The sequence below is a fragment of the Dermacentor variabilis genome, chromosome 3 (assembly GCF_050947875.1).
Source record: "Dermacentor variabilis isolate Ectoservices chromosome 3, ASM5094787v1, whole genome shotgun sequence".
NCBI classification, from domain to species: Eukaryota; Metazoa; Arthropoda; class Arachnida; order Ixodida; family Ixodidae; genus Dermacentor; species Dermacentor variabilis.
In genome coordinates this window covers 124,677,940-124,750,028 of record NC_134570.1, presented here as the reverse complement: position 1 = coordinate 124,750,028, position 72,089 = coordinate 124,677,940, and the positions used below count along the sequence as shown (strand labels likewise).

The following is a 72,089-nucleotide window of genomic DNA, read 5'->3' as shown; positions in this document are numbered from 1 at the left end:
AGTTCCAGCAGTTTTTGCATTTCATCGACCCTCTGTGAACAGTCAGTAACAGTTGAAGTGAGTCCGCCAAGTTTCTTTTCGATAGAGGTTATTCTGTCAGTCGTTTCACCTCATTATTGGTTTACAGACCGGGTGATTGCTTTTAGGTCACTCAGTTCATCAATAATATTTTTCAGCTTGGCTTCAGTAGTTTCAGGATTACTAAAACCAGGATTACTTGCCACATCACCACAAGAACAGTGCAGCTCTACGAAAAAGTGGTAGGTTGCTAGAAGCGTTCCGATCATAGGCCGTGGGCACGGCAAACGCAAAAGGCAAACATCATCACTACGGTAAACGTGAACAGGACGGTTGTCCCTCACCTGAATGAAAAACCATAAGGGGCTTGTAAGACGCATGTTCCTTGGGCTCTCGCCGTGCCCACTGACTGGGCCAAACGGGGGTTCCTTTTATACTTGCATCATAGTTGATGACGTAGACGATGGCGGCCCGCGAAAAGCAGCATGTCGCGGGTTCCAAGCGCGCAAGTCCAAATGTTCAGCTTGACAGGCGTCCGCTGACTGGCTCGTCGAGACGAAGCGTTGCTCGGTGGCCTTGATAGAAGAACGAAAGCTGTTTCGCATGATGGAAGGTCTACAGCAGCGAAGTGCACGGCCTGAAGGAAAAAACAAGAAGGGGCTTGTAAGACGCGTGTTCCAAGGTCGCATGTTCCTTGGGCTCTGGCCGTCCTCAAGGAACAAGCTCATCTAGCCAGAACTATCAGTTAAGTAAGGTGAACTGAAATTGAAATCCAGTCCACTTCTTCCTTCTGTACCTGTCTGCAGGTCTCACTGGCTTCCCGCTCGTTCACGAATACGTACAATCTCGCCCAAAAACACTGTGTTGTATTAAGGCTTGAACACAAGAGCGTTTCTGCTAAGTTCCAATTACAAGATTTCAGACTGCTGTATTATGTTTAGAATACACATCTCTCATAAATCTGTCGAGTGTTTCTTGAGGAGCGCGGACACTCCATTCAAGAAGGCATCATTTAAAATACCAAAGGACACAGAACGTAACCTCCAGATTAAGCTTACGACTGAGTGTCATTGAAAATTGTTTTGTTTTTGTAGCATTGCTGACTATCTTTATGTTGTCTGGATACTTCCAACTGGGTTAGTGCAATGCGTATCTTACAATGATGAATGCGCTCAACGCGATGGATGACAGGCATCAATTTCTTTAGGCGTATACAAATTATGATAGAACGTCCATAGTGAAGTTCGAGGAAGTAACGTCTGGATTCAGTGTATAAAAAATCGCTGGCTCTGCCGTAATCGATAGTAGATGCAAGTATGAAATGGCAGCCAGCAAAGCAGATTGGTTGGAGATTATATTAGCTATAGTGCAGTGCATGTTCGGAAACGACACACCCCACCATACCACATGTACTGGTCCATATGGACGCTGCCCAGTTAGAAGAAGAAATGCGGCTGACGTAGGCACCATGCAGCGTACTCAAACGAGAACAAAACTACATCATCCGGGCAGCCATTCAAAAGTTTAAAAATTTTGGCCCCTGGCCCCCAACCCTTTGTACAGGACCGCATTGCATTCGCTAGTTGCTGCCTAAACAAGTTACAAAGACTATTGCTTCCGAGTTATTCCTAATGTTTGTTCAAAATATAACTCAAGCTGTAACTTGCAGTACGCTGAAGTTTTGTCATTTCCAATAGCGACGTTCAAAAGGCTGATACAGGGCACTATATATATACTTCATTGTCATCTTTTGGCGCTGGCACAAGGTTGCCTGTTCAACGCCAGTGGTCCGTGAGTTCCGCGGCGCGGGTTTTGCGTCGCCTCGAGAGATGGAGCCATGTGCCTCCATTTTTTTTTTTTGTGGAACCCCAAATGCGATTTCATTCCGCGCGTATTCTGCGGTCGCCTACGCTGGGGACGTGCCTCTCTTTTGCCTCTAGCAATATGGCCGCCCCGGTTTCACTTGCTCTGGAAGGCGGCTGCAGGGACTGCCACTCCAGAAGGTTTATATAACCTCCTGGTTCTGCATTCAGGGTGACATTGCAAATATGAATTTATCATTATAATAAAGAAGCACCGAACCAAGGCATGTTCGTATGCATCGTCGCTTCTTTGTGCTGTAAGCTTTGAACCGAACGTGACGGCCCGAACTACAGCATTCAACTGTTGCTTATTGGGGGCGAGAAGGGGGGAACATATTATACGGCTCGCCACAAAACTGGTATGCAGCAGCATATTATATCCTAGACCGGATTTATTAATGGTCTATTGTCTTTTTGTCTATGTCTATTGTCTTTTTGTACCTATTATAATGAATGTGCACTTATGTTACTTTCTTATGAAGCTGTGCAACTTTAGTGTAATGCCTTATGTAATGCCTTCGGGCCCTTAAGGCTGAATAAATGAAATGAAATATTAACAACCAAAACAAGTAAAGTGCGAAAATTGATTTTGCACTTCTGCGGTCTTATCAAAAAATTTAAAAAAGATGACTAGCTTCCAAATTATGTTTTTGTCAGCTTTAGTAAGAGCTATATAGTTACAGCCCGTATGCCCATAGGGCCCCCTCTCTTGATCTACCAGTGCCCACAAAGCTTGAATTTCCTAGGTGGAGAACGAAGTATTGTCTTCGCATGGCATCAGTTTTCCATTGATGCAGTTGCCAAATCTCTGAAAGTAAATTTTAAAAACTAGGCCACCATCGTTCGCTGTACTCTCAATATTGTCAGCCGGCATGCCTGTGGGGCGCAGACCCCCTTCTCTCCCCCCCCCCCTCGGCCGCTTCTTGATTCGCCAGTGTGCTAGACGTGCTGCCTTGTCGCGTAACAAAGTCCAGGTTAACCACAAGGTAACGCACACAGAGCTTATAATGAGCCGTACGAAATACACCGTACTTTTAAACGCAGCGCTTCTCGAATTAAAAGATAATGAAAAAAGAAATGTCAACATCTTTAACACAGATGTTGGCGAGTAAAGTGAGCTGTTTAGTTTTAATTTGTGCCGCTTAACACATATATTGGGATTGCGTTTCTTAATTCTTTTTTCCTTGACCTCTCAGTAATATAAATTACTACCAACTTGCTCAGCTTCCAGTCATTCCAAATTTTCGTCTGTCTTTATAGGATTTTGTAGATGAAAGCAGCGTGCTCTAAATAAACAAATAATTCAGTTGTAATTGCGCACCACCTTGTCTGTGTCACCTTGCCTTTAACCTGCCCTTTGTTAGGCTACGAAGCAGCCGGTCTGCAGCCATAGAAACATTTAACCCTATGCACAAAGCGAATGAGTACCTAAGCTCCTTTGCTTGACTCGTGCCAGAACTCGCGATGTTTCGGAAGTCGAAAGAAAAGGTGCGCACTGTAGTGTCACTGCTCTCTCCGTATTGAAACATGTCATAGGAAGCCCACACAGCAGCTATGTGAGCTGGCTCCAGAGGCATGCGTTAGTTATTCCTACGAACCACAGCAGTAATTTATTTATTTTCATTTCATACATGCTGCCAATCCCAACGGGGCCTTTATCAGGAAGGGCACACACACAACAAACATCGAAAAAGAAGTGCGCGCATAAGTACAAAAGGTACAAATCGTATACAGCGTAATTCTAACTAAATACGAAGCGCATGGGACAAGTAGCAAACAAGAAGTCACTAGTGTTTACAAGAGGAATAAGTTGCTTAATCTACTACTTGAACAAATGAGAACAAATGTTTTAACGACAATAGACGTAATGAAGGACTTGATGAGCGTGTTATACAAAAGTGCATGCGAAAATCATAGTGTTACAGTTCATCTCTGTAAGTGACCTAAGTGGCTTTCGAGTAATGACAGAAAATTATATACATTATTACAACTGTTGGTGGAATATATGTTGGTGGAATATTCATTTCTCTAATTGCCTGAGGTAGAAAATGAGTACTGAAAGCAGTTGCCATGGTCTTAAATCAGTATTCCTGTAGAGCTTGGGGATGTTTATGGCGTTTGTGTCTAATTTCCTAGATAGATACCTGGAACTATCAATGTTAAGCTCGTTATGGAAAAGCTGAAACATTATTTTCTGACATGCGAATTTAGCGCAGTTACTATACTGATGGGCGACTTCAATGGCAGGGTGGGGAAGAAGCAGGCTGGAGACAAGTCAGTGGGAGAATATGGCATAGGCTCTAGGAATAGCAGGGGAGAGTTATTAGTAGAGTTTGCAGAACATATGCGGATAATGAATACCTTTTTCCGCAAGCGGGTTAGCCGAAAGTGGACGTGGAGGAGCCCAAATGGTGAGACTAGAAATGAAATCGACTTCATACTCTGCGCAAACCCTGGCATCATACAAGATGTAGACGTGCTTGGCAAGGTGCGCTGCAGTGACCATAGGATGGTAAGAACTCGAATTAACCTAGACCTGAGGAAGGAACGGAAGAAACTGGCACATAAGAAGCCGATCAATGAGTTAGCGGTAAGAGGGAAACTAGAGGAATTCCGGATCAAGCTACAGAAGAGGTATTCGGCTTTAACTCAGGAAGAGGACCTTAGTGTTGAAGCAATGAACGACAATTTTATGGGCATAATTAAGGAGTGCGCAATAGAAGTCGGTGGTAACTCCGTTAGACAGGAGACCAGTAAGCTATCGCAGGAGACGAAAGATCTGATCAAGAAACGCCAATGTATGAAAGCTTCTAACCCTACCGCTAGAATAGAACTGGCAGAACTTTCTAAGTTAATCAACAAGCGTAAGACAGCTGACATAAGGAACTATAATATGGATAGAATTGAACAGGCTCTCAGGAACACAGGAAGGCTAAAAACAGTGAAGAAGAAACTAGGAATAGGCAAGAATCAGATGTGTGCGTTAAGAGACAAAGCCGGCAATATCGTTACTAATATGGATGAGATAGTTCAAGTGGCTGAGGAGTTCTATAGAGATTTATACAGTACCAGTAGCACCCACGACGATAATGTGAGAGAGAATAGTCTAGAGGAACTTGAAATCCCACAAGTAACGCCGGAAGAAGTAAAGAACGCCTTGGGAGCTATGCAAAGGGGGAAGGCAGCTGGGGAGGATCAGGTAACAGCAGATTTGTTGAAGTATGGTGGGAGCACTGTCCTAGAAAGACTGGCCACCCTATATGCATAATGCCTCATGACCTCGAGCGTACCGGAATCTTGGAAAACGCTAACATAATCCTAATCCATAAAAAAAGGGACGCCATAGACTTGAAAAATTATAGAACGATCAGCTTACTGTCCGTTGCCTACAAAGTATTTACTAAGGTAATCCTAAATAGAATCAGGAACACCTTAGACTTCTGTCAACCAAAGGACCAGGCAGGATTCCGTAAAGGCTACTGAGCAATAGACCATATTCACACTATCAATCAGGTGATAGAGAAATGTGCGAAATATAGCCAACCCTTATATATAGCTTTCATTGATTACGAAAAAGCGTTAAGCCATATGTAAAATACTGGAAGATATCTATAGCAGAGCCACAGCCACCGTAGTCATCCATAAAGAAAGCAACAAAATCCCTATAAAGAAAGGCGTCAGGCAGGGAGATACGATCTCTCCAATGCTATTCACAGCGTGTTTGCAGGAGGTATTCAGAGACCTGGAGTGGGAAAAATTGGGCATAAAAGTTGATGGAGAATACCTTAGCAACTTGCGATTTGCTGATGATATTGCCTTGCTTAGTAACTCAGGAGACCAATTGCAATGCATGCTCACTGACCTGGAGAGTCAAAGCAGAAGGGTGGGTCTGAAAATTAATCTGCAGAAAACTAAAGTAATGTTTAACAGTCTCGGAAGAGAACAGCAGTTTACGATAGGCAGCGAGGCACTGGAAGTGGTAAGGGAATACATCTACTTAGGGCAGGTAGTGACCACGGATCTGGATCATGATACTGAAATAACCAGAAGAATAAGAATGGGCTGGGGTGCGTTTGGCAGGCATTCTCAAATCATGAACAACAGGTTGCCACTATACCTCAAGAGAAAAGTGTATAACAGCTGTGTCTTACCAGTACTCGCGTATGGGGCAGAAACCTGGAGGCTTACGAAAAGGGTTCTGCTGAAATTGAGGACGACGCAACGAGCTATGGAAAGAAGAATGATGGGTGTAACGTTAAGGGATAAGAAAAGAGCAGATTGGGTGAGGGAACAAACGCGGGTAAATGACATCTTACTTGAAATCAAGATAAAGAAATGGGGGGGGGGGGGCATGGGTCGGACATGTAATGAGGAGGGAAGATAACCGATGGTCATTAAGGGTTACGGACTGCATTCCAAGGTAAGGGAAGCGTAGCAGGGGGCGGCAGAAAGTTAAGTGGGCGGATGACATTAAGACGTTTGCAGGGACAACATGGCCACAATTAGTACATGACCGGGGTAGTTGGAGAAGTATAGGAGAGGCCTTTGCCCTACAGTGGGCGTAACCAGGCTGATGATGATGATGATGATGATGATGATGACGCAAGGTGAAAATTCTAGCCTTGCCAATTAATTCTAAAGGGATACCAGAGAGGCAGTATTTGTTAAACATGAACCCAACTGCTGTTCTTTGAACGCCTTCTAATTTATTAATTAATTAATTTGCACTTCGGAACCAAACGACGTTAGCGTACTCAAGTATTCGTCTGAAAAAGGTGATGTAAACAAGGAGCTTTGTTGTATGTGGTGCTGAATGAAGACGGCTTTTTAAGAAATAACGGCTTTCTTCGCGGTGATGACGTTATATAATTTACCTTTGCCTCCCATCCGAGTTTATCTTATATGATTCATCCAAGATGCTTGTACTCTTTAATGGAGTTTGTTGGGTGTCATCGATAGTGTAGGAAAAGTTAGATACTGTTTGGATCCGACCGCTGGTACGATCTGTTGGGAACTCGGCGCTGACGCCCGTGGTTGTACCTGGGTCGCAAGCCCCAAGGGTAGCGTTGGCCTGGCGGCCTGGGGTACAACTGGAAGCATCCGAAGGTCCCGGCAAAGCATGAGTCGACTGGTAACAACGAAACAACTTGTTTATTTTAACATCGCAAAGAGTTGGCGGTCAGGTTTGACCGAAGTAGAGAGACGGGAGAGCACTTCACTCAACAGAAGAAATCGGAGCCCTCTTTTTGGCGTCCGGGGGCAGCTGTTTTTATACTCTCGCAGTTGAGGGCAAGAAGGAACCCCTCAAAAGACGAGCACGTGAATGTACAATGGGCTAATGGTGACGCACACTGTCGTAGCGATGCCGTAGTACCATGTCGAGCACGATCTCGTAGCACCCTGTCGTGGCGCTGCCGGTCGGACACAATGACTGTAATGAGAGGATGGTCCCTGCTTTGGCATCGCCTGTTTCGGGCATAATGACTGGAACGAGATCCCTGCTTTGGCATCGCCTGTTTCGGGCACAATGACTGGAATGAGATCCCTGCTTTGGCATCGCCTGTTTCGGGCATAATGACTGGAACGAGATCCCTGCTTTGGCATCGCCTGTTTCGGGCACAATGACTGGAACGAGCTCCCTGCTTTGGCATCGCCTGTTTCGGGCCCAATAACTGGAATGAGATCCCTGCTTTGGCATCGCCTGTTTCGGGCACAATGACTGGAATGCGAGGATGATCCCTAGGCGGTCGCATCGCCGCAGTCGCGCCTGGAAACACCTGGCGATGAGTGTTGCGGCGACGACGATCGGGCCAAAATGTCTGCCGCCCCGCCGCAGTCGCGCCGGCAAAACCACGTGTCGCAGGCGAAACGCAACAGACCGCCCCGCCAGGGGAAGGAGATCCCGATGGACAGGGGACTGCATCCGCTGTCCGGAGGGATGTCGCTCGATGATGCTCATAACCGAAGTCGGGCGTCCCTCGACGTTTCTTGAGCGCAGCGCACAGAGAAGGCCTCGTTCTCTCGTTCAGGTTCGCACGGGACACTGCAAAGTGACTTCGGGAGAGTTCACATTTTTGTTCTCGTTCCCGGCAAGCGTTAGAACTACGCTGAAACTCAACCGCTCAGTCAGCAAGCACGGCACAACCCTCACTAAGCCCTGCCAGGCTCTTTCCCCTTTTTATACCACTGCCTAGTTCCTTACAGTAGTCTAGCATCACTCAGAACGCGTCCACAAATTGAAAAATTGCACTAGAAAGCATATCATCACTTTGAAACACTAAACAAAAGCAATATGTTAAAAAAAAATCCTGCCTCAGGAAGAAAAACATCAGTAACAAACAATTTTGAGGCTGATTCCTACGTTAGGGGCTTCGACTTAAGCCATCGGCGTTACCGTTGAGACTCCCCTTTTTGTAACGCACCTCAAAGGAATATTGTTGTAAAGCGAGGCTCCAGCGCAGGAGGCGGCCATTTTTGGGAGAGATGGTCTGCAGCCATTGGAGAGGGCAGTGATCCGTCTCAATGATAAACCTCGAGCCGGCTAGATAGCATGACAATTTCTGAACGGCCCACACGAGACATGCACACTCTTTCTCGGTGGCGCTATACGCCTGCTCACGACTGGTCAGCTTACGACTAGCATACAGGACGGGGTGTTCTACTTCTCCCTTTTCCCGTTGGCACAGTACAACGCCCATGCCTCGCTCACTAGCATCGCACTGAACAATGAACCCTTTTGTATAGTCTGGCGATCGTAGCACAGGCTGGTTTGTTAGGGCACTCTTTAGGGCGCTAAAAGCTCTTTCCTTTGTCTCGTCCCAGACGACTGTTTGAGGCTCTGTCTTTCTTAGAGCATCCGTCAGGGGAGCCGCGATATCAGAGTACCTAGGGATGTACCTCTGATAGTAGCCGGCGACACCCAAGAACGACCGAATATCGGTCTTGGTGCGCGGTTGCGGAAAGTCTCGCACAGCGGCCACTTTTATTTCAGAGGGGCGGCGACGACCCTGACCAATCACGTGACCGAGGTAGACAACCTCGGCCTGTGCTAACTGGCACTTAGGAGCCTTGACTGTCAAGCCCGCTTCGCGCAGGCGGGTTAGCACTGCCCGCAAGTGTGCCATATGCTCAGACCAGGATGCGGAGAATATCGCTACGTCGTCTAGATACGGTAAAGCGAATTCTTGCTGTCCCCGCAACACTTTATCCATGAGGCTTGAAAAACAGTATGGCGCGTTCTTCAAACCAAAACTCAACACTTTAGGACGGAATGTTCCCATTGGTGAAATGAACGCCGCATACCTACTAGCCTCTTCTGTAAGTGGAACCTGCCAATAACCCCTGACAAGATCTAGGGTGGAAATAAACTGAGCGCTACTAACTTTCTCAAGGCGCTCCTCGATGTTAGGGATCGGATAAATTTGATCCTTAGTGATGGAATTAAGCCTGCGGTAGTCGACGCAAGGACGAGGTTCCTTGCCCGGTACCTCAACTAAAATCAAAGGGGAGGTATAATCACTCTCACCTGCCTCAATAACACCGAGCTGGAGCATTTTCTTTACCTCAGCCTCCATAATATCGCTCTGGCGGGGTGACACTCGATACGCCTTGGATCGTACTGGCTCTGGGGAGGTAAGTTCTATATCATGAGTAAGTACAGAAGTCCTACCAGGCCTCTCAGAGAACAGACCTTGAAACTCTCGTAATAGCTGGTGTAGTTCGGTTTTCTGCTCAGGCGACAGCGGTGCTTTACTGATAAGGTCACTAATGACTTGACCGGTGTCTTCCCTGTTCGTCACTGAGCCTAGTCCTGGAAGCTCGACCGGAAGCTCTTCAGGAACGTTTACCATCATGCACACCACTGCTTCCCGTTGTCTATAAGGTTTGAGCAGATTACAGTGGTAAACTTGCTGTGCTTTCCGCTTTCCTGGCAGACTTACCACGTAGTTAACGTCCGACAGTTTCTGAACAATTCGTGCTGGGCCCTCCCACTGCACGTCTAGTTTGTTGTTTAGCGATGTGCGTAATATCATGACCTCATCGCCAACCTCAAAACGACGGGCCCTGGCTGTCCGATCATAATAAACCTTGGCCCTCTGCTGGGCCTTTGTCATTGCTTCACCTGACAACTCCTGTGCCCTTCTTAAGCGTTCGAGGAGCTTAAGCACGTACTCCACCACGACTGGGTCGTCGCCCCTACCTTCCCATGATTCTCGAAGCATGCGAAGCGGAGATCGAAGCGAGCGACCGTACACCAGTTCAGCTGGCGAAAACCCCGTAGCCGCATGCGGCGCGGTCCTTAAAGCAAACATCACCCCAGGCAGACACAGCTCCCAGTCAGTTTGATGTTCAAAACACAAGGCTCTCAACACGCGCTTCATGACGGAGTGGAGCTTCTCAACGGAATTCGACTGTGGGTGGTACACTGAGCTGTGTAGCAGCTTTACCCCACACCTTTCGAGAAAAGTTGTCGTCAAAGCGCTAGTAAACACTGTGCCCTGATCTGATTGGATTTCCGCAGGGAAACCAACTCGCGCAAATATGGACAGTAGTGCATTAACTATCTCAACTGAGCTGAGTTCTTTAAGCGGCACTGCTTCAGGGAACTTTGTCGCTGGGCAGATCACAGTCAAAATGTGTCTGTACCCCGTGGCTGTTACCGGCAGAGGTCCCACAGTATCAATAACGAGCCGTCTAAAAGGCTCCGTAATGATAGGTACCAATTTCAACGGCGCCCTCGATTTGTCTCCTGGTTTGCCCACCCGCTGACAAGTGTCACATGTCCTCACGAAATGGTCTGCGTCCCGAAAACACCCTGGCCATTAGTACTCTTGCAAGAGACGGTCCTTAGTTTTCTTAACTCCTAGGTGTCCGGACCACGAACCCCCATGTGACAAGCGCAACAGATCCTGACGATAGCATTGAGGCACGACCAGCTGATCGAACTCCACTCCTCGGCGGTCTAGATACTTCCGGTACAGGACTCCACCTCTTTCCACAAAACGCGCAGTTTTCCTGGCGATACCTTCTTTGACATTGCAGCGCACGTTTTCCAGGCTGCCATCCTTTTTTTGCTCGGCTATCAAAGCCGTCCGGCTGACTTTTAGCAACCTATCAAGTCCGTCTGACGTAGGCGCGATGAGCAAATCAGTAGATAGCTCTTCTAACTTTCCCGAATCGGGATTTTCCTCTCCAGTATCTGGCGCCTTCAACGCTACAGACTCAATTTTATTCAGTTCGGGCGTGCTCTGAATATCAGCTTGCTGCGCCTCTGACCCTTTTTCGTTGTTTGATAACGTCGGCCCCGCAACTACCGCCTTTGCAGCGAGCTCCCGAACCTTCGATCTGGTTAAGGCCTGAACACTAGCTTCACCAAACAAAAGCCCCTTCTCGCGCAGGAGGTGATCGGACCTGTTTGAAAATAGGTACGGGTACTGGGGTGGCAGCATAGATGACACTGCCGCCTCCGTCTCAAGCGCTCCGAAAGGTCCTTCAATAAGCACTTTTGCTACCGGCAGACACACGCTATGAGCTTCCACGGCTTGCTTGATCCATGCGCACTCGCCCGTGAACATATGGGGTTCTACGTAAGATGGGTGAACTACATCCATCGTAGCTGCGGAATCGCGAAGCACTCGGCACTCTTTCCCGTTCACGAGGAGGTCTCGCATGTAAGGCTCGAGAAGCTTCATGTTCTCGTCAGTGCTGCCTATTGAAAAAAACACAACTTTTGGTGTTGTTTCCGGACACTGCGCCGAAAAGTGACCCGGCTTCTGGCACGTATAACAAACGCCCGCTCGCCTCATCTCGAACCGCTTTCTGCGTTTGGCTGCCGCCGTCTCTTTACGTTTGGTCGGACTGCTTTCACTCGCATCCTCACTACGCGTGTCCCCCTTTAATCTCATGGGCGTGAATTTCGGCCTCTCAAACTTCGAGCCAAATTCACCCTTTTGACCGTCCTTAGCTCCTCGAGCCCGACGCGTCACAAACTCCTCGGCTAGCTCAGCGGCTTTAGCCACCGTACAAACGTCTGGCCTATCCAAGACCCAGTATCGCACGTTCTCCGGTAACCGACTATAAAACTGTTCTAGCCCGAAGCACTGCAGAACTTTATCGTGGTCACCAAACGCTTTCTCTTCTTTGAGCCACTCCTGCATGTTCGACATAAGCCTATACGCAAACTCTGTATATGACTCACTTCTGCCTTTCTCATTTTCCCGAAACTTCCGACGGAACGCCTCCGCAGACAGCCGGTACTTTTTTAGCAGACTCGATTTTACTTTGTCGAAATCCTCTGCTTCCTCTCTATCCAAGCGAGCGACTACGTCGGCCGCCTCGCCGGGTAACAAAGTGAGCAAGCGCTGTGGCCACGTTTCCCGAGAGAACCCCTGCTTCTCGCACGTTCGCTCAAAGTTAACCAGGAACAAACCAATGTCCTCTCCAAGCTTAAACGGCCGCATTAGGTCAGTCATTTTGAACAATACGCGTTCTCCTGCACCGTGTGCCTGACTTCCATTACGAGCGCGTTCCATCTCTATCTCGAGACGCTTCATTTCCAAAGCGTGTTGACGGTCACGCTCTTGTTGCTCTCGCTCTTTCTGTTCTTTACGTTCACGCTCTTCTCTTTTTGCAGTCTCCCTCTCTTCAATAGTCTCAAGGCATTCCGACAGCTCGTCATCCTCAGCCTCTAACTCAAGAATAGCCTTTATCAGTTCCGGTTTTCTTAGTTTGTCTGAGACATCCAGACCCAACTCTCTTGCAAGCTCCAACAATTTCGGTTTGCGCAACGACTTCAAATCCATGGCTGCTCTGAATGCTGCTTTCTCTACTGCCTACTATTGTCTTGCCGCAAACTAACCCGGCAGCAACGACAACCACAATTACCAGCTCTGTTTCTGACACTAACAAAAAGCCTGGCAAAGCTCAGAAGAAGAAAGTCCCGCACTCACCAAACCTCGCAGGCAGGAATTCCGCGCAGTCGTTCCGCTGCAGGCAACCAGTCGTCACACAGGGCTCGTTGCACTGCTCCCGGATCGTCGTTGAGCTGCTCAGCATACTGTCAACTGCATCTCTTTGCTGCTGGCCTCCGTTGTCGCGATCTCGCCGCTGGCAGACAGTTGTTTGAAGTCGTAGGCGATCTCACCGCTGCCAACCAGATGTTTGGATCCGACCGCTGGTACGATCTGTTGGGAACTCGGCGCTGACGCCCGTGGTTGTACCTGGGTCGCAAGCCCCAAGGGTAGCGTTGGCCTGGCGGCCTGGGGTACAACTGGAAGCATCCGAAGGTCCCGGCAAAGCATGAGTCGACTGGTAACAACGAAACAACTTGTTTATTTTAACATCGCAAAGAGTTGGCGGTCAGGTTTGACCGAAGTAGAGAGACGGGAGAGCACTTCACTCAACAGAAGAAATCGGAGCCCTCTTTTTGGCGTCCGGGGGCAGCTGTTTTTATACTCTCGCAGTTGAGGGCAAGAAGGAACCCCTCAAAAGACGAGCACGTGAATGTACAATGGGCTAATGGTGACGCACACTGTCGTAGCGATGCCGTAGTACCATGTCGAGCACGATCTCGTAGCACCCTGTCGTGGCGCTGCCGGTCGGACACAATGACTGTAATGAGAGGATGGTCCCTGCTTTGGCATCGCCTGTTTCGGGCATAATGACTGGAACGAGATCCCTGCTTTGGCATCGCCTGTTTCGGGCACAATGACTGGAATGAGATCCCTGCTTTGGCATCGCCTGTTTCGGGCATAATGACTGGAACGAGATCCCTGCTTTGGCATCGCCTGTTTCGGGCACAATGACTGGAACGAGATCCCTGCTTTGGCATCGCCTGTTTCGGGCCCAATAACTGGAATGAGATCCCTGCTTTGGCATCGCCTGTTTCGGGCACAATGACTGGAATGCGAGGATGATCCCTAGGCGGTCGCATCGCCGCAGTCGCGCCTGGAAACACCTGGCGATGAGTGTTGCGGCGACGACGATCGGGCCAAAATGTCTGCCGCCCCGCCGCAGTCGCGCCGGCAAAACCACGTGTCGCAGGCGAAACGCAACAATACATTTAGTTTCCTTGTTATTCTTTGCAATGCTGACTTTGCTACATTTAAAAGGGCACTGAAGAGAAAAATGACTTCTGTATCAGCAAATTATCTTTCTACAAAATCAAAACACCATGTTCACCACGATAACACGCTTGCTAAGCCAGGAAAAGCGCGATAACAAAAGATAGGTGGCGACACTTCTTTGAAGTTCCCGCACCAGAGCGGCATGACGTCACGGATTTCGACAGCGTATTCTAGGGCCTAGCTAATCATTTAACGGTAAACATATAAATACATCAGTTCCGTTTCGTTCGGAAAGACTTCTCCGATGCCTGAGGCAGGCAGCCGAGACCGTGATCGGTTTGGTGTACCTCCCTCCATACGCGACTTGTGAATTCTCGGTAAGCGCTGAAAGTTCTTTCTTTTTTCTCATTTGCTTTTTTTTTCAAACTACTTTTACGTGCTGTTCAAATTTGCCTTAAATATGTCGTGTATCTAGCCGCGCTCATGGCCGCATGGGTACGGGATACTCCGAAACCACGATGTTAGAACCATTGAGAAATACTACGCCGTGTCACCTGCCGCGATCAGCAAAACCCGTATACCGTGGATAGTTCAAGCATGTTTTTTTTTTTTTTTTAGGCGCGTAGGATCGTCTGGGCTGGAATTCTGCGACCTAAGGTAGCCTGACAGCACGCAGGGTTATCTGACGGAGCTAGCTTGAATACTCGGTTGCCTCTGTAAGAAGTTCGAATCCTCGCGTTTTTTTTTCGTTTTCATTTTTAAGGTAGGAAATTCGGACTCACCTCCCCCAGTACGCTGCATCTCCACCCTTGGAGTGCCGCCTGACACCGGCAAAAACGCCGAGAGCAAGTGGGGCTATACTAACGCAGGTACAACCAAATTAGGAAAACCCAATAAGCTTCAACAACGCACTCCCTCACAGAAAAGGAATTGGCCTTCCTGGTGCAGTATTCGGCCACTCCCTCCCAAATGACTCATTCAATTACCCAACGGCCCTCCGCCCCAGTAGCTGCGGAGCACCCGACCAAGGCTGCGGTCAGACCTGTAACGCAGCAGAAGGTGCTCAGAATCTCTGGTCCTGGATAGGCCGCCAATGGAAACTGACCCTTGCAACGTTTAACACCCGAACCCTGTCGAGTGAAGCTAGCCTAGCACGACTCTTCAAGTAACTATCAGCCATTGTTTGGGATATCATTGGCCTTAGTGAGGTTAGAAGAACTGCTGAAGCTTATACAGTGCTTACAAATGGCCACGTCCTCTGCTATAGAGGACTAACAGATAAGAAGCCGTTCGGAGTAGGATTCCAAATCCATAAGGAATTCTACAGCATTAATGAGAGGGTAGCAGTAGTCGTAATAAAGCTAAATGAGAGAGAGAGAGAGAGAGAGAGAGAAAAGGGGAGGAAAGACAGGGAGGTTAGCAAGTGTAAGTACCGGCTGGCTACTCTGTTCTGGGAAAAGGGGTAAAGGGAGAAAGAAGAAGAAAAAAAACTAGAAAAATTCACACAGTAACGCGATGCTACGCGCTACGACCTTCAAAGACGGTCGCACAATTCGCATGCCCTTAAAAACTTTAGCAAAGCTCTTAAGACTTTGAGTGCCAAAACCCGTCTGGACCAGTTTCCTAGAACTTTTTCTTCTGTGAAGGGGCGATTGTCCAGTTTTTCGAGCGTGGTCATGAGCGCATTTCTTGGCGCATAGTAACGAGGACAGTCACAAAGGAGGTGCTCGATCGTCTCCTCGCACCGTAGGTGTCGCAAGCAGGGCTGTCGTCCATTCCAATGCGGAAGGAATAGGAGCTCGTCAATGCCACACCGAGCCACAGGCGGCACAGAAGTGCTGCTTCCGCTCGTGGTAACCCTGGTGGAAGATGGAGTTGCAGACGCGGATCCAATCTGTGAAGACGTGCGTTCGTGATTTCACTGGTGTTCCACAGATTCTGCGTAAGCTCGCGTGCGAGTGAACGAAGGCTTGTGGCCGTATCTGTTCTTGTCAGTGGTATTCGTATAATACGGGCACCATCGTGGACCGATCGGGCAGCGTCATCCGCACTGTAATTTCCCGAACTTCCGCAGTGACCCGGTATCCAATGGTAGATGATGCTGTGGCCCTTGTTGATTGCGTGATGGTGGAGTAGTCGGGTGTCTACGACTAACTGCACATTAGGTCCGTGGTTGAAAGGGGACAGCAGAAACTGGATAGCTGCCTTCGAGGCACAAAAAATGGACCACAAATGTAATGATTTGTCACCAATATGGGGTATAGAATAAAGGTTGCACAAACCTAGGGTCCAACCTCCAATCGCGATGATGAAGAAATAGAACAGTTTTATGAAGATGTTGAATTAGCGATGAGAAAAGTGCAATCTCAGTGTACTGTAGTCATGGGGTACTTCAATGCAAAAGTGAGGAAAAGGTAGGCTGGTGAACAAGAAATTGGCAACAACGGCATGGATTCTAGGAACACTCGAGGAGACATGATAGAATTCGCGGAAAGGAATACGCTGCGAATGACGAACACCTTTTTTAGGAAGCGTTGAAACAAAAAGCGGACCTGGAAAAGCTCTAGTGTTGAACCAAGAAATGAAATTGATTTCATACTTTCTGCCGATCCCAGCATAGTGCAGGATATAGAATATAGAGAGATGAAAATGACATAGAGCCAATCAATGAAACCATAACTAGGCTGGCATGAGAAGCAGCATTTGAAGTGAGAGGTAAGGTCCCAAGGCAACTAGTAGGTAAGCTCTGCCAAGCAAGAAAGGACCTAATAAAGAAACGACAAAGAATGAAAGTGTCCAACTCAAGAGAATTCAAGAACTCAGATAGAATTCGCGGAATTGACAAAACTAATCAACAAGGAGAAAATAGGGGATACTCGAAATTAAAACATGAGAAACACTGAGGAAGCAGTAAAAAATGGACGCAGCCTGAAAACAGTGAGAAGGAAACTAGCCATCGGACGAACCAAGATGTATGCACTGAAAGATAGGCAGAGTAATATCATGAGCAATCTCGAAGATATCGTAAAAGCAGCGGAAGAATTCTATGCTGACCTATACAGTACCCAAAGCAGCCACGACACCTCCATTCAAAGTAGCAATGAACAGGTTAGAGAGGCTGCTTCTACAACTAGCGATGAAGTTAGAAGGGCCTTGCAAACATGAAACGGGGGAAAGCGGCACGACAAGATGGACTACCAGTCTATTTATTCAAAGATCGTGGAGACATAATGCTTGCAAAACTAACGGCCCTTTATACGAATTGCCTATCGACTTCAAAGGACCCAGAGAACTGGAAGAATGCCAATATTATACTAATCAACAAGAAAGGGAGACATTAAAGAATCGAAAAATTATAGGCCCGTTAGCTTACTTCCAATATTACATAAAATATTCACCAAGATAATTTCCAATAGGATGAGATCAACACTGGAACTTTAGTCAACCAAGTGAACAGGCAGGTTTCAGGAAGGGATACTCTACAATGGATCACATCCATGCCATCAATCAGGTAATCGAGAAATCCGCGGAGTACAATCAACCTCTCCATGTGGCTTTCATAGATTACGAAAAGGTATTTCATTCAGTAGAAATACCAGCAGTCATAGAGGCATACGTAATGAAGGAGTACAGACCGCTTACGTAAGTATCCTGGGAAATATCTGCCCAGATTCCACAGCTACCTTAATTCTCCACAAGAAAAGTAGGAAGGTACCCATAAAGAAAGGGGTCAGACAAGGAGACATATTCTCCCCAATGCTATTCACTGCATGCTTGGAAGAAGTATTCAAGCTATGAAACCGTGAAGGCTTAGGAGTGAGGATCAATGGCAGATATCTCACTAACCTTCGATTTGCCAATGACATTGTCCTGTTCAGCAACACAGGGGACGAGTTACAACAAAGCATATGATTGAGGACCTGAACAGAGAGAGTATGAGAGCGGGGTTCAAGATTATTATGCAGAAGATAAAAATAATGTTCAATAGCGGGGCAAGGGAACAAGAAGTCAGGATCGCCAGTCAGCCTCTAGAGTCTGTGAAGGAGTACGTTTACCTAGGTCAATTACTCACAGGGGACCCTGATCATGAGAAGGAAATTTACAGAAGAATAAAAATGGTAGGAGCGCATTCGGCAGACATTGTCAGATCCTGACTGGAAGCTTACCGTTATCATTAAAAAGAAAGGTGCACAATCAATACGTGGGGTGATGAAATTGAGAAATTCACAGGCGCTAGTTGGAATCTGTTGGCGCAGGACAGGTGTAATTGGACATCGCAGGGAGAGGCCGTCCTCCTGTAGTGCTCATAAAATTGGCTGCTGCTGCTGATGATAATGATAAACTGCATTTTGTTATAAAGGTGCCAAAGACTGAACATGGCAACTTTCGGGAACTTTTGCTGAGCCAACGGCTGAGCAAAGGAAACAGTACTCTGAAACCGATTACGTCACAGTGACCTAGCGGCGTCGGGGATTCGCGGCGAAATTGAAAACCTAAACTTTCACCTTAATTTGGTCTGTAAATAAACTAAATTTTATTTCGAAATTAACGACAACTTAGTTAAAGACGACGCCTTATCCATCTAAAATGACAGTGTTTTGCTTTAGTGTCCCTTCGGTGCCATCTGCCACAAAGTGCCCCATTATGACACTGATCTTAGAGGATTCTCGAGGACGATGTGGTCATTGGCATAGTTAATTTCTTTTTATACGATGCAAACTTTGACAGAGAGCGTTATATTTGTCTTGATAGATCAGGGTTAATCATTAATAAATATAAGGAATAAAATGGGGCCAGGACACTAACCTAAGGATACAGCTGATGTAACTTCCGTCGTTTGTCATTTTTGGAGGTTAATTTCTAAAACTTACTCCGGACGTTTTGAATTTAATTGAATTCTCGGGTTTAACACGCCCAATTAAACCACGATTTGATTGTGGGGCACGCAGTATTGGGGGAACTCCCGATTGATTTTGACCACCAGGTGTTCTTTAATGTGCCCCCAGTGCGCGGGACACGAGGGTTTTTGCATTTCACCCCCGTCGAAATGCGGCCGTCGCGTCCGGGATTTGATGCCGCGGCCTCGTACTTTGCATCGCAGCACCGTATCCTCTAACCGCGGCGGGTCTCCGGTCGTTTAGGTATGCGCCGATCCAATTAGAAATTGGCACTTTCCCCAATACCGCTTCGATGTTTATAATTAGTTTTTGATGCGATACCCGATCAAACGGTCTGGAGAAGTCAAGTAAAACAACGTCAATGTGTTTTTTTAGTGTAAATGGCTGGTGATACGTCGCGTATACATTCGGTTAGTTGACACACCATTGCGGAAAGCGTGCTGAAGCGGAGACAGGATCTGTTCCCTTTCGAGGTAACGGGTTATGTGCTTCAGAATAATGTCCTCAGGTAATTCACATTCGGTGCTTTCTAGTGAAATGGTGCGAAAGTCTGAAACCTCGGTTTTATTACCTCCTTTGTGAGCTGGGATTACCTTAGCCATTTTCAATTCACGGGAAAGGGAAAACTTTGTTAGTTATTTGTTGAATATTAGGAATAAGTATTTGGTTACTCATTCATCATACCGAGTCAGGAATTCGTTTCGTAGTCCGTTTTTTTTTTTTGCAGTATAATTTTAACAATAGATCCAAAATTCCCGCCTTGTTTTTTGAAGAGGAAGACGACATCCCACCTACGTATATGACTTTGTATACTGTAAGCAGGCACATATCCCGGATATTTTTTTTTTTGGGGGAGGGGGGCGAGGGGGGTGCAACCCACGGTAACTTTTCTATGCAAATGAGGGGCGGGGTACCTTTACTAGTATAAATGTAAATAACGCCCGCCATTTGCCATAAAGACGCGTAAACCCACAAAAGAGAAATGAAATAAGATGTATCTCACAGGTACGCCTGTGAGATACACCTCTCCTTTACTTGGCGAATAAGTAACCACATTGAATGGACTCGCGCAGGAAAGAAGCTTTATGAAGAACACTGCCAAGAACAAGTAAACAAACCAAAGTGCAAAATAAAGATTTCTATCATCATCAACAGCCTACAGGCATGTCCCTGTAGTAGCATACAAATTTTTAAAAAAATACAGCAGTTGGCAACCAAGGCACACGACACGGACCGTGAGGGGTTGTGTTACTCCGACAGCCAATCACAGAAGCAACCAAAATGTCGTCATTCGGCCCTTTCTAAATGGCGTCGTACTTGATACCTCCGGAGCGTCTGCTGTTCTTGAACAGTCTTTTCATCGATAGAAGCAATGAGGCGTGCAACAGAAATGACCAAAGCGTATGAAGTCTGAGCATTTCACGCTTCAAAAGTCCACCACCCGCCGTGGTTGCTTAGTGGCTATGGTGTTGGGCTCCTAAGCACGAGGTCGCGGGATAGAATCCCAGCCACGGCGGCCGCATTTCCCTGGGGACAAAATGCGAGGACACCCGTCTACTTTGATTTCGGTGCACGTAAAAGAACCCCAGGTGGTCCAAATTTCCGGAGTCCACCACTACGGTTTCTCTCATTATCAGATCGTGGTTTTGGCGCGTGAACCTCACTAATTAATCAAATCCTCAAAAGTATGCGGTTCATTTCACTGCTGAGCCCGTTTCACTCATGAAATTTCATTGCCAACTGAAGTGAAACTTGACAATAAATAGTTGCAGCGAAGCAAGCATTTTATTTCACTTCGATGAAGAATTAGGCTTTCGCCATGCCACTATGATAGGCGAGGGAAAACGTATAAAATTACACACTTATAATTTTATTTTTGTGATTACCGCCTTATTTGGGCAACAGGAAAAGTTTGAAGTACGAATTATTTGCAGCTTCGCGGAGGAACAGTGGCTGGCGGTTATGAGGGCGTGCACAGGGCTTCACTGCAGACTTTAAAGTTGTATCCGAGTATATCGGCGTTTTTTCTAATAGCTCTAGAAGAATTAAAGAGAAATATACATTTGCGGAACAATCACAGGTCTTTTGGATTCCTCCTTTACTGGTCTACCAAGTGAAGTACCAAAACCGACTCGTATTGTTATTTGGGAAGTTGCGTAATGATGCATGGTCGCCAGTCCCGTAAACCATGTAGAGCGCAGGAGGCTGCGCTTCTAGACGTACTGCGCCCACCGCGAAAGGTTAGAAAAACACCTACATAAGCACAACCGAGAAGGGACTATGTCAGGCGGCCCGACTGATAACTGTAGAAGTGTCATTCAAAATACACAGAATTTTTCTCCACTTCAGGCAGCCTTTTCTCTACTTCCCTTTTAAATAAAAATATGTTGATCAATAAATATTTTCATAAACAATGGTTATATTTATTCATTTTCGCTTTTCCTTCCTGTTTGGCTATTGCCTTGGCGTAATTTCTGAACTCCTTGTGACTCTTGTTTCCAGTTTTGCACGAAAAGTAGTGTACAATTAGGGAAAAACCGGACGAGGTAACGGGTGACAGTCATATTGCTTATGGGTTTAACGGTTATTGCAGGGTTTGCAGACGGATGCTGTTTCGCATGATTTTATTTTACACCTCATCTAACCGATATCACGGGTATATGGTTCTGAAGATCTGCCAGCATCGCGGTGGTCCGCCACTCGAGGAAATAATGAAGCAAAATTGAAAGTTAAGCTCGATTGGTGTTTTCTCCGGCTGCCACTCGTTCCTCAAGCATACAGACCAGCTGACTACGAACTGAATCCTTTTCCTGGTCCTTGAATCAGCCTAAACAAAGAAGTTTGAACTAACGAAGCAATAGCCATGCGCGTGATCGTTGAATACATCTCGAACACATCTGGAGCTAATCGCGCGGGCAACGAATCGATGAGAAAACTGGCCTTCACACCCCATGAGATGCCGATAAATACCGTCATCCAAAAGGAATGAAAAAGGCAGCGAAAAGTTGACCACCGAATAGCTGTCAAGCCTCAACATTGCTTTGGCGGCGCTTTTGGAATGTGTGTGAGGATTGGTGGCGTGTGAGCCGCGGGGTGGGGGGGGGGGGTGGTTCCGGGCTCCCCCGGGCCACCCTCCCACCCTGGGTTACGTGCCTAATTGTAAGCATATGGCAAAGTATATGACATTGTTGTTCCGGCTGCTTTGAAGGCAGTGCTTCACGCATGGAGCATTATTTCTTTTCAAAGAACCCGCGCTTAAGCACGTCACAGGTCACGTGAATATTTTGCCTGGGTCGCGCGTTTTGTTTGACTTTTCCTCTCTTCATCTCCTCACTCGACCCCAAGGTTGCGCCGTAAACCGCCTCCCTTCCCTTCTCCCAGCCCCTGCTTCTCCTCACGCACCATCGCGCATGCGCGGCTTGGATTGGAGCGATGGGAGCACAGCGGTACGGCCACGCACGGAAACACGGAAAGCGCGCAAAGTGTCAGCGAGAGCGGTGCGCTTCGCGTGCGCTTGCCGTGCAGGTGCGTACCGTGCGCGCGGATGCCACTAATGCGTTTTGTCAACTGCCACGGCGTCGGTTTATGCGTCCAGCGATGTAGCGCCCGTAAGCGCTGCGTGTTCGGTGTAGATGGAGCTTGTCACTTCTCGCAAACATTGCACACGACAGCTGCTGTTCGCCCTCGGCGTCGTCACGGTGCTCGTCATCCTCTACGCCAGTCCACGCGAGTTGCGCAACGCAATCGGAAGTAGTGCATCCCGGGATTCAGTGCGACAGAGTGCCGTGACATCGTACCACAACAACAGCATCAGCAACAACAGCAATGCCAGCGTATGGAAGTTTCCGATCAGAGTGCTGGGACGCTTTCGACACGAGTCGAGAGCCAATGCCACCGTCGACTTGGACTACTCCGACCAAATGGTGCACGTGCTGCTCATTTTCACGAACGTTCGTGAAGCGAGTAACATGCGCGAGAAGCTGTCAATCTGCCTAGGCTCTCTGATCGCCCTCAGTAGCGTCCCGCTTCGAGTCTACATCGTCACGGACGGCCCCAGCGCCGATGTGGCCCGGCAGGTTCTCGCGGACGCCTCCGCCAAGGCCTCTTCGGATGTGCTGGTGAGTGCATTTGCATGCGCAACCGCAGCAGACATCAAGCGTGGTTCGCCCCGTCTCCTCTTCCCTGTAGTTCATCCTGTCCGCCCGCTTTACAATTAGGCCGCGGCGCCGCTCGAACGCCGACCCCGAGAAATCGTGGTGAAACCCCCCCTCGCGCGTGCCTACGGTGCCTATCCCCGCGGGAGAGGGGGACGGTGAACGGTGCAGGGGACCGCCCTCACAATGTTTGGTTGCCCGCGCTGTGGTGTGCGTGGGGCGCGCGGCGTTCTCCATGGGCGTTAGTCATATTTCCAGTCTGGCTATTCCGCTGGGATTTGTGCGGCTGTGGCGTCTGTTCGAGGAGCATGCCGCTTAAACTTTTTCTCACGCGTTTTGGTGAACCCGTACGCGCGATCTCGCTAATCAAAACGCACGTTCTCTTCTCTTTTCGAGTTTCCCTGTGCTTTTACTTGTGCAACTGTGGGACTGTGTGCGTTTTCTGTTGCCGCGAGAACGATAGTTGAAAAAGAAGCGAGATTTGTGAGATTTTACTGCGGCGCAGTTATGGAAACAGTTCGGTTGCTGACGGGTACCAGCGCCAGGGAGGGTGCTCTCCTTTGTATGAAGCAGCAAGACAAGTACATAACGTTGTGAGACAAACTCAGAAAGCACAGTAGTTTACCAGTGTACACATATTCACCATCGTACGCCGTTGTCACATCCTAGCCGACACATATTTCCTTGTGATTTCCAATTCAAAATGCCTCTTTCAGGTCAAGTGGTTTGATCACTGCTTCATAGTCTCAAATCTGCAGCTGCACATGTTATAGTGTGTAGCCGAATGTTGATGTCATGACCATCTTAAAAATGTGGCGTGTGGTGTGTGTTTTTATGACACACTGGTCTAGGTCCCCTTTTGCAGCTTTTATCAGAAAGCACACTTGTTGATAAAGGAGCAAACACTTTCTGACTTTTTGAAGAAAGCATATTCACACAGTATCTGCTGAAGCATTGTTAAGGCTGCAGGCTGTCTTGCCTATACATGGGATAATGGCCTATCTCATTTTCTTCTTTCGTTCCTGCATTTTTTGCCACCAGTGTCTTATCTTGCTTTCTTGAGTTGTTTAGGGACTGTTTTGCACACACAGCCACTCACTAGTTTGGCAAGCCAAGCTTGGCAAATACACATTATCTTCATGATAAAAAAAGTCTCTGCTGAGATTTGCAGTGAAGGTTAAAGTGACATTGAAAGCATATTTAGCGCCAGCGAACAAGGACAGAAGGGAGACGACACCACAATGCGTCTTGCTTCTGTCCTTGTTCGCTGGCGCTAAGTATGCTTTCAATGTCAGTTTACTAACGCGCCCAACAAATGGCAATGCTGAAGGCTAAAGGGGTGACACGTCTGCTCCACTTTTTACAATTTATGAATGCCCTGAATTGAGTGAAGGGACAAGTTTTAATTCCTTTCAGAGAATTGGCTTTTCTGACTGAACAGTTAGCTGTCTGTATAATCAGGAAATGTGTTGTGCCAGTGCATTTTCCATTCTAAAGCATTTATGGGCTTTCAAGTATTCTACCACATGCTCTTGACGGCTTTCAGTATGTTCAGAATAGCCACTGCAACAGCTCATTAAAGCTGTGGTGTTGCACGGCCTAGCACAATATAGTGGGTTTGATTTGGCCATAATGCTTGCATTCCAATAAGGGTGGAATGCAAAAATGCTCGTTTATTTAGATTTAGGTGCGCGTAAGCTATGCTAGGTGGTTAACCTGTAGTCCCCCACTATGGTGTGCCTTTTTTATTGTTTCTAGGAGGTCTACGCAGTTCCTCAAAAGCTTTACCGCAATGTGTGTTCTTATCAATTGAAGCCATAGTGATGGATTGACACAAACCAGAAAGACGACGAGACGTGCACTAACTATCAACTGAATTTTATTTCAGAAAAGCATGGTACTTGTGCCGGCCGAACCTGTGAAAATCATCGCACGCGCAACCCAACGTTTTCCAGATAACGTTTCAAGGCAACCTTTCAAGAATCACCTACAGGCCTATACTTCACTAATGTAGATGGCTTTTAAAGGAGTACTCAAAAATATTTTCAAAGTTATAGAAACTCTACTACATGCTTCTCACATAGAAAAGCATCACATTTAGCGAGTATGAAAGATGGGAAGCACTTGTGAGATATTATAATTTGATGCTGAAGTTCATTCAGATTTCTGGACCTGGCGTTATTGAAATTGTTGAGACATCATTACAGAGAGCAAAATATAATCACATTTTGTCACAGTAAAGCTAGGCATGATGGTGCTGCTCATTAAAAATAAAGTGTTCTACACATCTCTACTGATTGGGCATGTGTGTGGGAGCTGCAGCAATCGCAGAACGGAGTGAGCCAGTATATCTTGCTTCCTTAACGCAGCTCAAAGATATATATAATCTCTTTCCAAGCCAGTTCTTATTACTGGTATGTTATGAACGTGAATAGGTGCAGAGGGAAGGAAGAGAGAATCGCTAATATGGCAGTGTGTGTAGTGTCCAGCTTTCAGTGCTGACATATGTAATGAAGTACTTTTATCAGTTACGTGTTACGGCAGTTTTCTAGTTTATCAATTACGTTTTCTTTAACTTGGTAGCTGTCTCTGTAATTCAGGTACCTATTTTCAGTAACCACTTAGATTCGACCAGTTACTTTATTGACAAGACAAGCTTTAATAGTTGACAGAGCTTTTGAGTATCTGAACTTGACAGCAACTACAGTATAATGCTCGTGATGTCATGCCACGTAGCAGCCTCGTGGATGAACAATGTTCAGATAGGCAAACCTGGTTGCTCGGTACGTATTTGTTTTCCCATCTTAACACTCCACCAGATTTTGGCTAAGGAACTGAACCGGTATTGCTATGGCTCATATAGTGATGGGTACTTAAGACGATGTACAGACAGTTATTTTTTCTTTTTATTTCTTTGGCGCTGCCAATGGTGCCTCCTTCGAGCAGCAGCAGCAGTGAGGCGCTGCGCTTCATAGAGGATCCAGATGCAAGCATTCCGACATTGAGTTACAACAGCCTTGTGTGCAAGCTGTTCATATGTTACAACACCATCCTTCTCTCCAGAACACACATTGAGCGAGTTTTCAATGTTGCTGCTGACATCTTAACAAGAAAACAAGCGAAGGGGAAAGACGAAAATATTGCGAAGCAGTTGTTGGTCAGCTAAAAGATGTTTGAAGGGCTGCAGAGGGTGCACTGAAAAAGCCTGGCCAGCTTGTTCTGTTTAGTTATGTTTGTGAAATGTTAATAATGGTTGGGAGGTAATGTAAAAGCAATTGATTACTTTTTAGAAATTTCTCAACTAATTTTATTGGGCAGTAATTAGTCACTGAACTCAACTTGCACTTTTGAATGAATTAATTGTAGTCCATACCTTTTTCCTGTAACGAGTACAAGTCTGTGACACAGTCTTGGTGTGGTTTGTGATATTGCCTAAGCAGAACATCCCATTTATTTATTTATTTATTTCCCGTAGCACAGGCATTATTATAAGGTCCAAGCAGTGGAGGTGGAGATTAAATATAACTTGTAAAACACAAAGTGCAAAAAAATTGAAGTAACAAAATAATGTATGCACAAATTCTTGAAAGCATACATATGAGCAATGAAAATATAAAGCAATGCAATCTTACTTATAGTGGGGCATGGAAAGAAATTTGAAAAGTTAGACAGCTGAAAGAATTAAAATTAATGAAGAAACTAGGGCTAGAGAATGCATAGCTGGCAACTACAAAAGTAGCCAAATATTCAGTGTTTACAGTACAGCAAATTTAAGTGTATCTCAGTGCAAAACGTTTTGTATAAGGAAAGCAGCAATGCAGTTAAATTTCGTCACAGATTTGCTATTTAGCCTGGAATATATTTTGTACATGTGATGGTACTATGAAGAAGTATTATTTAATCTAATGAATTCGCTGGGTGTGGCCAAATTTCATTTCTTCATAGATACCGTGCTCCCGAAACTTCTATTGCTGAAAATGCATAAAAATTCAGTAGAATCAACGTTGATCAAATATTTTGCTCATAGATGGTTAGTCTCTGTTATTGTACTTGGAAATAATGGACCTTGAAACGTTTCTTCTGGTGATGGAGCACGCTAGAAAGTCTGCGTGATGGATGTTTTCCTTCACATACTGTAGTGATGAAAGACTCCAACTCGAGAATTAATTCTAGTGCATACAAAGGCAAGTTTCCGTTCGCACCCTTCTGTGGTATGGCATGATTTTGTACTTATTATCCGGCATACAGTTGATGACTTCATGCCATGGTGTCTTAGTGGCTATGGTACTGTGCTGCTAGGCACGAGGTTGCAGGTTTGATTTCCGGCCACGGAGGCCACATTTCAGTCAGGGTGAAGTGCAAAACTGTTCGTATGCTGTGCATTTGGTGCACTGTACAGATTCATGAAATTCGTCTGTAGTCCCCATTATGCCGTGCCTCATAATGAGATCACGGGGTCGGCACATAAAACCCTAGCATTTAATTTTTAGAGTTGGCGCTGCATCTAGCTTCCAGATTGTACGCTGCATGAGACTGTACTGACGAGAAGCTGTGGTCATGAAAGTGGGCTAAAGCACTATTGCATTGCATTCATTGCATTTGGTAAAGATTTAGGGATATCAACCAATTGCATGCATATTAATGCACAGTGTTAGCAGCACGTTTTTTGTGCTCGACTCGGCCAGCGAGCAGAGGCTCAACCGCAGATGCACTGTGCTCAGCTGCAAGCATGTGAGCAGCTGAGCACCTCCGTTCCACCCATCTTGCTCGCCAAGTGGAGCGAGCAAGACGGGTGAAAATGCAGAATAGCTGCCTCCACTGCAACAGTTCTGCTAATATGCTCCAGAGATACTTTGCATCTTGGACAGTGTCTTGCGTAAGAAGGTCAAGGCAAGAACTTTACACCAAAGGCATGGTTGTGAGCACGATGATTTTTCTATGAGGGCGCAAATGGCATGCCAAGCGCTTTCAATTCAGCTATTGCGCATAGCCTCGCAAGCTACGAGGCTGCGATAAACCTTTAAGTGCTAAAAGAAAGACGCGCTCAATTTCAGTAAATTGCTTCCAGAATTACAGCAATAATAACTGCATTGCTTGACCAGCTTTAACCAATGAATATTATATGCTACGAATTTCTTGCTGCAGTCTCATCTGCAACAATGTAGCACTGTGTGCAACAGCATTTTTGCTGTAAGCATGAAACGCTGAGCTGAATCCAGTTGTTCCTTCAATCAACTAACTGCTGTGGCAGAGTGGGCTTGCACGTGTGGAACAGGCATTCAACTAGAACTGTCCACTAACTCATGGCTCGCAGGTAGCTGTCCACACCAGCACCAACGAATTCACCAGCTGTTCCCTCTCTTTCTGCGTTCTATCAGTAACTTGGAGCTCTGCACCCTACACCCGCCGTGGTTGCTCAGTGGCTATGGTGTTGGGCTGCTGAGCACGAGGTCGCGGGATCGAATCCCGGCCACGGCGGCCGCATTTCGATGGGAGCGAAATGCGAAAACACCCGTGTGCTTAGATTTAGGTGCACGTTAAAGAACCCCAGGTGGTCAAAATTTTCGGAGTCCTCCACTACGGCGTGCCTCATAATCAGAAAGTGGTTTTGGCACGTAAAACCCCAAATATTATTATTATTATCTGCACCCTACAGGATAGTTCCATTAGTATGTGGTTTACAACAAGTATCCAAATTCAAAAATTCACTTCAGGGCTCTTTTAACCGGTGACACTGCCATGTGTGTGCATTCCAGAGGCACAAGCCGAAAGCAATAGCCTGGAGGGGCCAAGACAAGTTTTTCGTGAATTACCCTTATGCTGCAAAAGGCTGCTTCAAGCATGCAAATGCTGCTGTCGATGCAATGTAAGCTGCCCCAACTCGCATTTGGGAGGCTTTTGAATCGACACTGAAGAGGAACACAAAGTCAGTTGAAACTGATACGTAGCAGTTAGGCCGACCTTTTATTGCGCCCTACCGTCCACGTTGATGATGCCTTCACATGGGCAATGAAATAGAAGGGCACACTATGATGATGATAATGTACAGATTAGAAAGATATTCATCATGAATGCCAACAAAACTATTATTATGATAGCAGTTATATAGGCACTCCAAGCAATTTTTTGCCATCGTCATCGCCATGAGGTTCCGTATACAGGGTGTTTCACGTAACATTAACCAAGGATTTAAACAAAGTGGTTAACCTCAACTGAATGAAACCCATGACATATGGTTTGCCTTCATGCGACGGTCCTTAGGGAATTTTTTATATTGTGCTTAATTAGTTAATTCACTACGATGATCTATGCAAGATTTTTAATTTTCACTTTAGGCTCGAGTGCATTTCATTACGTTGTAAAGGGTATTCCTAGATGACCGAATCAATTTTTTGTGGCAACGTACATGCTACATGGTAATTTTTTCCAGTGTTTAAAGAAAGCCAGCGAAATATGAAATAAAACCATGTTACTGTGTTCGTGCTCTATCATATTGCAGCGCTCTCAACCATGCGTCGAGCCTATCGCTTATCAGGGACAATGGTGCTTCCCTTCCGTGTGCCACCGTCAAAGATGCTGATGCACTGTGAAGCCGATGCCTAGGGCCACAGTGCTCACTTCGCCGCGGTCTGCGTGCATGGTTCCTTCACACAAAGTGCAGTGTGCCCTCTACAACGTAACAAAACTCAAATGTTTTCATAATTGATCTTTGTTAATTAACCAATTAAGCACACTATAAAAGGTATCCTAAGGAGTGCCACATGACGGCGTATCATATGTTGTTGGCTTCAATCAGATGTGGTTAATCACTTTATTTTAATCTTTGGTTCATGTTACGTGAAACACCCTGTCATCATCATCATCGTCAGCCTGGCTGCGCCCACTGCAGGGCAAAGGCCTCTACCATACTTCTCCAACTACCCCGGTCATGTGCTAACCTGTAGGGTGCGAAGCGCCCTGCATATATAGATATATGCACGCTATATGCGACACCATTCTATCACTGATGTTGCTCGTACCACATCTTAAATTTTTGATAAAATGATTCCTCAGAATTTTGAGAATGGCTGTGCATAAACAAATGTCCTGGAACTAAACACCAACAGCAAATGCCTATCATCTTAAATCATCTCAGACTTAAATATTAAAAGTGCGAAACAATAACAGAGCTCAAAGCCTAAAATGATATAATTTTATTGGCATGGCTGTGCGCTACCTCCGGGATTGGTGCAGGAAAGAAGTTTGAAACATACTCAATACGGAAAAGTGGTGGGATAGTTGCTAAAAAAGACGTTGGCTTTAATTAATAGACATAAATGAAATTGTCCGATGGCAGGATCCAAACAGGAGGGCCACTACAGCTCGTTTTTACTTAGTCATCTTACGTTTACTTATACTGCCACTTCTACTACAAGTCTTACACTTGTAATCTTCTCACATGTTGGTATCGCATTCAATGTTTCGCCACTCAGGCGACTGTGATATATTTTTTTTTTAAGTGAGAATTTCTTTTTCTACCATCACATGGTTTAGACTGGGTAGGCCAGTCTGTTGGTGGTCAGGCACTTACGGAGTAGATTCCTTGTCACTCTTAAAAAAAGAGCAGTGGGATTTGTACCTTGGCCCGTCAGCGCAGCAGCCCGATTCTCTAACCATTAGGCCATGATCGCATTTGTTTTTCTTTTATGGCGTGCTGTGTTGGCATAGTGGCCTTGTCGTTGCGCTGCTAAGTCCAAGGGCGCGGGATCGAATCCCAGCCACGGTGGCCATATTTTAATGGGGATGAAATGCACAAATGCCCATGCACCATGCGTTGAGTTCACGTCGAAGAATTCCACATTGTCAAAATTCATCTGGAGTTCCAAACTACGGCATGCCTCGTAATCATATTGTGTTTTTGACTTGTAGAACCTCAGCATTTAATTTTTAAGTTTTACTTCTCCCATGCCAACACCAACTGCCTCGTTCAGATGGTTGCCACGTGTTAATTGTAATGGTGATTTTCATGCTATATACCCACAATGGCAATTGGCCAAAAAGCGGCCGGCACATATAATGCCAACACCAACTAACTCTTTGAAATGATCGCTGCGTGTAGGTGATTATGATTTCTATACTATGGCATATACCCACAATGGGGCAACAGCCAAGAAGCATGTCCGCGTGTTGATTATAATGATGAATTCTACACTATGGCACATACCTACACGAAAGGGTTGGCCAAGAAGGCGGGCAGTGTGCGTAGGCGCACTAGCATGTGTACGTCATCCTCTGGCTTGGAGCACGGCGGCTGCGAGAAGATGGGAAAACAGTGTTCGGTTTGAAATTTCATATCTTTCCGCAGTGCATAGCGATGTAATACATTGCAGGCACAATCGTTACTGCACATTGTATGCGCTTGTCAGCTCAAGATGGCCAGACCTGGTGAAGGGCCACTTAAAGTGTGCTGCAGTGATATCCCGCTTCAACCAGCGACAACAGCGGAAAGTTACATCCAGCTACCTTTTACAGTCAAACCTTGTTAAACCATAGTTGGCCAGATCTTGAAAAAAGTATGCACTAAACGGTAGTACTGCTTCACCCAAATAGCACGAGATTGCCCACTTACTTGTATAAAATGGAATGCGGAGAGTGCAGTGAAAGGGCAGAAACATGCAGTGTTTATTCACTTTGTGGAACAAAAGTCTGTTATTTTCGTTTGATGCCGCGGCAGCATGGCAGCGACGACAGTGTCCTCAAACTTACTGAAGCTGCGAGCCAGCATTTCAGCCAAACACTTGACAAATACTCGCATGGTAGATTCCTCGTTGGCGTTGCATATTCTTCGTTTATGGGTGAAATAGCGCTGCAGAAGTTGTAGGGCACCTTTTTCATAGCAGGGTGCTGTTCTCATCGTGACGATTACATTTATGAGGCTGACGTAACGTGCAGCTTCTGTCACTGTTGGGCCTGTATCCCCCGTGCCGTTGCTTTTCGCGTCGTCCTCATCACTATTGTTAGGCGACCCTTCGGCAACAACAGAGGCAACGATGGCGAAAAGTCGGACCTCGGAGCCGACATCTGTTCGCAGTTGCAGCAGCACTGCCAAGCATCTACTTCACATTCCAAATGCCACACACCATAGTCAACGGTAGATCCTTGTCGCGTGCCAGTGCGGACTTCTTCGTGCCACATTCCATAGCACGAATTATGTCCAATTTTTCGTCTATACTGAGCACTCGGTCTTTTTTGTCCAAGCTTCGACATAACGCGAGTCCTTGCTTGCACTAGTGTTTGCGGGAGCTACAATGGAAGCGGTTGTACCAGCATGGGAATTATGGGAAGTACGTGGATTTGCCTAAACTTCGTCCTTCTGGCTTAAAATGGCTTTGCAACTTTGTAAACTCGTCATTTTGAACAATGTATTGTGCAATAAATAAATAAGCATTATTAAAATTGTCTGACGGCAGGATTCGAACACAGGAACTCCAGGTCAGAAGCCTGATATTGAAACCATTAAGCCACAGGCGCCTGCATCTACAGGCTGTCTGAAACGTCCTTATGAATTTATCGTGGGGGTGCCCTGTGCCTTGAGACATGTGGCACGTTTCAATTTGGCCACCTCGACTAGCTCAATCTTTGCAATGCAATTAGTAGCGATTGTGTGTGTTTGCAGTGTCTTCTGCACTTTGAAGAGTATAGATTGCTCTGAAATTTACGACAATGAAGGCATATATAGCCTAATATACAAAGCCATAAGAACATCTGAACCCACAAGCATGGAGATTAGACAAATCCATGTACTTCCCGTCATTCTCATGGTGGGTAAATAACTGCAATGCCAGAGTTCCCTCTAGTATATTGTAGGAAACTCTATGGCTCTGGCACGGCATTGAAATGATGTTCATGTTCATGTGGCTTCATGCGCAAATGCACAGGGTGCTTGGAGGCCCTTGTTCTGATCTCTGAGGCTTGTTGTTCTGCCGGGCTGCCCGATGGGGATAACGCGTCACGTGAATGCGCGATGAAAAGTGGAAATGCTGTGTGTTAATCTATACGTACGCAATAAGGGTTAATCTATACGTACGCAATAAGGTGGTACAATTTATGCAGATACAAAACGCATTTTGTTCGATGGCCGCTGAGTCGGGGATTTGACTTTACTACTTTTAAAACAAAACTACTGTTTAAGTGAGTACGGTTTAACAAGGTTTTGTTGTACTTTGATAGCTGAAAAAGTTCTCGACATTTTTGTTTCTCGATTTGAACCTTGCACAATGTGCACGATTGGCGCCAACAGCTAGGAAAGCGGAAACAGGAGGAGAGTGCATTGGAAAGCCACAAAGAAGAGAAGAGGTGAACGGAGGCAGAGAGCATGGTGGCACTACTGGGCACCTTTTATCGCTGGATCATTATAGCTTAGCCAAATGCATTGCGAGGTGGGAGAGTTGGCAGTCCATCCTACTCCATCATCTCGACCGAAAGTCCCAGCCCACGCTCATACATTTCTGTGCATCAAAACTTTGTTCTGAAATTGTACTTTACAAATACTTTGAACTTTATCAGTTAACATGCTTCACCTAATCCCACTATTGACCCCAGAGAGTGCCTGTCATGTTGGCACTAGACATCAGGGAATGCATTAGACACGCATTACCTCCTGACAGAAATGTCTATTTCATGGAAAAATGGCAGCTGACATACAATGCTTACCACATTTACCTGAATCTAAGTGCTCCATAATTCCAAGAAAATTGGCCAGAAAAATGCCTGCCCGGTCGATCGGAATGAAAACGAAAACTGCAGTACTAACAGCCTATTCCCAGGTCCACCTTTGCCAATGTCATTGCTATTGTCATCACAAGATGGTAACAGAACTAGTTCTCGCTTAGCATGGCAATGACACATTACTTTCACTCTTTGATTGTGAAAGCTTGCTCAAAATACAAATTGTTTTACATGCTAGGCTAGCAACAAACCTCATCGTATGTTCTTCGCATTCCAGAGCAGTGCGTGTGTTGCAGGCACGAAGTAAGATGACAGAAACTGCGACTCTCCCATCTTGCAATGCATTTGGCATGGCCAACTGATGTTTCACCAATAAAAGATGCCTAGTATTCCACCACATTCTCTGCCTCCACACCCCTCCTCTCTTTATGGTTTACACCACAAAGCATGTGGCTCATTGAAACACAAGTTGGAATGCCTTATCAAGCAAGTCGGCACTCCTGTCTATCTTACTGTGTCGACTGTCACTGGTTGAACTAATGAAGTGGTTTGTTTAGGTATGGGCCACCATCCCGTTTGCTATTGCGACAGTGTCATTCAAGAGATGTGGAATGTCAAACATACAGTGGACTGTACTGAGCAAATGTTGTAGTCTATAGACAGCAATAAAGTGCTGTCTGAGAGTGACGACGATGTACATTAAGTGCAAATAAATTTCGATTCGGTGAAAGTAAACTTTTCTGATTTCATCTAGTCCTACATGCCAGATTTGGAGGTGTGCTACATTTTTATTGTTAAATATTCAGGTGCATGTTACATTTCTACTTTGCTTAGCTCTAATGTCATTTCTGCATTAGCGTTTTTCTTTGAACGCATAAAACTGGGTGCACGTTTGATTCAGGGACATGTTAAATCGGCTAAATACTGCCGAATCAAGCAGCAGTATGTTCGGCCTTTTTTTTTTCTTTTCTGTGATTTGACTTCCAGGATAATATGGCTGATCTCATCAACGTCAAGGTCAAGTCGACTGTTACGCAACAGCACCAGCTGCTCTCAGCTTATGTTTAATTTCATCGAAGTGAGTCTTTACACACAAGTGTATTAATGTGTCTGCTATGCGTGGTGTGGGCTGGCATTACAAAAAGAATACAGCAAGAGGAGCACTGTGACAGTTAATTTTATAGCAGCACTACATCAAATTCAAAGGACGGCATTAGAGGCTGGCTCATGCAAAACCTGTCCCTGTTTTCATATAATGCCTCCATTTCTTCCATTCTTCTGAGTTGCCTCTTTTCTTGTCTTTGTTTTTCGCATTGTTTAGTTGTTGTCGACTTGCCCAGTTAACCTAGTTTTCCTGCATAAGCAAGCCTTGGAGCGCTGCCCAGCTTCAATTCTGCAGTAGTCACAAGTGGCCTGAAGTATTTAGGGAGGCAGCAAACCTTTGCTAATGAACTTATCAGTTATCACACATTTCTTGACATCTATCACTGGTACTAATGCTGGGAAAAACATGGGAGATGGAAATTCACGACGATGAGCAAAACGTGAACAAGGTGAAAGCAGGAGCCAACATTTCGACAAATGGACTTGTCCACTTGTTGAAACGTTGGCTCCTGCTTTCACCTTGTTCATGTTTTGCTACTAATGCTGGTCACACTGTTTTAAAAAAGATTTCACTGTATGAAAAAAAAGTTTGGCTTTCCTCATGTGAAGGAGGCACTATTGCAGATCAAAGCTGAACATAGATGACAAAAGTGGCTGAGCATTTCTCAAGATAGCCTGGAAGCACTGTCATAATGTGGTATAGATCTCAAAACAAGAAAAAGCAACAAACACCAATGCTGAATGGATTGCATTCTTCTTTTTATGTGTAGTGCAAAAATCATAGCTGTTTGACTTTAAGAATAGTGTCAAACAAGTGGTACCCTGTTGCTCAATAAGGTGGAGAGCTGTTTACAATGCTACTGGGGCAATAGCAGTTTTGTACACTTGCAAAAGTTCTTTATATCCAGCCTCGGTGGATTTCTCCCACAGCATTATGTGCACTCTTGTATTTCAAAGTGCAGCACATTTAGGCTTGTCCTACTAAACTAACAAAATGAACATGCTAGGTTCCCGGCTCCAGTCGTGCCAGTCCCTGTTATGGAACTGCTGCTTCAACAGAGTTCTTGCCTCATCTACAGCTGCCGTTGTTAATGGATCTTTTGTGGCCTTTTCTTTTCTCCTCTGCTGTTTTCACTTCTTTTTACTACCCGCTGGAGTGACTTGGTGGCCGTGGCCATCTGCTGCTAAGCGTGAGGCCGCATGTTTGGTTCCTGGCCACATTCCAGTGGGCACTTAAAAGGAACCTTGAGCTCAGCACAGACTCAAATTTTCTTAGTGAACACATGGTTTGTACCCTTCGTGTGGGGAAGGAATTGACGTCGCTCTTTCAGCAACCGTGGGAACAAAAAGTGGACCTGGAAGATTTGTAATGGTCAGACAACAAATTAAATTGATTTCATACTTTCTGCTGATCCCAGCATAGTGCAGGATGTAGAAATGTTGGGCAGGGTAAAGGTGCAGTGATCAAAGGTTAATGAGGTCTAGGATTCACCTTAATTTGAGGAGAGAAAGAGTAAAATTGGTCCAGAAGAAACAGGCCAACCTAGATGCAGTAAGGGTAAAGGTTTCAGGCTGGTACTTGCCAACAAATATGCAGCCTTAGAATGGAGAGATGAAGATGGCATAGAGGTAATGAATGAAACCGTAACTAGGCTGGCTTGAGAAGCAGCAATCGAAGTGGGAGGTAAGCCACCAAGGCAACCAGTAGGTAAGCTCTCCCATGTAACAAAGGACCTAATAAAGAAACAACAAAGAATGAAATTGTCCAACTCAAGAGATCAGATAGAATTTGCAGAAGTGTCAAAACTGATCAGCAAGGAGAAAATAAGGGATATTCGAAATTTATAATGTGAGGAAGACTGAGGAAGCAGTGAAACATGGACGCAGGATGAAATAAGTGAGAAGGAAACTTGGCATAGAACAAACCAAGATGTGTACATTAAAAGATTCATCAGCAATCTCGAAGATATAGTAAAAGTAGCCGAAGAGTTCTATACTGACCAGTACAGTACCCACAACAGCCACGATACCTCCCTTCGAAGTAACAATGAACATGTTACAGATGCTTCTCCTATAACTAGCGATGAAGTTAGAAGAGCCTTGCAAGACATGAAATGGGAACAAGTGGCTGGAGAAGTTGGAATAAAGTCGATTTAATTAAAGATGGAGGAGACATAATGCTTGAATAACTGGTGGCCCTTAAACGAACTGTCTGTCAACTTTGAGGGTCCCAGAGAACTGGAAGAATGCCAACATTGTACTAATCCACAAAAAGGGAGACGTTAAAGAATTGAAAAATTATAGGCCCGATAGCTTACTTCCAGTATTATATAAAATATTTACCAAGATAATCTCCAGTAGAATAAGAGCAACACTGGACTTCATTCAGCCAAGAGACAGATTGGCTTCAGGAAGGGATACTCTACAATATGGATCACATCCATGTCATCAATCGGGTAATTGAGAAATCCACAGAGTACAATCAGCCTCTCATATGGCTTTCATAGATTACAAAAAGGCATTTGATTTAGTAGAGATACCTGCAGTCAGAGGCATTATGTAGTCAAGCAGTACAGGACGCTTAATGTAAACATTGTGGAAAATATCTACAGAGATTCCACAGCTACATTAATACTCCACAAGAAAAGTAGGAAGATGCCTATAAAAAGGTGTCAGACAAGGAGACACAATCTCTCCAATGCTATTCACTGCATGCTTGGAAGAAGTATTCAAGCTATGATACTGTGAAGGCTTAGGAGCGAGGATCAGAGGCAAATATCTCAGCAACCTTCGGTTTAGAAATGACATTGTCCTGTTCAGCAACACTGGGGACAAGTTATAACGAGTTATTGAGGACCTTAAAAAAGGAAGTGTAAGAGTGGGGTTGAAGATTAATGTGCAGAAGACAAAGATAAGGATCAACAAGAGTTCAGGATTGCCAGTCAGCCTGTAGAGTCTCTGAAGGAGTATGTTTACCTAGGCCAATTACTCACAGGAACCCTGATCATGAGAAGGAAAATTACAGAGTGAGTGAATGAAACAAATTTATTTGGTCCACAATAGATGTGAGTATACTCAGCTTCACCTGGCTAGGCCCACTCGGGAACCATCAGGTGAAACCTGACAGCCCTCTCGCAGGCCCTCTGGACTGCCAGGATTTGAGAGGTCTGGTCCTGGGCCCTAATGAGCTTCATCATTTCCCCTTGGGTGAAAGGGGGACTGGCAGAGGCGCAGCCCCACAGGACATGCTCGAAGTCTGCACAACCACCACACAGGGGGCAGTCCGGGCTTGGGAAGCGTTTGGGCTAGGTACATTGTGTGCAGTGTCGCGGGGCTCGGGTAAGTGCTTGTTTGTAGAAGTCTGAGAGTGACTGCCTGGGCCCTGCACAGCGAGGAATGCGGCAAAGGCAAAAGTCTTCTTGATAGATAATTGTGTTTGCAGATCTTGTACGAGCAGAGAGGCTTGGGTTGCCCAGGAGAGGCGTTACCGACGCGCGGTCAGTCAAACCTCGTGCCACCGAGTGCGCCTCCTCATTGGGGTATAGCAAGGCACCTTCAGTGGTTCCAAGGTGCGTAGGGAACCAGGCCAATGAGTGATTTTTGAGGTCTTGAGCATTTTGGATGATACGTGGGGCCTGGAGAGCTACCATTCCCATCTGAAAGGCCCTGGTAGCAGCTTTGGAGTCTGAATAAATCATGTCATGTACACTGTCCATCAATGCAACAGCAATTGCCACCTGCTCTACAACTTACAGAACTTACAGAAGAATGAAAATGGTTTGGAGTGCTTACGGCAGACAATGTGAGATCCTGACTGGAAGCTTACCAATATCATTAAAAAGAAAGGTGTATTATCAGTGCGTTCTACCGATGCTAACATATGGGGCAGAAATGTGGAGACTGACAAAGAAGCTCGAAAACAAGTGCCATGCAAAGAGCGATGGAACGAAGAATGTTAGGCGTAACGTTAAGAGACATGGAGAGAGCGGTGTGGATCACAAAGCAAATGGGGGCAGCCAATAGTATTTGAATTGGCATTAAGAGAAAAAAATGAAGCTGGGTAGATCATGTAATGCGTAGGTTAGATAACCAGTGAACCGTTTGGGTTACAGAATGGGTGCCGAGAGAAAGGAAACACAGGATGGCAGAAGACTAGGTGGGGGGATGAAATTAAGACATTCGCAGGCACTAGTTGGAATCAGTTGGCGCAGGACAGGGGTAACTGGAGATTGCAGGGAGAGGCCTTCATCCTGCAACGGATATAGAACAGGCTGATGGTAATGATGAAATGCGCCAACCATGATGAAAATTGGTGCAATGGTTGCTGAGAAAAAGGTTTCTTCTTTCTCATGTACTTAGATAGGAACTCCCAACCTATGGCTTCCTCTTATGTTAAAATGCTCATCCACTATGCTGGCTTGCACGTCAGCGAACTCTAAGGAGTAAAAATACCGCACGTCCCTAGCCCCTGGGCTATTTTGTTACGTTAAACTTCATCGATAAATCAATCAGTGAACTTCTTGCCACCTTATTCATTGCCTCCAACTGCTTTTCTTTTCTTTTTCATTTAGACTGTGCCTCATTCAACTATGGCCCATCTCATTTCCCTGCCAACTGTGGAAGAGCTCTAACATCATATATTGCTTAGAGTGTGTCAAGATTAAATATCGCCGTAACATTCAGGCACGTACCCAGGATTTTTTTTCGGGGGGGTAACACAAGGTAACTTTTTTATGCAAATGAGGGGGTTTATCTTAACTAGTACAAATGTGAATAATGCCCGCCGTTCGCCATAAAGATGCGCAGGTTCGCTAGAGGCGCTTTTGTACCGCTTTGAAGCATCGAACTCGTGGCTCAGTGGAAAAAGGGTTAAAAGTATGACTATCCGATCGTCAGTCAAAACTTTCTTTTTCATGCTCCATAGTGGCACACTTTCTACAATACCGTTGCTAAAGGAAAAAGGGTTGTTGGTACCATGGTCGGTAGACTGTGTAATATGCAAAAGGCCTGAAACAATCGAGCACATGTTTCTCGATTGTTGCGATGCCGTATTCTTATGGGACATCTTGCAAAGAACCCTGAAAAAGGAACTGCCGCTTACACCCTACGGCATTCGATTTCTTCCCGTCGAAAGCGAAGGTGTGCCGTACGATATGCTAATGATTCTAGTAATGCACAGTGTTTGGAAAACCAGAATGTCAGTGCGTAATGCGGACGTCAACGCGAGGTCAGCCCGGGACAACTTCAACGAAAGCATCGCATATTTACGAGATGTGTACAAACAGAAGGAAGAAAAGCCAGATTGGTGTGTTTATCTGGACGAACTCCTGACCGTAAAGCGTTTTTTTACCCACTTATGCTAGCCAGACACAAGCTAGCATTTTTAATGTGATGTTATGATGTTGTTTTTTCACTGTATTGTGCCAATTTGGCAATAAAGAAAAAAAAAAACTCGTGGCTCAGTGGTAACGTCTCCGTCTCACACTCCGAAGACCCTGGTTCGATTCCCGCCCAGCCCATCTTGGAAGTTGCTTTTTATTTATGAAGTGCCTGCCGTGATTTATCGCTCACGGCCAACGCTGCGGACGCCGACACCGACGACACCGGCTTTTCTGCGACACGAGCTCCTTAACGCTATCGCGTTAATACAGATTTGTAGTTGTGTTATTGTGATGTAGCTCTGAAATAATTGTAGAGAAATATTTGTGCAACAATCACAGTTCTTTTGGATCCCTCGTTTACAGCTCTACCAAATTAAGTGCCAAAACCGACTCATATTGTTATTTGGGAAGTTGCATAACGATGCATGGCTGCCAGTCCCGTACAATTGCGTATAGCACAGGATGCTGCGGTTCTAGACGTACTGCGCCCACCGCAGAAGGTTAGAAAAACATGTTCATAAGCACAGCAGATAAGTGTCTCCTCTCCGTCAGGTGGCTCGACTGATAACTGTAGAAGCGTCATTCAAAACACACGGAATCACTCTCCAGTTCTGGTGGCGTTTTATATACTTCCTTTTTAAATAAGTAGATGTTGATCCATATATATTTTCATAAAGAACAAATAAATTTGTTAATTTTCGCTTTTTCTTCCTGTTTGGCTGTTGCCATGGCTCTCCCTCTCAGTAGATCGCTTAACTTCTCAACTCCTAGCGACCCTTGTTTCCAGTTGGTAATTTTGCACGAAAAGTACTGCACAATTAGGGAGAAACCAGACGAGGTAACACGTGACATTCATATTGCTTATGGGTTTAACAGTCATTGCAGGGTTTGCAGATGGACGTTGTTTTGCATGATTTTATTTTACACCTTATCTAACCGATATCACGGGTAGTTGGTTCTGAAGATCTGCCAGCATCGCGGTGGTCCGCCACTCAAGGAAATAATGAAGCAAAAGGAAAAGTTAAACGCAACTGGCATTTTCTCCGGCCACAACTCGTTCCACGAGCGTACAGACCAGCTGACTACGAACTGAATCCCTTTCCTGGTCCCTGAATCAGTCTAAGCAAAGAAGGTTGAACTAACAAAGCAAGAGCGATGAGCGTGACCGTTGCAATACATGGTGGCAACTGAACGCACCTCGAGTTAAATGCCTGGGCACAGAATCGATGAGCAAACTGGCCTTCACAGCCCAGGATATTCCGATAACTACCGATTTCCAAAAGGAGTGAAAAAGGCAGCAAAATGTTAACCGCCGAATAGTTGTCAAGTCTCAAGATTAATTTGTAGGCACTTTAGGAATGTGTGTGATGGTATGGGCAGGGGGGGGCGGGGTATGCTGCTTAATTTTGGGAGGGCTTGGGTACGTGCCTCAAGCAGATCACATTGTGACTTTTGCATTGTTCATACGCTAACCAAATCCATGTTTACACGGACGGTTCCATCTCAGAAAATTCCACGGGCGCCATTGTTATACCATCTCAATCGGTTGTCATCAAGTTTAAGACTTATATGTAATGTCATCTACAGGTTCCGAACTGGCTGCCCTTCGTGCTGCTGTCGAATACATTGAAGAAGAACCGCCCATCAAATGGGCAATATTTTGTGATTCGAAAGCTGCCCTCCAGAGCTTGTGAGGTTTATGACATGGCAGGTGTCTAAAATCAACGAAACTTGCCATTGCGCTTCTGAACGAGGACATGATATCATCTTTCAGTGGCTGCCGGGACATTGTGGCATCGTTGGTAATCACCTCGCCGATGACGCTGCCCAACGTGCCCAGAATGGCGCACCAACGCTCCTTACACCTTTATCGAGAGTAGACGCTGCAACAGAGCTTCGCTGTCTCGCTCGTACCATCACATTAAGTTACCCTCGGCCCATCACTAAAACTTATATTACCAGGAAAGCTTTCACGATGTGACGCAACACTGCTGTGTCGGCTGTGGGTAGGAGTTGCATTCACCAACTCCTGCAGCTATCGCATTCGAATGGCGGACTCACCAATCTGCGCAAAGTGCAAGTGTGAAGCGACCATCAGTCATCTTCTGTACCACTGTTCTCGCTTTGACAACGAATGTAAGATTCCAGTGTGCCTTGAATAGACTGGATGACAGGCCATTTAAAGAAGCAAACGTCTTGGGAGCCTGGCCTCACAGTTCATCATCATCATCAGCCTGGTTACGCCCACTGCAGGGCAAAGGCCTCTCCCATACTTCTCCAACTACCCCGGTCATTTACTAATTGTGGCCATGTTGTCCCTGCAAACTTCTTAATCTCATCCGCCCACCTAACTTTCTGCCGCCCTCTGCTATGCTTCCGTTCCCTTGGAATCCATTCCGTAACTCTTAATGACCATCGGTTATCTTCCCTCCTCATTACGTGTCCTGCCCATGCCCATTTCTTTTTCTTGATTTCAACTAAGATATCATTAACTCGCGTTTGTTCCCTCACCCAATCTGCTCTTTTCTTATCCCGTAGCGTTACACCTATCATTATTCTTTCCATAGCTCATTGCATCGTCCTCACTTTAAGTAGAACCCTTTTCGTAAGCCTCCAGGTTTCTGCCCCATACGTGAGTACTGGTAAGACACAGCTGTTATAAACTTTTCTCTTGATGGATAATGGCAACCTGCTGTTCATGATCTGAGAATGCCTGCCGAACGCACCCCAGCCCGTTCTTATTCTTCTGATTATTTCCGTCTCATGATCCGGATCCGCCGTCACTACCTGCCCTAAGTAGATGTATTCCCTTACGACTTCCAGTGCCTCGCTGCCTATTGTAAATTGCTGTTCTCTTCCGAGACTGTTAAGCATTACTTTAGTTTTCTGCAGATTAATTTTTAGACCCACTCTTCTGCTTTGCCTCTCCAGGTCAGTGAGCATGCATTGCAATTGGTCCCCTGAGTTACTAAGCAAGGCAATATCATCAGCGAATCGCAAGTTACTAAGGTATTCTCCGTTAACTCTTATCCCCAATTCTTCCCAATCCAGCTCACTGAATACCTCCTGTAAACACGCTGTGAATAGCGTTGGAGAGATTGTGTCTCCCTGCCTGACGCCTTTCTTTATTGAGATTTTGTTGCTTTCTTTATGGAGGACTACGGTGGCTGTGGAGCCGCTATAGATATCTTTCAGTATTTTTACATACGGCTCGTCTACACCCTGATTCCGCAGTGCCTCCAGGACTGCTGAGGTTTTGACCGAATCTAACGCTTTCTCGTAATCAAAGAAAGCTACATATTAGGGTTGGCTTTATTCCACACATTTTTCTATCACCTGATTGATAGTGTGAATATGGTCTATTGTTGAGTAGCCTTTACGGAATCCTGTCTGGTCCTTTGGTTGACGGAAGTCTAAGGTGTTCCTGATTGTATTTGCAATTACCTTAGTAAATACTTTGTAGGCAACGGACAATAAGCTAATCGGTCTATAATTTTTCAAGTCTTTGGCGTCCCCCTTCCTATGGATTAGGATTATGTTAGCGTTTTTCCAAGATTCCGGTACGCTCGAAGTCATGAGGCATTGCGTATACAGGGTGGCCAGCTTCTCTAGAACAATCTGCCCACCATCCTTCAACAAATCTGCTATCACCTGATCCTCCCCAGCTGCCTTCCCCCTTTGCATAGCTCCTAAGGCTTTCTTTACTTCCTCCAGCGTTACCTGTGGGATATCGAATTCCTCTAGACTATTCTCACTCACATTATCGTGATGGGTGCTATTAGTATTCTATAAATCTCTATAGAGCTCCTCAGCCACTTGAACTATCTCATCCATATTAGTAACGATATTGCCGGCTTTGTCTCTTAACGCATACATCTGATTCTTGCCAATTCCTAGTTTCTTCTTCACTGCTTTTAGGCTTCCTCCGTTCCTGAGAGCATGTTCAATTCTTTCCATATTATACTTCCTTATGTCAGCTATCTTACACTTGTTGATTAACTTCGAAAGTTCTGCGAGTTCTATTCTAGCTGTAGGGTTAGAGGCTTTCATACATTGGCATTTCTTGATCAGATCTTTCATCTCCTGTGATAGCTTACTGGTATCCTGTGTAACGGAGTTACCACTCACTTCTATTGCACACTCAATAATGATGCCCACAAGATTGTTGTTCATTGCTTCAACACTAAGGTCCTCTTCCTGAGTTAAAGCCGAATACCTGTTCTGTAGCTTGATCTGGAATTTCTGTATTTTCTCTCTTACCGCTAACTCATTGATCGGCTTCTTATGTACCAGTTTCTTCCGTTCCCTCCTCAGGTCTAAGCTAATTCGAGTTCTTACCATTCTATGGTCACTGCAGCGCACATTGCTGAGCACGTCCACATCTTGTATGATACAAGGGTTAGTGCGAAGTATGAAGTCTATTTCATTTCTATTCTCGCCGTTCGGGCTTCTCCACGTCCACTTTCAGCTATCCCGCTTGCGGAAGAAGGTATTCATTATCCGCATGTTATTCTATTCTGCAAACTCTACTAATAACTCTCCCCTGCTATTCCTAGTGCCTATGCCATATTCCCCCACTGCCTTGTATCCAGCCTGCTTCTTGCCTACCTTGGCATTGAAGTCGCCCATCAGTATAGTGTATTTTGTTTTGACTTTACCCATTGCCAATTCCACATCTTCATAGAAGCTTCACAGTTCATTAGCCTAGAAAGCAGTTCGAGCGCTTCTTTGCTACCTGAAGGCAACAGACTTGAGTGCCTTACTATAGACATCCTACACCTACCTTAGTTCATGTGAAAGTGCGGTATAGACTCATGTTTTCTCTCTCCTTCTTTCACTCCCCATTCCCCTTCCCACGTGTAGGGTAGCAAACTGGACTCAGTCTGGTTAGCCTCCCTGCCTTTCCTTCTTCCCTTCTATGTCTCTCCCTCTTTCTATTGCAATTGGCTGTATTCGGGAAAACTCTATATTTTGATCTGTCATCAACGACAGGAAGCTGGCAGTTGGTTTTAAATGTGCCTGGCATTGCTGTGACGTCAATTTTGGTGCATTGTGCGGGCTGCAGGCGAAAGATATTTCAGCTATGTGTTCTTCTTAGTGCATATGTGGGGCCCTTGGTTTTAGGGTTTTATACTATTTGAAATTTGTGAGGTAAAAATTGGCGAAATGTTTAAAAGGAAAAACTGCAGAAAAGTGGGTGTTTTTGTTGTTGGCAGCCCATCGTTGGGGATTTTCCTTGTAACATTTTCGAATGATTAACACAGGCGAGCTTCTCCTTTTGGCTGAGCGAGTGGCATGAGACATGGATTACGATTGATAGTAAGCAGCGGCAGCTTCGGTGGTAATAAAACTTACCTCAAGTCAAACATCATGACTTGTCTGGAATAAACTGTGCAGCATGCTGTTCCTGTGATTCAGTGCTCCGGGTGTGTACTGGGTGAATGAGAGCAGTAAGACGACGTCTGAGGAGGTTTTCTTTGAAAGGCTCGCAGCCTGATGTCAAGCTTCCTTTATTTTTTTTTTTAATTTCTTACATGAGGCGAGCTAAGGGCTAAGCTCCTGATTTAATGAGATTCCTTTGTTTTTTCCAATGCAGAATGTTGGCTCAGAGACAAGATGCAGCCTTTGGGCAGCTGCATTTTTTCTCACCCTTCATGAAAAGAAAGAACTTAGGGGAGAAGTCAGCTTTAACCTGATTTTGATAAAAAATTGGGGGTACAAAAATCTGGTGTTACCCAAAGTTGAAAAACCCAAAGTTATATCCATTTGTGTGTTCAATTGAACTCGCAGTCCACATTGCCATGCTTTATTGTACTTTGCACGGGAAATGAGACCTTTTTGACCATATTTAGCTTATCTTTCGATGCAGTAGCACAAACTAGCGGGGAAGAAAACAGAGAAATAAAACCTGTTTTAGTGTGAATGTTCAGCTGTTGCTCAGGGACCATCCACACTGGGGCCATTGAGTGCTGTCTATACATCGTTTTCTTCCCGTGTCTCCATCTATTCACGCCACACAATTTACTCATGAGCCATTAAAGGGCTGCCTCGGTTCTTCTGCTACCTAGGCACATCCCTAATGCACACTGCAGTAAAATATTTTTCTTCTCGCAGGCGGAGCTTCTGCACGTGGATGACATGCTGGCTCCTCTCCTGGACCTGATGTCCTTCATGCAGCCCCACTTCAGCTCCGCAGGTTACTACAGCAAGAAGCTCTTCTTCCTGTCTACAGGCGTGCATCGGCTGTTTCCTGCAGAGGTCCGTCGCCTCATCCTTCTGGACGTCGATCTCCAGCTGCGCTCAGACATTGCTGTCCTGCATCGCCACTTTGCCCTGTTTCCTCCGGGCACCATCCTGGGGCTGGGGCACGAGCTTCAGCCCGTGTATCGTCATGGCCTGCACAAATATCGGCAGGAGCATCCGGGTACCCAGTGCGGCGAGCCTCCGCCACGTGGAAACCCCGGGTTCAACAGCGGTGTAGTGCTCATCGATCTCGAGGCCGTTAGGAACTCGTCCACCTACAAGAAATTCCTCAGTGCTGAGGGAGTACAGTTTCTGGTCAAGAAATACAGCTTTCGAGGCAACCTCGGAGACCAGGACTTCTACTCGCTCCTTGGCTGGGAGTGCCCAGAGCTGTTCTACGTGCTTCCGTGCACATGGAATCGACAGCTGTGTGAGTGGTGGAGGTATCACGGCTACGCAGACGTTTTTGACGAGTACCACAAGTGTAACGGTACTGTTCACATTTATCATGGGAACTGCAACTCTTCCATACCGTCGATGAGGTGACAGTGGGATGTCCCACTCTGTTGTTGGCATGTGCGAAGTGTGCGGAGGTTTGAAATATGACACACACTTGCAGGTTACTAATTCAGTGTAAATTTAAGCTCCTCTAATTTGCAGTCGTACTTCTGTAGTTCCATGTATGCCAAATGAGCTGCCCAAGGCTGCGAGCATGCATCTCGTTCTGAATGCCTGCAAATACATTCACAGTCATTGCTATCACAATGGGCCAAGAGTTCCAGAGCAGTGGTGTCAGCAAATGCTCACTAAACGTGCAAGCATTACACATTATCTCCACAGTGTATGTGTTGCCATGTAGTAGCCTTATTCATGTGCATTACGAGGTGTCTAAATGCAATCCACTGTGTTTTTATCTAGTCACAAGCTATTTGTTTATAGACGGTTCTTGTTCTTTGTTGCCCATTGCCATATTTTATGGTTGCAGCTCCATCATATTCAGTGGAAGGTAGCAGCTAGCACTTGTTTTCTTGCATTTTTTGTATATGATGTCGTGAAACTAGCAGATGAGATCAAAACTTTTCTTGGTTAACTTTTAGTAGTGCAGCTTTCTTATCATAAATGTGTTGTTTCAGTTTTTTTATGTTGACTCTGTAGCTGCACTATTGCCCCAAGTGCGTGTTTGCATGGTGTACGTTGTTCATTACCTACTAAACGTAACCCTCATGTATTCATGTAAGTGACTGTTTATTAAGGAGGTATATTTTGTTCATGTGAAGAACCTGAGTGTGTTAAGTTCTGTTTAGCGACAGACATTTTCGTAACAGTCTTTGCTTTTTACTGGTTTTCAATAATATTACGTAGAGCATCTTGTGCGACACTAAAAAAATAATTTTTATTCGAAGCACACATGAACTGCACCTGAAAAAGAAACAAGAAATCCAAACTTGGAGTACAATTTCACCCCACAATGTTATGTGGTTGCCAAAGGCTATGTAGTCCCGAAAGTAAGCATGCGTGCTGTAAAAGTGAACAGCTTCCTGAAAAAAAGCTAACAGGTTGCTCTCACCAAATTAGGCTGGTGCTGAACTTGTACAGGTAGCATTGGAATGATGGTTAGTACTGTACATGGATTTGTTACTCTTTGCCGAATCGGGCTTGGCTTCAGGTGTTTTACAGTGGTAGCTGTTACTAGCTCGCTTCCTTGGTCGATTTGATGTTCATCAGTGCCGTGGCTGTAATCCCAAAATCGTTTGTGAGAAAATTAGAAAGAGAAGAAAGGAAAAAATTATCTTTGTGCCACAGTGATTTGAACTGATGGCAAACAAGTTGGCAGTTCAGGATTGTACCTCTCATTCACTCTGGTAATGCTACGGCAGGGGAGAATAAAAGGGGAGGGGTGCATAGACAATGTACACATTGAGTGGCTTGAAGTCATAGCTGGGCAAATAACCCAGAGAAACCAAATGCAACATCTAATCAATACAAAATCAATACAGTATACAAAATACAATGTCAAATCATGCAATCACTGCAATGATACTGGATAGTGCAACCGTGCCAGCAGTTGCCCTGATTGGCCAACGCCCACTGAACAATTGTACACTGAATAAAGCTGGCATCTGTGCCTTCTTCCTGTTCTAGCACATCGCCTTTCCAATGGCCGAGGAAGTCCTAAACGAAGTTTTCTTCTACGTGTAACGACAATGATTGAGTCTGTCTGCTTTGTCTTCATTAGTCTTCTAGTGCTCGACTTCTTTTCATGCTTATGGATGGCACTGACGACATTGTTTCCGGTATTATGAATAGCATGAGGCCTCTTAATTGATAGCCTGAGGCCTATTAATTGAGCAGCCCAAATGCAAGCTTGAGAAAAGCTGAACTAATCCAGTAGCAAGAGGCTAAAGGGTTGTTTTAGCAAATATCAGTACCAGATGAGAGATGGAAGAAAAGCCAGGTTTTTCTACTCCACTACAGGAGGTGCAACTTCCACAAACGAATGACTCACACTTTCTTTTAATTCTCAAAAGGAGATTGCTCGCAGCAGTGAATGCAGTCGAACCCACGAATAACAATACCTCCGGGAAAGAAAATTTTTTTTCATTCATGCGAGAATGTCGCTGTTGCAAAACTGGACAAATAAGCACACCCATTACTTTCCAGACCCAAAATTTAATCAAAAAGGTTGCTTATTTTGCAGTCGCTTATTTTTTAGAAAGTGAGTTGCATGGGATACTGAACCCCTCCACAATATCCGACTTCTTTCTGCCTTTCGGAGATTATCGCAGACTTCTCCTGAAGCATAGAAAAGTTGTGCTCTTTAACAGGAGGCGGCATCATTCTGAGAGGCCAAACAAAACACAGGACATAAGCAAGGTGCGGGTTATCTTGGCATGCATGCAGCAAACGGTGAGACTGTGTGGCAGCGGGCAATCTATGGGGCAGTGTCACATGAAATGTGATGTGCCTACATAGTTGCCAACACATAGGCTACTAATAATCGATCTTTAGTGAACATACAAAATCTAATTGCCATAATCATCATTATCCGATCAAGTATAAATGATAGTGGCCGCGCTGATACTTCTTGGCAGAAATGTACATGCCTGACTTGTTGGGTAGCCGTGCTGCTGCAATTTTTCTAGTTTGGGGCTCCCAACTGGCTCATGTGCCAAATAAATCTAAATCACTACCTCAAAGTTTTGTTATATGTAATGGGACTGTCTTTTAAAGGGGCCCTGAGCCGCCCCTCGGGCTTGGTGAAATAACATAGTGCACTGGTAGCATTCACTGCTGGGGGCATCCCAGCCAAGTTTTGCTTTTGTACACTGCACGCGGGGCTCACAAGTGGCTTGGGAAGTAACCTTTCTCTCAAATGCTCGCTTTTCAACAGAAAGCCCTGTCCTCATTCTCTTCTAGATACACTATTTCACCATCAGATGCACTATTTCGTCATTCCCTTCGACAGCTGCTATTGGCCACAGCTGACATCAAGCTGCTGTCAGCTACATAGCTTAGATACTGCGGCCGCTGCAACGTGCCACCACGAGTCCACTAGCTAAGCCCACTGTGGCTCGCCGAGGACAACCGCGCTTTGCTTATGTTTAGCGCCTTGTAGGCACCAAAGGCAGAATTCATGTTGTCTGTGTTAACATCCAAAATGAAATTTGAACTGCGTGCCATGGTGAAGTTTAGAAGGCGCGGCATTGTGAGCACACCCCACTTCGCTGTAGCCTTTGCAGTGCAAGGCATTAAAGAAGAAATGGGAGCACAGCGGAGGCTGTGTTTGATTGCAAAAAACTCCTCTTCTGCTGAACGTGTTGAAGTACTTTTTGCAGCAAGGTAATTTTGAAAAAGTCTATTTTCATTTCAAATGCCTTTCTCCACTTTGATAAGAAGTGGCTCAGGGCCCCTTTAAAGCTCATTGTTGAGAGGGGGCAAATGCACTGAACTCAATGAACATATGGCGGGGGTGCCAGATTTCTTCGTTGCCTCGAGAATTTCGTTTTTGAGGGCTTTCGTTATTGAGGTGTTCAACTGTATTCACTCCCGCAAACATTGCAAGAAGCAATCTAAGGCTTCCTGCACCAGCTGTCATCAATTTTACGAGCTATTGTGTCACTGCTTCACATTATGGGTAAAACTATATTTTTTTGTCACGTCGCTTCTTACACTTCAGGTTTTTAGATTTCTGAGCACTCATAATTTTCTAAACATTTAGACAGGCATTTAGTCTCCATGCACATATCTAATTGTTGCACATTGTTGCATTTATACCGCAATGGTATATTACCAGTCACAAATTCGTTCGAAGCCAGAGGGATGAAGTTTAGGCAAATCCATCTAACACCTATCATTCCCATGTTGACTGAACCACCATACTTGCTGCTTCCATATACACCAGTGCCCTTTAGCAATTTTTCTAGGAAACTTCGTACAAATGGAAATGTGCTGTAGTTAGCTGCAACCTGTTTGTTTTTAATTTGTCTATGAAAAAGCAGGTCACTGACCTTGCATCAACTTGCTGAAGAGCTTGAAATAGCCATGCTCCACGCTTGCTTGTCTACCATACTTCTGGAGCAAAGGCCACAAGTGTGTTGCTCTCACACTTGCATGCAGTGTGAGTTTCTGTTCGCAACCCAACAGAGGTGTCATACTGTGTGATGTGTTAATATGGGTCTGATTTGCACTGTAGTATACGGCACCGTTGAGGCACTGGCTACAGCTAGGTGCGAGCTGCTGGCAGCCGTACCTGGTGGATGCATGTTGCCAAAGGGAGACATTCGTATTTACTAGAGTGATAAGAAAATGCACTTCACGAACAAAGTACACTGTGCCCAGTTAATTTCTCCAAACCGTGCAGTTATGAGAATGAACAGGATGCAATGGATGCTATGCGAAGCCTCCCAGTGTGCGTATCCGCAACTTGGACCTAACTGAGATGGCAGAGCTTCAGCTCGAACTGTATTCACTGTGGTAGCTTAGTGGCTATCACACTGCGCTGCTGAGCTCAAGATCATGAGTTCGATCTCAATGGCAGTGACCACATTTCTATGGGGGGGTGGGGGGAATGCAAGCATGCTCATGTACTCGGATTTAAGTGCACGTGGAAAAACCCTAAGCGATCAAGATGAGTCCTCAGTAGTGTGGTGTGCCCCATAATTATATAATGAATATGGCATATAAAACCTCTAAATTAAATTTGGTTTGGAATTGGGGGTTCAAAATCCTGGCTAGGGACATTCCTGCTGCCCTCTATTTTCCTGCACCATCCAAGCTTTCAGATTGCTTGCATGTCTCAGCCTTAATGTTGCTCATGGAAACGAGGCCATGCTGACAGGGCAAGTTAGGTGTACAAGAAAGCCCGCTTGTGGGATTTCGCATACCATCCGTTGCGCTTGTAAAATTTATCGCTTGTGTTGTAGATCACTGAATCACTGCCTCTTGTAAGTATTGTTAACTACTAACACATGTGCAAAGTAATTTTTTAATTAAGTGGACATTGTGTTTTTATTGCAGCAAAGACAGCAGCACGCAAACATAACTTTCTTTTACTGTGAACAGAGAGTCCTGCATGAAGGTTCACGGAATGTTCAAGTGTGTGAGTGTGCATGCCTTCAGTGTTGTGGCTGCAGATTATTCTTTCATATTTTGTGTGCCATAGCTCAAGCCGCAAACATAACAGTGGAACCTGAAGACAACAATCTTGAGTGCTTGCTGCTCCATAAAAGCATGCACGTGCCGTTTGCTATATATACAGTACCAGTGTTTTGCTCATCAGATGCCAGACGGCACTTCCAGAACAGGCTGAGAATTTTCTAACCATCCTCGGCTTCCCACCTAGACATAGTGCACCTGGCATGCAGCTAAAGGGTTCGAATGTTGAAATTGGATGTGTCTCCATATTGCCATGCCGCATCGAACATTGTGAAGAGCTGTGTTCAAACATTGCAGTGCTTGATTTCTTCCCGTTTTGTCATTTCTCTGCCTTAACATTGCTGTCCAGCTTTACCAACTGCAGTGTCTGTGGCATCGAGGTTGCAGGTTCGACCCTTGGCCTAGGTGGCCACATTTTAATTGGGGCAAAATTTGAACAAAAGCTTGTTTACTTTGAATTTAGGTGCACGTTAAACGACCACAGGCTGTCAAAATTAACCTAGAGCCCCTAACTACGGTTTCTGTCTAAGCACCCGGGTTTATTGGCGACATAAATCCCACGAATCAGTCAGTGAGTTTGCCCTGGTGGTAAAGAGCAAGTTATACTCCAGTGTTTTCAGCTCGCCGAACTGAGCTGACCGAAGCTAGCCACATCGCGTTGGCGGTGTGGAACTTGGCGAAAGTTCTACATTCTGCATACACTGCGACCGGCCACAGCTTCACCAACAGCACACATTTCCACAGCGGCTGTTGCAGAGAGCCAAACTTGCAGGGGCGCACTCTGACTGGGCCATTCTTTCCAACTGTCCACGAAGAATGCCAGGGCGCTTCGCCGATGTGGCCCATCATGGCTGATTGGAAAGAGGAGAGGAGTTCTTCATGCATCGGCGACATTAGAGTGCGCCTCATGGCGCGAGTTATGCGGGCTGCATCATGCCACTGGAGTATAACAAGTTGTTTGCCACCCTCACGTCACTGATTCTAACGCATGCAACTGTGTGCATGATGCTGGAGTATGACTTTTTCTTAAGAGAAAGGTTTAGCTTGGGGCTCTCTTATTTAATTACATTAGAACAGAGAAATTGTTTTCCTCGGCATTCATTAATCTGATCAGGATAAAATTTGTTGCATTTAAAAGCAAAGGTTAAAATTTCTTAGTTGTTGTTAGTGAATTTTTTAGTTAGGCTTTCAGGTATTTTTTTTTTTTCAGATGTTGAAACCAGGGGAATAAATATGAAGCATCAAATTTATGACCAACTTTACAACAAAAATAATTCACAATACTGTGAACTCATAAAATTAGTGTATCTAAAGTGAAAAAAATATTTTTTTTTAATTATGGGGTTTTACGTGCCAAAACCACTTTCTGATTATGAGGCACGCCGTAGTGGAGGACTCCGGAAATTTCGACCACCTGGGGTTCTTTAATGTGCACCTAAATCTAAGTACATGGGTGTTTTCGCATTTTGCCCCCATCAAAATGCGGCCGCCATGGCCGAGATTCAATCTTGCAACCTCGTGCTCAGCAGCCCAATGCCATAGCCACTGCAAAGCGTACCACTTGGAATCGCGCCTCGAATTTGTGAGCAGGACATCTGCAAAATTGACCTTAAACGATGTCATATGGGCTCTTACCTTATATATGTCTCCTTCTGACACTTTCATAGATGCAGTGTACGGATATCCCTTTTCTGTGCAGAGTCATGGGAGTCGTAAATTTAACGCTATGATTTTTTTTATTACACATTGGCAGCTTAAGGCCTAAATAAACATTCTGGTATTTTTAGATACAACCAATTTAATTTCGAAGCAGTTCAACAATTACTTAAGGAGAGTATCTCTGTTTTGCTGCATAAGGAGGCACTTGATTAAAAGAACGGACTTATGGGTGTGGCTCTGTAACCAAACAGGTTTTCAGGCATTTGAATATGCCTGAAGCGGGCATACATTTCAGGCATTTCAGGTATTTGAACATGCCTGTGTAGCAATTGCTATGATTGGGTGCATGTCTCATTTTCCCTATATTAATTACTTCACTCCTGCTTGCAGGTTTCCGCAGATCTGTTACGCCAAACTCTTACCTTTGCTTTCAGTTGTAGATGAATTTGACTTCACCCTGCCAGCTGTAGCCACCTGGTTAACTCAGATGGTAGAGCGGCTGCCTCAGAAAGTTTGTGGTCCTGGGTTTGAGTCCCGGACTAGGACAAGTTTTTCTTCAACTGCGAGGCTTTTCTTTCAATGAACCCATATGGGCTTCCTTTGTAGCGATTGCTATGATTGCGTGGGTGTCTCATTTTCCCTTTACTAATGCCTTTCTCGCCAAGATAAAAGAAAAGTATTGAAAAAAGTGTGTTAGTCTAAACACGATGGTCTTTGCTTCTTCTTTCTTTCTTTCTTTTTTTTTTTTTGCGTTTGTGGAATTGTGCAGTGGGAATTACTTCCTCCTGGACTGGCTGTCAAAGCACAATTTTACTTCGAAGTGTTGAGGCTATTGAGAGAGAATGCATGAGGGAAGCGTGAAAAAGTGTAGAATGCAGCGATTGGTTTATCCATCACAACAGCACCCCAGCTCACTATGGTTTGTTTGTGACGTGGTACTTAGCCACTTGGGGATGGGCCAGCATTCCCTGCCTACTGTAGTCATTGGACCGAGCTGCCTCTGACTTTTATCTTAATTTCCTTGCTTGCTACCAAGAAGAACTTGAAGAAAGCTTCACAGGTGCCTCTCAACAGTTTTGAGCTTCAGGAATTCCAGAGCTGCTTCGAACATTCAAAGGATATGGTGGGCATGTGTATTGACTCCAGTGGGGTTATTTTGAAGAGAGCTAGATGCTTTCTTTCTTAAATGTAAAATAATATTTCTTTTTGGAATCAGTTTAGCTTTTTGGGGGGTGCAGCCTCATATGTGATATGGCTAAAAAAATAAGAGTCGGCCTCACGCTAGACTTTTCAGTGAAAGCCATGCACATTTTCAGGAGTCTCGGCAGTATTGGTACTGCTGAGTCCTCATTTATAAGTAATAGTTTTCTGGGCTGTTCAGAATAGTGTCCATTATGCTTGTACAGGCCTTCTGCTCACTCTTCAGCATAACAGTAAAAAATAGAATTAGGCAAATATTTATTCTGGGCATTAGAGAAACTTGGGATGTATGAGCACTTCCCTTTGAATTCAGTTGGCATCATTAACAGCAATAGTAAACGTACATGCCTTACAATTTTATGTTTATCTTCTGTTACTTTGTAGCTGTCCTGTGCAATTGCATTGTGTGTTGCCCGCTTTGTATTCAGCATGTTTAATTTTGCCCATGCTACACAATTGAAGTTTAACCTTAAAGGTTCCCTTTACAGCTTTAAGTATGAATGCATACTTTCTTAAGCCGATTGTTTTGGAAACAAACATACTGCCAGTTTTGAATTTGTTCCTCGCTAAGTTTCACCTCAAAGCTGTCAGTTTTTCGTTTATAATCTACATTTAATATGCTGTTTTTAGAAGCATTTCTTAAATGCCCCGAGTTTGAAGGAGTGTTGTTTTAGCAGTCTTCATATCGTACCTGCTAACCTGCCTGACTATTTTTTTTTCTTTGTGGTCATGTTTATTCTTGTGTACCATTGCTGGAACTGTTATGTAAGTGCTTAAAAGGACTTGCTGGTGGCATCTTTGGTGTATGCATGACACAAATAATGAGTGCTAAAAATGAAGACAGCACAAAAAACAATGGAGGGGGTGACGATTGCCCTGTGTCCACCTCATTTTTCTTTGGGTTCTGCTTGTTTTTAGCACTCATTAATTGTTAATTGTCATGTGTAAGTGCTTGTAATTAATGGCTTTTGTTTTCTTGCCATTTATAACTGCGTGGATTGTTCTTGTTGGTGCATTAGCTGGCAGTCTTTTTTTTTCTTTCATATTCATTATGAGGACTGATTGTGCGTGGCCTTCTTTATGTTTCAGTTACATATTTTAATTTCCTGGATCTGCCTTGTGCAGAAAAACTAATGTATGTTTACTATAGCTGTATAAGGACTTTTTATTTGTTGCAATGACAAAGTAGTGTATTTTTGTGTCCCTGTACATTATGACTGATGTGCAAGATATTGTCGGAACTTTTATACAGTTTGCAAAGAGCAGCTGTTGGTGCATGAATTGTTAGCTCTGCAAAAAGCCTACATAGCTTTAATACATGGAAATTATTCTTGTATGCAACATAGCTGGCTGTAAAAGAAGCTAACACCTTTTGTAATAAGCTCGTGATGTATACTGTCGGTGTGGCACTAAGAGCAATATTAACGCCGTCATGTTTTCTCTTCTTCTTCTAGTGCTGCATTTACCGGTTCCTACTTGTGTTCAAATGTACTAACAGCTGTCGGATATACTGATTGCTTCTGTATCGACTGTCTTCATTTATTATCAGGCAGGGGGGGGGGGGAGCAAACACCAGAATTTGCACAGTAATCATACATATAGTCAATAATTATCTCAGTTTCACTCAACATACCTTATGAATATAAATAACTTAGGGCATATGTTGTTGTTCCAAAACTGAAACCAATTAGTGCTCAAGTCGCGTCCATTTAGTAAAAATTTTGAGACTAGAAACAGCTCTGAGCTATCTTGCCCAATGTTTTCCCATGAAGTACATTGGTGTTCTGGCACATAGTCTTGACCAACAGAGCATAAAGCATCACAAAAATAAAAAGATTCCCAATGCATTTTGTTGCAAGTTTTGAGACAGTCTCAAAACTGACGCACGAAGGTCCCAGTATTCCTGCTAAATTTATAAGTTGAACAGGTACTTTATATCAATTTGTTAGTAATCTTATTGGCACAAATTTTGATGTCTTCCAAAGCTGCGTATCTTGACTAACATAAAGGAGCATGTTGCCTCATCTGCTTGTTTTAATAATTGGAGATGGTTGTTGCAACACCTTGTTATTGAATGCCCTGAGAATTGCTTTAACAGAGTACAAAGCGCTATATAGTGTATAATGTTCCATGCATGTACAGCAATACAATCGCATCAGAAGGCAAGAAAATGGATGCATTGCAGACTATAGGCATTGATTTCTGCTGGTACTGGTGTTGAAAGCAGGGAGGGGAACACAAGGGCTACACTGTTTTGTTCCAGATATGTGGCAAAATTCACTTGATGGCAGATAGCATGGCACATACATTTTTGCACCATAGAGAACAGCCAGCTGTTACTGATTGGCATGATGAGACATGTTAAAATAGGAAAGATCACACACAGGGCCTGTTTTTCTTTTTCTTCTAAAAGAAATTTAGAAAGAGTACTGGCTAGAGCAAATGGCCGTAAGTTTAATGAACAACATTCAAGTTATCCTGTGCGCACTCTCTTGCCAGCGTCTGCTTATGACACCAAATTTTGTGCCATTTGGTATCCGATACAGAACATTTTATTTCTAAAAAGTGTACATGTGGAGCAATGTATGTTAAAAAAGCAACATTTTTCCATTTCATTTCCTTTCGTAACCGACATTAGTTGCTGACCCAGTGATTATCGTATGAAACCTTAATACCTCAAGAGTGTAACAAAACAATTACGTCTTCTGGTGCGACTGATTCGAACACATGCCAAGTGTATTGTGGTGTGGATGCGTAGCAGGCTGCAGGTTACGACATGAAAATTGGCGATGGTGGTCTAAAGCGCCACACATTCGTGATACGCGCAATGCTTGGGCCAGTGAAACTCCGAAACTCCGAAGCCGTAGTGCGATCATGCTGCCAAAAGCTGATTGCACCGAGCACTCGATAGGCTAAGATGGGAGAGAAGGTGAAAGAGGTACTGTGCGTTTCTGTGGAAGTGACAGCTGAGGCGTGGCCTAATTCCCTGTCGAAATTGAAGATGTGCAGAATAGGAGACAATGGAAGAGCCAATATGGAGATGCACAACCGGGCTTTGGCAACACAGTAATTGTGCTGCCTTCGGCCACTGCACTGTGCTCATTGGCATGCTGGCCACTAATTTGTTATACCACCCAAATGACACCTCCAGTTTTTCACAGTGTAACCTGCTTGTTTTTCCATACCCATAGCATTGCTGTGCTTGGTGCAGATACCAAGCTGGTTGCATCCAAAGACAGTGTTGTTATTTATTTCATGTTTTAGAAATTGATGCCTTGTGCCTTACTTGTGCACCGAAAGCTTCATAATCCGGAAAAAAAGAAGAAAATTAGACAATATATTTTCTTGTGAGTGCTCGTTTAAATTTAGTAATTGCTTGATAAGAGCAGCACAAGAAGAGCTCAAGCTGTATGCTGTGTGTAAGCTTTTGCCAGATGCTATGATTCTGCCATCTCTATTTGCCTTGTGAGCAAGTGCCATTTCTGGGAGTGTGAGCGCTTGTTTCCTAGCTATGCCATGAGAAGTGCTATTGCAATGCTCTGATTGCCTGTACATCAAAGTGCCATTTCTCTTTAAAGAGATCATATTCAGCGGAATATATCTTGTGTATATCTGCATTAAGCCAAACTACACACTGTGCATTAAAATATATTTTATTTTCATTGAATTGCGCATCACTTTTCTTGCAGTTTGAAAAACATGGAGGTAACCCACTGACAGACCTACTGCCTGTTCATTCATCTGTGCACGTGTGAATCCATCACAGTGACTGAATGGCCATCGTTTTCTGCTGCTGAACACAAAGTCATGGGTTCTGTTCCCACTTGTGACAGTTTCGTCTGATGGGGGTGGGGTGCATAAATTCTCGTCTACCAAGCTTCTTATGTGTGTTAAATGACCGCATGTGATAAAGAAAATTGAGCCCGCAGTATACCATCTCACAGCGCCATATTGTTGGTTTGAAATGTAAGACCTCATAATGACATTTTATCCGCATTATCTTGCGCATGTGCGTCTAAATGTTTAGCATCTGTACAGCCTCTTGAATGCATGCAAAGCGCATCGGGCAGGCACTTGCGCTGCAATTTAGCATGTGTTCATGGGCTTCTTTCGCACTCCGAAAAACACTTTTATGTAGCACATATTGAGCAACAGAAAGCTGTATAGGGAACTTTTCATGTTGCTCCACCATTTTCTCATTGACACTTTTAATCCAATTATAATGTTTGAGAAGTTGCTTTATTAATTAAGGCTAATTATGTAATTAGGTGGGATGTAAAAAATAATCTGAGTATCTTCAAATGATGGCGCTCAACATTACCTTGGTTTTATCCAGCTACACGACATTTGCATAATTTTAAATCTTGGTTCATGATGGTTAGGATGCCCTGTATATATATATATATATATATATATATATATTAATACAAACACTTATTGTAGGTGTCCTGTTGCAGATGTAGAAGATTTCACTAACTTGTAGTTGATCACCTTAAAGTACTTGTAGCAATTTAGGAATAGAAGCCCAGCAGTAATGAATTAATGCTCATTTTAGCAGAAATTCTGTTCTTAGTGAAATTGTGAGAAATGAGCCTTCAAATTCTGCGAAACGCATGGAAGATTCAGTTAACAGATGCCAAAACTCATTTTTTTACAGCGAGTCAAAGGAACCGAGGGAGGGTAGAAAATGTAGCAGTTTCGAAACACACCATTGATTATGGTAGCAAATTATGAGGCAGCTGTGGGAATTAAGGACAGTAGTTTTATGGATCGTATTAAGTAATGTAAACATTGGCTTAATAACTAAACTGACAAGCAACATGAGCATAAATCTCGCTCGATGGTGGCAGCCACTCGCTGTCGGGATGCTGACATGATGAAGAGTGACACTAGTGGCGAGCGAATTGCCCTTCGTGCTGCCTCTCGCTTCAGCGTGAACTAAACGAATGAGAACGCAGCACACACAAAGCCATTAGCTATCTTGGGTTGCCAGCCTTTTGCACCTACCACAGGTTACCCCCAAGATAAACTGGGCACGGCCGCGCTCGGCCATGCCATGTGCAGCCGCGGTTGAAGTGGGAGAAGCGACAAGGACCTCGCTTTCAAAGTGATCTGCGATGTTGACAAAGTGTGCCGAGCACTTGTAGCTTCGTCTGCACTGTGCTTTCGACGCTTAGTTCGCATTGAAGTGAAAGGCAGCACAAAGGTCAATTCACTCGCTGTTGCTGCCACGCTTCCTCACTACAGCATTTTGACAGCGAGTTTCCGCGGTCATCAAGTGAGATGTGTTCATGTTTACATGTGCACGCGTGACACCGTGTTCGTTAATTAAGTCAGTAAGCGAATGTTTACAAGTTTATGCGGCTGATAAAACTACTATCCTTACTTCATATACCTAGCTGTCTACTAATTTGCTGTCACAATCTATGCTTCGTCTTGGGTGAAACTGCAACTTTCCTAAAGCAAAGCTTTGCCTCTTCCTTCGACTTTCCCACTGTGGCTAATGCTGCTGCTGCTGTGGGATGCTGCTGTTTCACGCCACCGCGTCAAATGTGCACAATACCCCCTGGAGCTCCCTGGACATTAGCCACTTGACAGCTGTAATTATCTGTGACTCCCCTCAGAAACATTGCAGAAACTGCAGTGCTTCCCGTTCTACTAACGTGTGAGGCCAGAGGGGACGCAGGTGGAATTGTATAGAGGAGGAGAAGAAGCAGTTCCCATACAAGAGAGGGGGGGAAGTGATGTGAGAAGGCAAGGAAATCCCATTACTATACGACAGCAGTTGCGGGGACACAGGATAAGCTCAAGTTCAAGGTATGGTACAACACGTTGCTGCTATTTCTGAAAAATAAACGCCACGTAAATGTGTCAAGCGGGCAACTTATGCAGGGTGTGCAGAAGCAGAGTCGCAATAATAAAAGTGCACCGCAAGGTCCAGGAGACACTACAGAAGCGCTCAACCATCAAATCAACACTTCTGTGCCCGCCATGTCAGCTTCGCGGTTAAGGCATTCCTAGAGGTCATGGATTTGATTCCAATCGTGGCAGCCGCATTTCGACGGGGACAAAATAGAAAATGCATGTGCACTTAGTTTTTGGGTCACCTTAAAGGACATCACGGTGTCAAAATTAATCCGAAGTGCGCCACTACGGCGTGCCTCATAATCCGAGTGTGGTTTTGGCATGTACAGCCCCATAATCCAATTCAAGTTTAATACTTCTGTGGCAGTGCAATGTGCCATGTGAGGCAATGACAACGCTCAACCCTCTCAGAGGTTATAAAATATGGCGCACAACGCCTCAAGCAAACACCTCTCCCTGTGTGTTCTATGTACTACGCAGACAAACAGCAGTGGTGCACGCAAGGTAACGTTTAACATCAACTCGCCACTCGTGTTAGCCTAAACGTTGACAAAATTGAGCTTTAGCCGTCAACATCACCGCTAATTATGGTCAATTAAAGCATCCAGCGTGGAAAGCTTCACTTGCATCGATTCCCACAGTGCATAGGATCTGCATAATTTTTTTCATTCCGTCGCTCTCTGCGCGGTCCTTAGCTTTTTTGTTAACCTGCAAGTTTCTGGCCCATATGTTAGCTTTGGTAGAGCGCAATGATTGTACGCTTTTCAACGACATTGGTAAACTATCAGGATTTGATAATGCCTGCCGTACACACTCCAACCCATTGTTGTTCTGTAAATTTGACTGTCATGCTAAGGGTCCCCTGTAATTGACCTAGATACTTGTGTTCTTTCACATACTCTACAGGATTACTGGCGATCATGAATTCTTGTTCCCTTGCCAGGCTATTGAAGATTATTAATGCGAGAGCATGCTTGGCTTATTGTGCGACCCTGCCGTCATCAGAAAGCCGTGGCAGGAAAACTGCACATAAATTAGGTTATCATCATCTAACTATAGAAAGAAAAGAGGCTGTGGTGAGGATTCGCTCCTCTGACCCGACGCCACTGCTACAGGTCCGTAGCCGAGCCACACAACACCTATAATACTTGGAGAAGGCAAACTGTACCCTCCACAGTGCAACGTAAATAAGAGTAGCGTCGTCGTTGTGAGCCAAAGTATGCGATCAAGATATGGAAATGGCGAAATCAAAATTAATGTCACCATTAAATAGGGACCAATATGGCCACTGCAGTAGCGACTTGTGGGTAGATGGTTTCCAGCGCACACTTGAGGTCAAGAAAAGGAGAAGGGAGGAGAAACCGAACGAAAACAAGAAAATGCCAATAGCTAATCGTAAGTCGCGTAATCCCAGTGCCCACGGGACAGTTGATGTAAAGGAATGCGCAGAACGGATTGCCCTAGCGTGGAAAGGCAACACAGGTGGCGAGGGCAGACGTTACCGTAGATGCAGCAGGTTGTATCAGTGTTGCGCTTACATGGCGCCATAATTGTAGCTCCATAAATTCGTCAGTTCGATTACAAAATAAAGAGTAGGGAAGGTATGCAATGAGCGCGATCATTGCAGTGCGTCCATCTCTAGTTTTGACTGAGCTAAAAGTGGGGAAAATGAATTTACAATGGTACATATATCGTTTTTGTGCCTTTAATCATTGGCTGCATTGTGAACTGTTCTGTCATCTTACTTATTCTGTTAGCAGAAGCTCAAACATTGTACGTTGTGGAATTAGCGCTGTGAGAGTTGGGGTCGGGCGTGTCAAAAGGGGTATTTTAGCACTGTCCAGTATTGTCGACGATACCGCACTGTGCCAGAAAGAAGGACCGAGTTCTATTCGAAGTTGCATAAACGCATGCGCGCTCCACTCAAACGAAAGCTTGCGCGCTGCGCACGCGCAAACAAACACACAAATCAGAATTTCTTCTTTTTTTCTCAAGATTCCTTCCGCATATTTAAACTTATACGAAGCGCTTTCAGCTCTGCCAAGATCACGTGCCCTAATTATCTGTTTCTTACTAGGTACTGTGACACACGTGAAATAAGGAACTTTCTTGTATGGTTAGGACTCTTGTGCATAATGTTTCCCTTCCGGTGGCAGTTCCCAGCCTGCTCCTCGCTTTCCCTTTCCTATTAATTGTGTATATGTGTTAAAAACAAATAATTATAATAATAATATTTACTAAACATTTAACGTTTGGCAAGCCGAGTAATATATGGGTGAGTGCGAGTCCAACTGCGACCGGCTTTGTAGAATTATGATGAGCCTACTAATCAGAATTCAACAGTGAGCCCTAAGTAATATATATATATATATATATATATATATATATATATATATATATATATATATATATATATAAACCTCACCCTTACATTGAGCACAGCCATGTGAAGTCACAATGTACGCAAAAATTAAAAAAGGGGTTGACATTCGTAAAGCTCCTAGATAATTTGAAAGTAGCGACACTCTCCTTCTCGCGGCGCTTTCCTCCTCGATTCTCCTCGCCCGCCGGCTGCGCACGGCACGCTTTTTCTCTTGGGCACCTGCGGATGGTCCGAATCATTCTATGGAGCGGTGTTATTTTGGGATAGTTGCGTGCCCCAGTGGTGTTGAAAATTTTGAGAAATGCTGATAACTGCATCGATAATGATAAAGGCAACATTTATGAGGAGGTTTGTTTTTTCTTAAAGCCGTATTAACAGGTTATACTGATGTAAAAGAAGCTTTGAGGCGAGTTCTATACTCCAGACAATTTTTCTGCCACATGATGAGATGCTTTACTTCATGCGTCTGACCTAGTATTGCTTGTGGCATATCCCTTTGTGTGGGACTTATAATCGAAAGCGTTAGATCTCCGTTTCAAGGTCGCGTTGTGAGCTACAGAAAATATCACGTGAACGAAGGAAGGTCGGAAGCGAACGAAAGCATGCGCAGCCGTGTATAAGAGAGGATTACTGATTAGCAAAGTTAAGTAATGGTTGATTAGTGATTGGATTAAGATGAATTAAGGTGTATTGAGGAGGATTAAGGTGTATTAAAGAGAATTAAGGTGGATTAAAGTCGATGAATGTGTATTAGGGTGAATTAAAACGGATGAAGGTACATTAGGGTAAATTATGGGGGATTAGGTTGGAGTACAGTGAACGAAGGATTATGGTGGGTTAAGGAAGATTAGGTTGAATTAAGGTTGATGAAGGAGGCTTAGGGTGGTGAAGGTTGATAAAAGGGAAATAAGGAGGATTATGGGGGACTAGGGTGGATTAAAGTGAATGAAGTAGGATTAGGGTGGACTAAGGAGAATTATGCTTAATATTCTTGCTGGTGGCATCTTGCTGGTGTATGCATGACACAAATAATGAGTGCTAAAAATGAAGACAGCACAAAAAACAATGGAGGGGGTGACGATTGCCCTGTGTCCACCTCATTTTTCTTTGGGTTCTGCTTGTTTTTAGCACTCATTAATTGTTAATTGTCATGTGTAAGTGCTTGTAATTAATGGCTTTTGTTTTCTTGCCATTTATAACTGCGTGGATTGTTCTTGTTGGTGCATTAGCTGGCAGTCTTTTTTTTTCTTTCATATTCATCATGAGGACTGATTGTGCGTGGCCTTCTTTATGTTTCAGTTACATATTTTAATTTCCTGGATCTGCCTTGTGCAGAAAAACTAATGTATGTTTACTATAGCTGTATAAGGACTTTTTATTTGTTGCAATGACAAAGTAGTGTATTTTTGTGTCCCTGTACATTATGACTGATGTGCAAGATATTGTCGGAACTTTTATACAGTTTGCAAAGAGCAGCTGTTGGTGCATGAATTGTTAGCTCTGCAAAAAGCCTACATAGCTTTAATACATGGAAATTATTCTTGTATGGAACATAGCTGGCTTAAAAGAAGCTAACACCTTTTGTAATAAGCTCGTGATGTATACTGTCGGTGTGGCACTAAGAGCAATATTAACGCCGTCATGTTTTCTCTTCTTCTTCTAGTGCTGCATTTACCGGTTCCTACTTGTGTTCAAATGTACTAACAGCTGTCGGATATACTGATTGCTTCTGTATCGACTGTCTTCATTTATTATCAGGCAGGGGGGGGGGGAGCAAACACCAGAATTTGCACAGTAATCATACATATAGTCAATAATTATCTCAGTTTCACTCAACATACCTTATGAATATAAATAACTTAGGGCATATGTTGTTGTTCCAAAACTGAAACCAATTAGTGCTCAAGTCGCGTCCATTTAGTAAAAATTTTGAGACTAGAAACAGCTCTGAGCTATCTTGCCCAATGTTTTCCCATGAAGTACATTGGTGTTCTGGCACATAGTCTTGACCAACAGAGCATAAAGCATCACAAAAATAAAAAGATTCCCAATGCATTTTGTTGCAAGTTTTGAGACAGTCTCAAAACTGACGCACGAAGGTCCCAGTATTCCTGCTAAATTTATAAGTTGAACAGGTACTTTATATCAATTTGTTAGTAATCTTATTGGCACAAATTTTGATGTCTTCCAAAGCTGCGTATCTTGACTAACATAAAGGAGCATGTTGCCTCATCTGCTTGTTTTAATAATTGGAGATGGTTGTTGCAACACCTTGTTATTGAATGCCCTGAGAATTGCTTTAACAGAGTACAAAGCGCTATATAGTGTATAATGTTCCATGCATGTACAGCAATACAATCGCATCAGAAGGCAAGAAAATGGATGCATTGCAGACTATAGGCATTGATTTCTGCTGGTACTGGTGTTGAAAGCAGGGAGGGGAACACAAGGGCTACACTGTTTTGTTCCAGATATGTGGCAAAATTCACTTGATGGCAGATAGCATGGCACATACATTTTTGCACCATAGAGAACAGCCAGCTGTTACTGATTGGCATGATGAGACATGTTAAAATAGGAAAGATCACACACAGGGCCTGTTTTTCTTTTTCTTCTAAAAGAAATTTAGAAAGAGTACTGGCTAGAGCAAATGGCCGTAAGTTTAATGAACAACATTCAAGTTATCCTGTGCGCACTCTCTTGCCAGCGTCTGCTTATGACACCAAATTTTGTGCCATTTGGTATCCGATACAGAACATTTTATTTCTAAAAAGTGTACATGTGGAGCAATGTATGTTAAAAAAGCAACATTTTTCCATTTCATTTCCTTTCGTAACCGACATTAGTTGCTGACCCAGTGATTATCGTATGAAACCTTAATACCTCAAGAGTGTAACAAAACAATTACGTCTTCTGGTGCGACTGATTCGAACACATGCCAAGTGTATTGTGGTGTGGATGCGTAGCAGGCTGCAGGCTACGACATGAAAATTGGCGATGGTGGTCTAAAGCGCCACACATTCGTGATACGCGCAATGCTTGGGCCAGTGAAACTCCGAAACTCCGAAGCCGTAGTGCGATCATGCTGCCAAAAGCTGATTGCACCGAGCACTCGATAGGCTAAGATGGGAGAGAAGGTGAAAGAGGTACTGTGCGTTTCTGTGGAAGTGACAGCTGAGGCGTGGCCTAATTCCCTGTCGAAATTGAAGATGTGCAGAATAGGAGACAATGGAAGAGCCAATATGGAGATGCACAACCGGGCTTTGGCAACACAGTAATTGTGCTGCCTTCGGCCACTGCACTGTGCTCATTGGCATGCTGGCCACTAATTTGTTATACCACCCAAATGACACCTCCAGTTTTTCACGGTGTAACCTGCTTGTTTTTCCATACCCATAGCATTGCTGTGCTTGGTGCAGATACCAAGCTGGTTGCATCCAAAGACAGTGTTGTTATTTATTTCATGTTTTAGAAATTGATGCCTTGTGCCTTACTTGTGCACCGAAAGCTTCATAATCCGGAAAAAAAGAAGAAAATTAGACAATATATTTTCTTGTGAGTGCTCGTTTAAATTTAGTAATTGCTTGATAAGAGCAGCACAAGAAGAGCTCAAGCTGTATGCTGTGTGTAAGCTTGTGCCAGATGCTATGATTCTGCCATCTCTATTTGCCTTGTGAGCAAGTGCCATTTCTGGGAGTGTGAGCGCTTGTTTCCTAGCTATGCCATGAGAAGTGCTATTGCAATGCTCTGATTGCCTGTACATCAAAGTGCCATTTCTCTTTAAAGAGATCATATTCAGCGGAATATATCTTGTGTATATCTGCATTAAGCCAAACTACACACTGTGCATTAAAATATATTTTATTTTCATTGAATTGCGCATCACTTTTCTTGCAGTTTGAAAAACATGGAGGTAACCCACTGACAGACCTACTGCCTGTTCATTCATCTGTGCACGTGTGAATCCATCACAGTGACTGAATGGCCATCGTTTTCTGCTGCTGAACACAAAGTCATGGGTTCTGTTCCCACTTGTGGCAGTTTCGTCTGATGGGGGTGGGGTGCATAAATTCTCGTCTACCAAGCTTCTTATGTGTGTTAAATGACCGCATGTGATAAAGAAAATTGAGCCCGCAGTATACCATCTCACAGCGCCATATTGTTGGTTTGAAATGTAAGACCTCATAATGACATTTTATCCGCATTATCTTGCGCATGTGCGTCTAAATGTTTAGCATCTGTACAGCCTCTTGAATGCATGCAAAGCGCATCGGGCAGGCACTTGCGCTGCAATTTAGCATGTGTTCATGGGCTTCTTTCGCACTCCGAAAAACACTTTTATGTAGCGCATATTGAGCAACAGAAAGCTGTATAGGGAACTTTTCATGTTGCTCCACCATTTTCTCATTGACACTTTTAATCCAATTATAATGTTTGAGAAGTTGCTTTATTAATTAAGGCTAATTATGTAATTAGGTGGGATGTAAAAAATAATCTGAGTATCTTCAAATGATGGCGCTCAACATTACCTTGGTTTTATCCAGCTACACGACATTTGCATAATTTTAAATCTTGGTTCATGATGGTTAGGATGCCCTGTATATATATATATATATATATATATATATATATATATATATATATATATATATATATATATATATATATATATATATGTATGTATTTATGTGGATATATATATATATATATATATATATATATATATATATATATATATATATATATATATATATTAATAGAAACACTTATTGTAGGTGTCCTGTTGCAGATGTAGAAGATTTCACTAACTTGTAGTTGATCACCTTAAAGTACTTGTAGCAATTTAGGAATAGAAGCCCAGCAGTAATGAATTAATGCTCATTTTAGCAGAAATTCTGTTCTTAGTGAAATTGTGAGAAATGAGCCTTCAAATTCTGCGAAACGCATGGAAGATTCAGTTAACAGATGCCAAAACTCATTTTTTTACAGCGAGTCAAAGGAACCGAGGGAGGGTAGAAAATGTAGCAGTTTCGAAACACACCATTGATTATGGTAGCAAATTATGAGGCAGCTGTGGGAATTAAGGACAGTAGTTTTATGGATCGTATTAAGTAATGTAAACATTGGCTTAATAACTAAACTAACAAGCAACATGAGCATAAATCTCGCTCGATGGTGGCAGCCACTCGCTGTCGGGATGCTGACATGATGAAGAGTGACACTAGTGGCGAGCGAATTGCCCTTCGTGCTGCCTCTCGCTTCAGCGTGAACTAAACGAATGAGAACGCAGCACACACAAAGCCATTAGCTATCTTGGGTTGCCAGCCTTTTGCACCTACCACAGGTTACCCCCAAGATAAACTGGGCACGGCCGCGCTCGGCCATGCCATGTGCAGCCGCGGTTGAAGTGGGAGAAGCGACAAGGACCTCGCTTTCAAAGTGATCTGCGATGTTGACAAAGTGTGCCGAGCACTTGTAGCTTCGTCTGCACTGTGCTTTCGACGCTTAGTTCGCATTGAAGTGAAAGGCAGCACAAAGGTCAATTCACTCGCTGTTGCTGCCACGCTTCCTCACTACAGCATTTTGACAGCGAGTTTCCGCGGTCATCAAGTGAGATGTGTTCATGTTTACATGTGCACGCGTGACACCGTGTTCGTTAATTAAGTCAGTAAGCGAATGTTTACAAGTTTATGCGGCTGATAAAACTACTATCCTTACTTCATATACCTAGCTGTCTACTAATTTGCTGTCACAATCTATGCTTCGTCTTGGGTGAAACTGCAACTTTCCTAAAGCAAAGCTTTGCCTCTTCCTTCGACTTTCCCACTGTGGCTAATGCTGCTGCTGCTGTGGGATGCTGCTGTTTCACGCCACCGCGTCAAATGTGCACAATACCCCCTGGAGCTCCCTGGACATTAGCCACTTGACAGCTGTAATTATCTGTGACTCCCCTCAGAAACATTGCAGAAACTGCAGTGCTTCCCGTTCTACTAACGTGTGAGGCCAGAGGGGACGCAGGTGGAATTGTATAGAGGAGGAGAAGAAGCAGTTCCCATACAAGAGAGGGGGGGAAGTGATGTGAGAAGGCAAGGAAATCCCATTACTATACGACAGCAGTTGCGGGGACACAGGATAAGCTCAAGTTCAAGGTATGGTACAACACGTTGCTGCTATTTCTGAAAAATAAACGCCACGTAAATGTGTCAAGCGGGCAACTTATGCAGGGTGTGCAGAAGCAGAGTCGCAATAATAAAAGTGCACCGCAAGGTCCAGGAGACACTACAGAAGCGCTCAACCATCAAATCAACACTTCTGTGCCCGCCATGTCAGCTTCGCGGTTAAGGCATTCCTAGAGGTCATGGATTTGATTCCAATCGTGGCAGCCGCATTTCGACGGGGACAAAATAGAAAATGCATGTGCACTTAGTTTTTGGGTCACCTTAAAGGACATCACGGTGTCAAAATTAATCCGAAGTGCGCCACTACGGCGTGCCTCATAATCCGAGTGTGGTTTTGGCATGTACAGCCCCATAATCCAATTCAAGTTTAATACTTCTGTGGCAGTGCAATGTGCCATGTGAGGCAATGACAACGCTCAACCCTCTCAGAGGTTATAAAATATGGCGCACAACGCCTCAAGCAAACACCTCTCCCTGTGTGTTCTATGTACTACGCAGACAAACAGCAGTGGTGCACGCAAGGTAACGTTTAACATCAACTCGCCACTCGTGTTAGCCTAAACGTTGACAAAATTGAGCTTTAGCCGTCAACATCACCGCTAATTATGGTCAATTAAAGCATCCAGCGTGGAAAGCTTCACTTGCATCGATTCCCACAGTGCATAGGATCTGCATAATTTTTTTCATTCCGTCGCTCTCTGCGCGGTCCTTAGCTTTTTTGTTAACCTGCAAGTTTCTGGCCCATATGTTAGCTTTGGTAGAGCGCAATGATTGTACGCTTTTCAACGACATTGGTAAACTATCAGGATTTGATAATGCCTGCCGTACACACTCCAACCCATTGTTGTTCTGTAAATTTGACTGTCATGCTAAGGGTCCCCTGTAATTGACCTAGATACTTGTGTTCTTTCACATACTCTACAGGATTACTGGCGATCATGAATTCTTGTTCCCTTGCCAGGCTATTGAAGATTATTAATGCGAGAGCATGCTTGGCTTATTGTGCGACCCTGCCGTCATCAGAAAGCCGTGGCAGGAAAACTGCACATAAATTAGGTTATCATCATCTAACTATAGAAAGAAAAGAGGCTGTGGTGAGGATTCGCTCCTCTGACCCGACGCCACTGCTACAGGTCCGTAGCCGAGCCACACAACACCTATAATACTTGGAGAAGGCAAACTGTACCCTCCACAGTGCAACGTAAATAAGAGTAGCGTCGTCGTTGTGAGCCAAAGTATGCGATCAAGATATGGAAATGGCGAAATCAAAATTAATGTCACCATTAAATAGGGACCAATATGGCCACTGCAGTAGCGACTTGTGGGTAGATGGTTTCCAGCGCACACTTGAGGTCAAGAAAAGGAGAAGGGAGGAGAAACCGAACGAAAACAAGAAAATGCCAATAGCTAATCGTAAGTCGCGTAATCCCAGTGCCCACGGGACAGTTGATGTAAAGGAATGCGCAGAACGGATTGCCCTAGCGTGGAAAGGCAACACAGGTGGCGAGGGCAGACGTTACCGTAGATGCAGCAGGTTGTATCAGTGTTGCGCTTACATGGCGCCATAATTGTAGCTCCATAAATTCGTCAGTTCGATTACAAAATAAAGAGTAGGGAAGGTATGCAATGAGCGCGATCATTGCAGTGCGTCCATCTCTAGTTTTGACTGAGCTAAAAGTGGGGAAAATGAATTTACAATGGTACATATATCGTTTTTGTGCCTTTAATCATTGGCTGCATTGTGAACTGTTCTGTCATCTTACTTATTCTGTTAGCAGAAGCTCAAACATTGTACGTTGTGGAATTAGCGCTGTGAGAGTTGGGGTCGGGCGTGTCAAAAGGGGTATTTTAGCACTGTCCAGTATTGTCGACGATACCGCACTGTGCCAGAAAGAAGGACCGAGTTCTATTCGAAGTTGCATAAACGCATGCGCGCTCCACTCAAACGAAAGCTTGCGCGCTGCGCACGCGCAAACAAACACACAAATCAGAATTTCTTCTTTTTTTCTCAAGATTCCTTCCGCATATTTAAACTTATACGAAGCGCTTTCAGCTCTGCCAAGATCACGTGCCCTAATTATCTGTTTCTTACTAGGTACTGTGACACACGTGAAATAAGGAACTTTCTTGTATGGTTAGGACTCTTGTGCATAATGTTTCCCTTCCGGTGGCAGTTCCCAGCCTGCTCCTCGCTTTCCCTTTCCTATTAATTGTGTATATGTGTTAAAAACAAATAATTATAATAATAATATTTACTAAACATTTAGCGTTTGGCAAGCCGAGTAATATATGGGTGAGTGCGAGTCCAACTGCGACCGGCTTTGTAGAATTATGATGAGCCTACTTATCAGAATTCAACAGTGAGCCCTAAGTAATATATATATATATATATATATATATATATATATATATATATATATATATATATATATATATATATATATATATATATATATAAACCTCACCCTTACATTGAGCACAGCCTTGTGAAGTCACAATGTACGCAAAAATTAAAAAAGGGGTTGACATTCGTAAAGCTCCTAGATAATTTGAAAGTAGCGACACTCTCCTTCTCGCGGCGCTTTCCTCCTCGATTCTCCTCGCCCGCCGGCTGCGCACGGCACGCTTTTTCTCTTGGGCACCTGCGGATGGTCCGAATCATTCTATGGAGCGGTGTTATTTTGGGATAGTTGCGTGCCCCAGTGGTGTTGAAAAT

General features: G+C 44.5%; 1 protein-coding gene across 1 annotated transcript; it reads left to right on the top strand.

Annotated features, from left to right (window-relative positions):
• Positions 1 to 22,282: 22,282 nt before the first annotated feature.
• Positions 22,283 to 58,613, top strand: LOC142576263 (xyloside xylosyltransferase 1-like). Its single transcript, XM_075686310.1, has 2 exons — positions 22,283 to 22,961; positions 46,304 to 58,613. Exons 1-2 carry the CDS (start codon positions 22,476 to 22,478, stop codon positions 46,976 to 46,978), a joined length of 1,161 nt encoding a protein of 386 aa, XP_075542425.1. The 5' UTR covers positions 22,283 to 22,475; the 3' UTR covers positions 46,979 to 58,613.
• The last annotated feature ends 13,476 nt before the right edge of the window (positions 58,614 to 72,089 follow it).

What these genes read in the sequence shown, in the direction of transcription:
- LOC142576263 (XM_075686310.1), top strand. Translation starts at nt 22,476, where the DNA reads ATGGAGCTTGTCACTTCTCGCAAACATTGCACACGACAGCTGCTGTTC. An exon ending in AGGCCTCTTCGGATGTGCTG is followed by an intron (nt 22,962 to 46,303) that starts GTGAGTGCATTT and finishes TTCTTCTCGCAG; the next exon opens with GCGGAGCTTCTGCACGTGGA.